Source organism: Anolis sagrei, chromosome 2, assembly GCF_037176765.1.
Source record: "Anolis sagrei isolate rAnoSag1 chromosome 2, rAnoSag1.mat, whole genome shotgun sequence".
NCBI lineage: Eukaryota > Metazoa > Chordata > Lepidosauria > Squamata > Dactyloidae > Anolis > Anolis sagrei.
Window position 1 is genome coordinate 237,951,570 of NC_090022.1, and position 51,262 is coordinate 238,002,831.

A 51,262-nucleotide genomic window follows, 5' to 3' on the forward strand; every position below is an offset into this window, starting at 1 on the left:
AATATGTTATTATTTAATTTATGGTAGTTTATTATTTGTTGGTTGCACCGTACGGCATTGAATGTTTGCTGCTGTATGTTGTTAACCGCTCTGAGTCCCCATCAGGGAGATGAGGGTGATTGTATGATAGCTGGGTCCCCCTGCTATGAGCGTTTTGCTGTTTCCGCTTCGCTCCTTCTGGAGCGCTGTTTGTGCAGCGCAGAATGGAACACGTGACTGAGACAGGAGGGTGGAGTGAGCGACTGAGGTAATCTAAGACAGGCCGGACACAGATAATATAGAATGAATGTACGAGTTCTTTAATAGTAAAATCTTAACCATAGCCCCAACTCTAAACCCTAGCCCCAACCCTAACTGTAACTCTAACCCTAAACCATAACTGTAACCCCAACCCTAACCCTTCCCTCCTTTCTATCCTTCCTTTAAATGCAACCTCAAAGTATCTTCCCGCCCTCAGTGTCCTGCTCTCCCCACTCTCACTCCAACCCTCTCTCTCGACCATGTGATTCCTCCCCTTATTCACAACCACCTTTCCGGCATCTGCATAACGCTCATAACAGGGGGACCCCGCTATCATACAATCACTGAGATGAGGCAAGATACAAATAAAGTTTATTATTATTAAAGTTAAATACATATGAACAATACACACACACACACACATAACGCAAACATATGATGATGACTTCATACATTCTTAATACTTTTGTGCCAATATATATATATATATATATATAAAGCATGCACCAAACAGATATAGAATTGACCTATAGTAGCAATAGAATGTAAATCGAAATTCGTGATTGGAATACATGATTTTGATGTATAGGTATACCTTTCCTCCTATGAAATGGCCCTCAGACTCTCTCTCCCAGTCTTGCTTGTTTGCTGTTTTATATAAGGGACACCATTTTATGACACCATTGCATATAATGGGTTTTGAGCTCTCAAGGATGTTGGCATACACAGGGGCCCTGGACCCAAACATTTGTGCAGAGCTTTCCAAGTTTTTCATATTGGTGACAATTCAGAGGCAGCCCTAGGTAATTTTCAACGGTAAGCAAACAGTTTTTTGCCCCCCCACCCCCCAACAAATCACTGATATATATTTTCTGTTCGTCATGGGAGTTCTGTGTGCCATATTTGGTTCAATTCCATCATTGGTGGAGTTCAGAATGCTCTTTGATTGTAGGTGAATTATACATCCCAGTAACTACAACTCGCATATGTCAAGGTCTATTTTCCACCAAGAGCGCCTCAAGAGCGCCCCTGGGCAAAATCAACTATACTGCAAATGCTTACTTTGCGTAATGGGTTGAGCCGCCCCTGGGTGACATGCTTTTTTAGTCATGCATCCTTTCCTGACACGGTAATTTAGTTTTCCTAGCAAACCGAAAGTTAAACCAAGCTCGGAAACTGCAATTGGTCCAAAAATTTGTACGGGGAGCACATGATGCTCCTACTAAAGCAGCTCCATTGGCTGGCTATAAATATTCAGTCCCAATTCAAAGTGCAGGTTATTACCTGTAAAGCCCTAAACAGCTCGGGTCCTGCCTATTTTCGTGATTGCATCCTCCCCGCCCACCCCCATGAACCAATGTGGGCTCTAAGATCTGCCAGGGAGGCCCTCCTCTCGGTTCCACCACTGTCACAAGCCCCATCATGGCTGCTTATCACAATAACTGCTAAGTATTAAAAGTCAGAAATGGAATAGAAAGGAAATGGATAAGGTCCATATAATTTCCATAACCTGCTAGAAATCTTTGAACAAAATACACTTCAGTTATGCTGAGATTTACATCATTTTAATACTGTCTATCCATTTCACTGAGAAATATTTTTCACTATATCCCAATATCCCTTGAACCAGTTCAGATGGTTCCACTTGCCTAGTTCCAATGACCCTAAGACCAAGTCTTATTCCTAAAAGGTTAATTTAGTCCCTAAGATCAAGCAGATTCCAGCTGGCTGTAAGTTATGCAGTTTCTGATGCAGTTGGCACTTCCACTGCTCCAGAGGTGGATCAAGTAAGGACATCAACTTAAAGAGCAGCTTCTGTTTTCACTTAATTAAGAGACTTTTGTGACCACTGCTGCCGTGGGCTACCATTCACTGACACAATGAAGTCCTCGAAAGCCAAAAGCAGCCCAGGCACTGAACCTTTGAAACTGACAAGATGCCTCACAGAGATTATGAACTCAGGTGACCCCACGGAAACTTCAGAGAGACTTTGTTCACAAGTTCTGACTCTGACATCTTGCAAAGAGACAATGAAGTCTGAGAGGTAGCATAGGGCATTACAGCTTTCCTGCTACAAAGCAGAAGCATTTCCTTTTGCTCTACACTAGATGCCCAAGTCATGATCCTAATGGGCAACGAATATGGAATAAATCCATAGCATCATAGAATTTTAGGTTTTGTTCAGTGCAGACATTACACTCTCATAACTAAGTTGATATGTATGCTGTTTTGAAGGCTGCTTTTAGGCAGTAGGGATGGAAGGAATATTCAAAAATATGTGATTAAATACCTGCAAAATATGTTTCTTAAATGTCAGGGAATCCTGACAAAGAAAATCCAAGATTAAGGAGAATCTTCACAACTCAGGCCTTAATCTATGCAAAACATACACGTAGTGTGTGTGAGTGTGTGAGTGTGAGAGAGAAACATTGTTTTCTGAGCAAGGAACAGTATTTTCTGCACAGGAAATATTTTTGTGCAAAAGTTTTATTTTCTGCATAGAAATAGTATTTTTGGGAATTTAATCTGCATAAAATTCTGCAGATTGTTTTATGCCAAATATCTATGCATAAATAATTCCTGTGTTTTTTAAAACATCTGTTTTCTGCATAAAAGGGCCAAGCATAAATTTTGCACAGAATAAATCCTGATGTCACAACAACTGGAAGCTAGCTACATAATTATATAGATATCAGCAGAGGCATTGCAAGTTTTAGTAAGAAATTATTTAAACCTTGCAATCACAGCAATTTCAGATGGATATTTGCATACGGTTTTTCTTCTTGCCTAGAAATGTATGCCGTAAATATGTAATTGTCCTATTGAAATGAGCTTCAGTACAGATACAAGTTTAAGTAACTTTCATAATACATACAGGACAAACTTCATTAGTGAAACAAACAAAATATATAAGGTTCACAAAATAATTTCATAGGACATATATATCAATGAATATATCGAACTTGAAAACAGTTAACGTTGTGTTCAGTAAACTTGAGAATACACTTTCAATACGTCCATAATGTTTTCAACAATGTTCACGTTGTGTTCCACAAACTTGGGAGTATAGTTCACATTGACTATCAAGCTTGGAAACAATTTGTGTTGTGTTCAGCAAACTTAGGAGTACACAACAAGGTTCCCCGGGTGTTTTGTGTCCTTGTTTAAAGAATAAATTCTCTTCATCAGGCTTCTTGGGGGTTATTTCATTCAATCAAATGTAATAGTCACTTCTGTGGTTTTTACTAAATTTAGAGAGGACAAAATAATAGATATGCTAAGTGGCACCCAGTTATATTTTGAAAATTCTTATGTAAACAAATTAGTACAAAGAGATACTTACTTACATTAATAGCACCATCGGCTCTGCAAAGACACTTCAGTACAGTGTAGCATGCTTCTGCTTTCCATTTGCGAGCAATAAGATAAAGGAGGTTACTCCCTTTTAAGGATTATCAGTGGCACAGTGGGTTAAAGCACTGAGCTGCTGAGCTTGTTGATCGAAAGGTCGCAGGTTCGATTCCAGGGAGCGGCGTGAGCTTCCGCTGTCAGCCCTAGCTTCTGCCAACCTAGCAGTTCGAAAACATGTAAATGTGAGTAGATCAATAGGTACCGCTCCGGCGGGAAGGTAACGGCGCTCCATGCAGTCATGCCGGCCACATGACCTTGGAGGTGTCTACGGACAACGCTGGCTCTTCGGCTTAGAAATGGAGATGAGCACCACACCCCAGAGTCAGACACGACTGGACTTAATGTCAGGGGACTACCTTTACCTTTTTACTGGTGATTACAGAAAACAAGTGAGCTCTAATTTGTCATTTAACCCTTGTGGGTTTTTTTTTCCAATGAATATCTCACAGAGTCTCAACCGATTCAACGCAGTTTGTGGCAGGCACAAAAACAAAGTTTCTGGAGTATAACAACTTCTTTCAAAGTCCCACACAATTAAACAGGAAATAACACTTTCAAAACAGGAACAAAACTATTTTCGAATTTGGTTACATAGTGTATTAGAAAACTAGACTGAGGTGATAGACTTTCAGTACAAGCCTACCACAGCACCAGGCCCGTAGCCAGGATTTTGATTTGAGGGGGGGGGGGGGGGGGGGGCTGGGTCTGAGTGAAAGAGGGTCTACCCTAGCAAACCTTTTGTATCGTTACCCCAATACCCCCATGCATATGGGATATATTGAGTATGGTGATCAGATCATGATATGAATAAACATAACAGTTTAAATAATGCACCAGTAAGGCCTTCTCGTGGACCACCATGAGAATTTCGGGGGGGGGGGGGGAGGACTGAAGCCCCCAAAGCTTCCCCCCCCCCCCCAACCTGGCTACATGCCTGCACAGCACTGAGCTGGAGGGCCAGAAAATGGCTAGAGGATATATCTTGACAGATGTGGATAAATGAAACGGAGAGACTGGCCCCACTATATTTACAGCAGTGGTTCTCAATTCAGGTGTTTTGGACCTAACAGCTGGTAAGTTAGCTGAGATTTCTGGGAGTTGAAGTCCAAAATGTGAAGATTTGAAAAGACACCATAATGTAAATAGCTTGACTGGAAAGACATGTGGCAGTAGCTAATTGGCTGAGCATGCCAGGAGCAGAAGTTTCTGATTGGCTGCTGTCTCTAGCTTGCTGCTGAAACAAACGGTTTTAACTGTCACTTTTGCGTGGAGGGCGAAGAGAGTGCTGACTGGAGAAAGTCAGGAAGAAAATAGTTGCCAAGTCACTGAAGCCTGATCATTTCTAAGGCATGAGGCATATTTAAAATACTATTTCAAAAGGACCGTTTATTCCCTCTGTTCTCTGTAGGAATTCAGAGAGACGGCTGTATATATTGTTGCAATGTTTGAACTTTTGAACTGAAGTAAAGTTACTGTTACTTCTTACACAAATCTGAGTGACACATTATTATACTGCAGGTTATATCTTGGTTCAGAAACTGTGGTAAATCTTCTGTTATTTACATTTACAATCCACAACACAAAACACCTGGAGTTCCAAAGGTTGGGAACCACTGATTTACAGAATGCGATGTCTCACGGTGCATCTTCACTGTAGTAGGAATCCAGCATGACATCACTTTAATTGCCATGGCTCAATGCTATGGAATTCTGGGGGTTGTAGTTCTAAAAGGTCTTGTAGTTTTAAAAGCCAGGAAAACTCACAGCAAAACAGTTTTCTCTGCCAAACAGATCTTGGAGTCCTCATGGACAACAAGTTAAACATGAGCCAACAATGTGATGCGGCAGCAAAAAAAGCCAATGGGATTTTGGCCTGCATCAACAGGAGTATAGTGTCTAGATCCAGGGAAGTCATGCTACCCCTCTATTCTCCTTTGGTTAGACCACACCTGGAATATTGTGTCCAATTCTGGGCACCACAATTGAAGAGAGATATTGACAAGCTGGAATGTGTCCAGAGGAGGGTGACTAAAATGATCAATGGTCTGGAGAACAAGCCCTATGAGGAGCGGCTTAAAGAGCTGGGCATGTTTAGCCAGAAGAAGTGAAGGCTGAGAGGAAACATTTTATTTATTTATTTATTATTTAAACTTATATGCCGCCACTCCCCTGGGGCTCGGAGTGGCTTACAAGAATAACTAAAATCTAACAAAGTTTAAAAGCAATTTAAAACAATTTAAAAACAACAGTATCAAACATTAAATGCCTGTCAGAACAGGTATGTCTTACATGCCCTGCGGAAAGCTGGTAAGTCCCGCAGGGCACGAACTTCAGGTGGCAGAGCATTCCAGACTGATGGCGCCACTGCTGTGAAGGCTCTGCGTCTGGTTGCCGTTAGATGCAAGGTCTTGACACTGGGGACTTCCAATAGATCTTGGTCCTCAGAACGGAGGGATCTCTGGGGTTGGTAGGGGGTGAGACGATCCCTCAGATACATTGGCCCCAGACCATGCAAGGCCTTAAAGGTGAGTACCATCACTTTGAAAGTGATCCGGTGCTCAATTGGTAACCAATGCAGCTGTAATAAGATTGGTGTTATGTGGCATCTCATCGGAATTCCCGCAAGAAGCCGAGCAGCTGCGTTTTGTACCAACTTGAGCTTCCGAATCACCGACAGAGGGAGGCCAATGTAGAGGGCGTTACAGTAGTCCAGTCTTGAGATGACTGTGGCCTGGATCACCATAGCTAGGTCGTCCCTGGACAGGTAGGGGGCCAGCCGTCTAGCCTGCCGCAGGTGAAAGAAGGCGGTTTTGCTCACGGCGGAGACCTGGTCCTCCATTGTCAGCAGAGGGTCCAAAAGGACTCCCAGACTCTTTACCGATGATGACGGGCATAACGCCTCGCCATCCAGGGTGGGCAGATGGATGTCCCCACTGCCCGGTATAAATATGGCTATCATGTTTCCCTATGAAAGGGAAACATGACTTCCTCCCTGTGAGAGGAAGTCACAGGGAGGAGGGAGCAAGCTTGTTTTCTGCTGCCCTGGAGACTAGGATATGGAACAATGGTTTCAAACTAGAAGAAATGAGATTCCATCTGAACATTAGGAAGAACTTCCTGACTGTGAGAGCCTTTCAGCAGCGGAACTCTCTGCCCCGGAGTGTGGTGGAGGCTCCTTCTTTGGAAGCCTTGAAACAGAGGCTGGATGGCCATCTGTCAGGGGTGCTTTGAATGCAATTTCCCTGCTTCTTGGCAGGGGGTTGGACTGGATGGCCCATGAGGTCTCTTCCAACTCTATGATTCTATGATTCACCAAGCTACAACTCTCAGGATCCTATAGCCTTGAGCCATGGCAGGGAAAGTGCTGTCAAAGTGCATTCATTCCTATGACTTTTCCTATGATCCGATGTCAGCCCTTAGTCTGTCCCCGCCCACGGTGAGCGCTGATTGGCGGCGCTTCTTGACGGATCCCGCCTCTCTCACCACCTCCACCAATCCCGGCTTGGGGAGGGCGGGGCGTGTGTGGAGGTCTTCCCCTCCTCCCATTGGCCTCCCGCGGCACTCACCCCCTTTCCCGCCATGCTGCTGCAGCTGGGCCTCTCCGCTCTGGGCAGGCGCGCGTGGCGGCGGAAGCTCCTCTGCCTCTGGAAGTCTCCCTCTGCTGCCCCGATGTCGACGCTGCTGGTCAACCAAGCGCCCTACGCCTGGCTCAAGGAGCTGGGCCTCCAGGAGGAGAACGCGGGCGTCTACAATGGCTCCTGGGGAGGAAGAGGAGAGGTAGGAGGAGGAGAGGGAACCTGGCTGCCTTCCCAAATGGAAGGGTTCCAGGGAGAGAGAGAGAGAAAGAGAGAGAGGGCATCTACACTGCAGAATTAAAGTAGTTTGATACCACTTTAGCTGCCATGGCTCCAGGCTATGCAATCCTGGGGGCTGTAGTTTAGTCCTGGCATCAACACTATTTGGCAGAGAAGGCTAAAGACCTTGTAAAACTACAATTCCCACGATAACATAGCCTTGAGCCATGCCAGTTACAGTGCTGTCGAACTCCATTCATTCTAGGCAGGCATGGGCCAACTTAGGCCCTCCAGGTGTTTTGGACTTCAACTCCCACAATTCCTAACAGCGTTAGGAATTGTGGGAGTTGAAGTCCAAAACACCTGGAGGGCCTAAGTTGGCCCATGCCTGCCCCAAGGTTTTGTGCATCTTCACCATAGAACTAATGCATGTTGACACCACTCTCACAGCCATCGCATAATGCAAAGGGAACGATGGGGGTTGTAGTTTTACAAGCTCTTTAGCTTTCTCTGCTTAAAACAGTGTTTCTCAACCCCCTGATAGGGTCGCAAGGGGGTTTCAGAGGGGTCGCCAACGACAATCAGAAAACACATATTTCCTATGTCTTAGGAACCTGTTTCGCATAGTAGTTTGGGTTCACAGTGCTCTCCGTATGTAGGGGAACTACATCTCCCCCTAAATCACTGTCAATTCATCCCAAATATCTCCAGTATTTTGTGTTGGTCATGGGTGTTCTGTGTGGAAAGTTTGGCACAGTTCAATCACTGGTGAGGTTCACAATACTCTTTGATTGTAGGTGAGCTATAAATCCGAACAACTACATTTCCCAAATGACAAAATCAATCCCCTCCAACCCTACCAGTATTCAAATGTGGGTGTATTGGAGATTTGTGCCAGATTTGGTCTAGTGAATGAAAATACATCCTGCTTAACAGATATTTACATTGTGATTCATAATAGTAGCAAAATTAAAGTTATGAAGTAGCAACGAAAATAATGTTATCGTTGGGGGTCACCACAACATAGAATCATAGAATCAAAGAGTTGGAAGAGACCTCATGGGCCATCCAGTCCAACCCCCTGCCAAGAAGCAGGAATATTGCATTCAAATCACCCCTGACAGATGGCCATCCAGCCTCTGTTTAAAAGCTTCCAAATAAGGAGCCTCCACCACACTCCGGGGCAGAGAGTTCCACTGCTGAACGGCTCTCACAGTCAGGAAGTTCTTCATGTTCAGATGGAATCTCCTTTCTTGTAGTTTGAAGCCATTGTTTCATGTCGTAGTCTCATGAGGAACTGTATTAAGGGGTCGTGGCATTAGGAAGATTGAGAACCACTGGCTTAAAACAAAATTACTGGAGCAAACTGCAGATCCCAGGATGAGCCATGGTACTGAAAGTGGTATTTAAATGCATTAATTTTACAGTGTAGATGTACTCTAAGGGCCCTTCCACACAGCCATATAACCCAAAATATCAAGGCAGAATATCCCACATTATCTGCTTTGAACTGTCTCATCGGAGTCCACACTGCCATACATTCCAATTCAAAGTAGAAAATGTGGGATTTTATTCAGCTGTGTGGAAGGGAGCCTAAAGTGCCTTTTGCCTACAGATATCCCAGATTAACAGGATTATGTCTCTGATGTCTACACTGCCATATAAAATCCAGATTATCTGCTTTGAACTTCTTTGATTATGTATGACAGTATAGACTCATATAATTAAGTTCAAAGCAAATGATGTGCATTATATGCTTTGATAATCTGGATTGTGTGGCAGTGCCGACCTAGCCTGAATTCTATGCCCTTAGTATTTTTTGATGTACTTTATTGGGATTGTTTGGTTCAGGCGTCTGCATCCCACCTTGTTCACTAAAAGCCACCAATATTGGCAAGTTGCAATCAAGCTGCTGAGAAGGTACAAAGAACTAGCAGACGGCTAGCCAATAAATGACTTGCTATCCCATAGTTCTGCCTTGAGTTTTGGGTTATGGGAGGTCATCCAACCTAGCCCCATTCTCACAGTGGGCCTGGAAATTCTGGGTTCTGCTAATGGATCAACCAACATGTGTGTAAACAATGTGTTATCGAAGGTCTTCATGGCTGGAATCACTGGGTTGTTGTGAGTTTTCCGGCCTGTATAATGGCCATGTTCCAGAAGCGGTCTCTCTTGACATTTGCCTGCATCTATGGCAGACAACCTCTGAGGATGCCTGGCATATATGTTCGTGAAACGTCAGGAGAGAATGCTTCTGGAACATGGCCATACAGCCCGAAAAACTCACAGCAACCCATGTGTACAAACATTTCCGATTGAAGAGAGCCTACCACCTTTGAGGCAGATATTTCTGCTGAGTGAGAGAAAACTCTTTTAAATATTTAATCAAAATCATCTTCTCTGCAGTTTCTCACCTTTGATTCTATTTCAAGAAAGAACTAGAACATTTTGATGGCACCTTTTCAGATGTATGTAATATATTCTCATTAAAGGATAACATGGGAGTAGAGTACAAGTCTCTGAAAAGGTGCCAATTGGATTAAGCATTTCCACCTCGTTTAATTAGTACTCCAGAAACTTTATTTGCACACATAACTGGAAACTGAAATCCATATGCAGGGTGCTCAGGGCAGACTCTGTATAATTGTTACAATTCAGTGTGTATAGGTCCATCAGATCACTGGCCCCTTCTCTCCCAGTACTGCTGACCATTTTGCCCAGTCTGATGAAACTTGTAACTGTATGTAGACTGCAAGCTGTCTGTATAGAGATGTATGGCCTTCGAGTCATGTCTAGCTTAAAGAGATCTGCCATTGCCTTACTCTGAGGCTGAGAGAGTATGACTTGCCCAAGTGGGTTTCATGGCAGAGTGGGCATTCAAATCCTGGTCTCCAGAATCATAATCCAACGCTCAAACTACACCAGTGGTTCTCAGCCTGTGGGCCCCCAGGTGTTTCAGCCTACAACTCCTAGAAATCCCACAAGTTGAGAACCATTGTACTACACCATACTGTCCTTAGCTCAATATATAGTGATTATTGGGCTATATTTATTTATCCTGTTGACTCACAGTTAACTGAGATCCAAAAGGATTTGTAGATGCTGAATAAATGTAGTTTTCTGAGAGTTCCGAGAGTTACTATTAAAATAGTAACTGGTTCCGAGAGTTACTATTAAAATAGGCATACATTGCCCAATATTATAGCAGGCATAAACTCTGTCTTGACTTGATATTAATCTTGAAATATAGTTATCAAAAGAAAAGACAAACATAACTTAAGTAACATAGTTTCACTGTATAATAAAAACTTATTTTATTGTAATATTAAACTTGTTTTTATTTTAATATTTATTTAAAGTATTATTTCATTGATTTTTTTTGCCAGTTGCTTGAGATTTCTGGTTGCTTGAGTTCCATTTAACCATGTCTACTGTATATTCCTCGTAACATAATGTGAGTGATTTTTTTTAGGTGGTGACAACATATTGCCCTGCAAACCATCAGCCGATAGCCAGAGTTCGACAGGTAAGGGTTTTCTTCTGTATTCTTAGCTAAATGTTTGGCTAGAAAAGTTTCACCATACCCTTAAATGGCTCAACTTGGGATGATTAGAAAGATAAGACAAATAGAGTGGAAAAATACAGGAGTTGGCGGAGCCTAATGGAAGCTGGGGAGATTTTTTTTGTTGACTCTTGTTTTCTCTTATACTTTGAAGTAGTGTTGTTCTCGTGAGTACATCTATTAAATAGGTTGCTAGCATAATGATTTTTAATTTTATTGCAGTAAATGAAAGGGCATACAAAAAAGCATTTCGAGAGAACTTTTGTGGACTAATTCAAACATTCAAAAATCCACAGGTTCCTTAATGTCTGAAAATTCAGACTACAATTTCATATGTAGCCCAGGGCTATATTGCCAGTTTGTCTAGTATTGCGTAAGTTGAGGCTTATTCTGCATGTTAAGATATACTGGACTAACAGGCCAGCAACACATATCTTAACTGGGATTTGAGTCTGATGCAGTTTAGAGTTGGGTCTTCTTCCTGGTTTCTTTTAATTGAAATGCACTGTGGCAGTTGACTTTCTCCTCTATGACACTTTTTTTTTGAGGGAAGAAAATCCTCTTTCAGTCTTATCATGTTCACTAGCACATTTGGTGTAAATGGGGAAGGGGGCCTTTTGCACAACTGTTCCTGAGCTCTGGAACTTGCTTCCCAGGGAAATCAGAGTGGCTCCTTCCTTGTTTTTTTTCATTGGCAGCTGAAGACTTTCCTATTCCAACAACTTCCTAGAACTGATTGTTTTAAAAGCGAGGGGCTTCATTAGAGTGCTATAGCACTTTGTCTTTTGCTTCTTAGAGAAAATAGTAGTAGTAGTGGAGTCTTGTGTAGTTTCCGGGATGTATGGCTATATTGTAGCAGCATTTTCTCCTGACATTACACCTGAATCTGTGGCAGGCATCTTCAGAGTATCTGATGGTGGTAAAGGAAGTGGAACAAAGGCCTGGCTACTTCCAGTCAGATGCCTTCACTTTTGACTGTGTGATTTTCTTAGTTACTCGTATGCTAATGGATGAAACCCATTCAAATCAGGCTTGCTTATTGCACTCTTCATGCTTAGTTAATAGACATTGGTTCTTTCTCCCACCCTGCACATTCCACAGGTATATATACTCCACTTGTTTTACCACCATCAGATCCTCTCAAAATGTCAGCCACAGATGCAGGCAAAGCATCCAGAGAAAATGCTAGAACATGGCCATACAGGCCACAAACCACACAACGCTGCAGTGATTCCAGACATGAAAGCCTTCAACAATAATAGTTTTATTTCTTACTCGCCTCTCCTTATGGCTTGAGGCGGGTCACAGCACAGTCAAAACACACAAACATTGCAAAATATTCTATAAATGCACATATTAAAATGTAGTTCTATAAAATATACATATTAAAATGTATTTCGGTGAAATACATAAGATGTTCTCAATGGTTTTAACGCTACAGATAAATTGCACTTAAAAATAACTGTTCATATGTTTGCATCTATAGAGTAAGATCCTTGTATTTATAGATCTTATATCCATGGTTGCACTTACCTGCTGTTCACACAATAGCTTCAGGCATGTGGGGAGAAAAACAGAAAGACTAGAGGCTGCTGTCACTAGGTCCCTATCGAGGACTGAGGCTTGGTGGAGAGACAGGAAAATCCACCATCACTTCTAGCTCCCTTCTGAGGATCAAACTGTAGCTTCTGGCATTGAAGGAAGGAGCAGGCAAAATTGCAACCACTGCTCCCTCCACTGAGGCCCAAGGCTGTTGTGTGAATGTCTAGACACAGGAAATACTTTGTCATTGGGGAAATAGGGAGAAGCTTAAGAACCTCAGTTACTTTCTTCTCTGTAGAGCAGGTAGAGGAAAGAGCAGACATCCTATTTTCACTCCAAGTGTAAAAACAGAGCATTCACTTTTGCCTGCAGTATCATGTATCCACAGGAAGTCCTGGAATGTATCCCCTGTGGATACAAGGGTTGTACTGTGTTCAGTTTGGACTTTTATTTTGGTTGGCAAAATGACTTCAGTCTCGGATCTATGAAAAAGGTGGAGTGTAAATAAAGGATGGCAATGTAGTACATTCATCTGAGTCTTTCAATGTGTCTATTTCTATGTAGTGGGCAATTAAAATCCAACTAAAATTCCTTCAAGAATGGGATGAAAGTCCCTGAAGCTATTGTTTTCTTTTGCTTCTGTACAGGGGCATAGTACACCGAACATATTCTTAAGAGGTTATTAAAAGTACTACAATCCTAAACAGACACTAAACCGGGGGGGGGGGGGGGGGGTTTACAAAACATTGTGCAGGTTTTGAAATTTTCCAGCATGTTACTCAATATAGGTAGTGGAAAGATGAGACGACAAAAGGAAGGCTGATTTGATTTGAAAGTCAGGCTTGGAAAGGTGAGAAAACGTTGAGATAGAACATGAAGTGGGTTGGATATATTCTCTTATCAGAAGCTGCCTTGTTCTCTGCCATGAATTGTTAGTGTGGCGTGGAAATAAAGCTTATTTAAGTAACTTACAGTGTAAAACAAATGCTGTTTAAACATACTAAAACCATTTATTATTTATTTACTCTTTTTGTATCCCACCTTTCTCTACCCCAAAGGGGACTCAACCGGCTGTACAAATGGCAACTATTTCATGCCTTTAGAAAACAAAAATTAAATATATTTAAGTTAAAATTTAAAAATTCAAAAATTATAGTTAAAATTCACATTAAAACAGATAAACATTACAATCACTGTTAAAATCATGCCATCCACAATGGTAATCCGGGGCCATTCCAAAAATCATTGCACATATTTTGTAGTTATTTTGCACTGTAGTTAATTTCAAAAGGGCATAAAACAATATATCAAATTAAAATAGGATCGAAATGTTATAGCAGTTTAAAAAAATATTAGGCTGTCTCCCAGGTCTTTTGGTAGAAGCTAAGAAAAATTAGATTGCTTGTGTGGATATAGGGATCATGGATATAATTTTAGATGCTGCACCAACTGAAAGCAGAAACCAAATTGGGTCACTTCACAATTATCTTCAGGTGATAAGGAAGGTGGTGTGACACTCTCTTCAGTGTTGGACCCTACTGCTAAATATCTGGATGTGGTTTTCTTCAAGTTACACAGAAAGTAAAGGAGTGTTGAAAATCTGAGTACAGTAAATATTAGGCCAGCTGAAAGGTTACAAAACTTTGCACAAGCTTTTCAGCTCTTCTAGAAAGGTCACTAAATATTGCACAAGCTTTTTAGATATTTCAGATCTATAAAATGCTGTATATATGTTTTTCCCTGAATGCAAGTCTGCTAGTGATTAATAAAATATATATTTTCTGTTTAATGGCTCCTTTAAAAGTTTCAGGTGCTTGAGGTAGGATGTTGTGAGAACCCAATCTTGTTTAGGAACACAGAATCACAGCAAATCAAATGATTGGGCCAGAGATCTTACCATTGTTTTTCAGACAAGGGTCTTCCCTAATGTCACCTGGCGATGCTAGGAGTCAGTCTTGAATGTCATACATATATGGAAAACATTTGGCACCATGTCTGTAGAACAGGCATGGGCAAACTTTGGCTCTCTAGGTATTTTGACTCCAACTCCCACAATTCCTAACAGCTGGTAGGAATTGTGGGTGTTGGAGTCCAAAACACCTGGAGGGCCAAAGTTTGCCCATGCCTGCGGTAAAATGTTAACTGTTCGTGTTCTCACGTGATATGTGCCCACAGAAACCAGATTTGTCCGTATAATTTATTTATTTATTTGCTTTATTTCTATACCGCATTTTTCAGCCCAAACAGGCGACTCAATGCGGTTTACAAGGTACAAATTATCATAACAGTGTCAGTGCAATTAAAAACACAACAAATGTAACAACAGGATCAACAACACCGATCCACAACAATTAACAAACAACATGAAACAAACATAGCGCCTCAATGAAATCAGATCCGAACTCATAATCCTTGTGCCATTCCTATGTTCCATTTACCGTCTTCCTATGTTCGGTTGCACTGTTTAACCAAACGCTTGTTCATAAAGCCAGGTCTTGACCTTTCTCCGAAATGCCAGCAACGATGGTGCCTGTCTGATGTCTACCGGTAAGGCATTCCATAGCCGAGGGGCCACCACTGAGAAGGCCCTGTCTCTCGTCCCCGCCAAGCACGCCTGAGACGCAGGCGGGACCGAGAGCAGGGCCTCCCCAGACGATCTTAATGTTCTAGTCGGTTCATAGGTGGAGATGCGTTCGGAGAGGTAAGTGGGGCCAGAACCGTTTAGGGCTTTATAGGCTAAAGCCAGCACCTTGAATTGTGCCCGGTAGCAGATTGGCAGCCAGTGGAGCTGGCTCAACAGAGGAGTGGTACGCTCCCTGAGTGCCGCTCCCATTAGCAACCTGGCTGCCGAGTTAGATTATTTTGTCTTGTTATGACCTTTAGATTTAATGATCAAATAATTATAATTTATTTTTGTAGGCAAGTTTGGAAGACTATGAAGAAACAGTAAAGAAAGCTCAAGAGGCTTGGCAAGTATGGGCAGAGGTGAGTGAAATCACTTCATTATTTTTGGAGTGCCACCCATTCCTTAACCCTGAGAATGTTTCTATAAGCCACATTAAACTCCTTTTTCTTGTAGCAATGCTGTTTCTGATCCTTTTGTTTTGACTCTGTCTATAACCCTAGAGGGAATGCTGCCTAACTGCTAATCGATAAGTTTAAATGTAAAAATGGTTTTGATATGATGCAAGAAGGGCAATATTTTTTAAACTGAAGGCTTCAATCACTCCTTGTTGAAGCCTTCAAAGCCTTTGAACTGGAAAAGTCCATCAGCCGTCATAAATTTACAGAGAAATATGAAATAGGTTTCTTTGAGTGTCGTGTTGTTCTCATATAGTTTCTTAAAGCCAAGTCGCCAGACATGATGCATGCATATTTATGTTAAAGCTTCATTGTATTCAGTGGTGTTTACTTATGCATGGGACTTCAGTTATTGTTCTGGACACTTAGAGAAGGTTCCTTTTCGTCATGCATGAATACTTAATGTGCTATTTCATCTTGGAAGATTGGAACCCCTGATGGCGCAATGGGTTAAACCCTTGTGCCAGCTGAACTTGCCAACCAACAGGTTGGCAGTTCGAATCTAGGGAGTGGGGTGAGCTACTGTCTATCAGCTCTAGCTCCCCATGCGGGGTCATGAAAGAAGCCTCCCACAGGATGGTAAAACATCAAACATCCGGGCATCCCCTGGGCAATGCCCTTGCAGATGGGCAGTTTTCTCACACCGAAAGCGACTTGCAGTTTCTCAAGTCGCTCCTGACATGAAAAAATAATTCTGGAATATAAGCAATCTGTCAAATGCAAAACAAATTACTCCCAAAGTATTTGAAATATGACATATGGAAGGAGACTAAAGGTTAGTATAAAGCTACTGCTGGTTTAATTTACACACAATGTAGAAAAGTTGTGCGTATTTGTGTATTGTGCTTGTTACAACTCAAGCTTTGTGCCTCCACACTAAGGGTATATCTATATTATAGATTTAATGCATTTAGACATTACTTTAATTGTCATGGCTCAATATTATGGAATCCTAGTGTTTTTGGTTTGGCGAGGTAGAGAAAGTTTAAAAACCTTGTTAAACTACAATTCCCATGATTCCATAGCATTGATCTATGGAAGTTAAAGTGGTGTTAAACTGAATTAATTCTTGAATTTGTGAGTCATAGTCCTTCACTTCTATAGCTTGAAGACCCACTGCAACTAGGATAGTAAAAATGAGATTTCATTAGAGGGAACTAGTGGAATGGTGGAAGGCAGGAAGGAGAATAAGAATAGGTAAATCTCAGTTTTGCTTTTTTTTTCCAGTTATTTTTTTCTCATTTTAACTTGGGCTTTATAAGGAAAATCCTGCCACTTGACCAAAGTAGATGTTGGAGAACAACACTATAGCTAATTGGTTTCCAGGTCACTATAGCTTTCTGTGTGGATGGGATTTTTGTTTTTACTTTGTACAAAGTGTCCCAGCATGTAGTGGTATTATTATAATACAAGTTTAATACCTTTTCAAAATTTATATCATTAGAGGCTGCAGTTCCTCCCAGCTTGTAAAAGTTACTTTTAGGAGTACAGTTCCCAAAGTCCCTTGACATCATGGGAGTTGTATTCAAAAAGGAACTTTTCTATCTTCTGCTGTGATGTGCCTCCCACTATAAGGTTGTTCCCTGTGATTCCTGCAACCATTTCATAAAAAAAAAAAGTCTCAACCACCCAATTCCCAGGACATCTATCTGCTTTTGTTGTTGAACAGCAAGTTAAATCTCATTGTCCTCTTTCTTGCTTGCTTTTACAGTTCTCCCTTTGTGTCTTTTCCTTTGAAAGACTTGCATGCATGACACTGTTGTCATTACCCGTCGTGTTGTTCCTTTGTGTTGGGGGAACTGGGTTTGAGTGATGGGTGACATCAAACAACGATTGCTTAAAAGACTCCTTTTACTCTACAGTTCTGTCTGCACTGGCCATTTAATGTTATTTGAAGCTGGCTTCAGACTGGTGGTCAGACTACAAACTCCTACAAAAGCCTGTAAAAAAAGCCCTTAATGTACATTAGTGCTCTGTGGTTTGTGTAATCATCATCTGGGTCTCAAACCGGTTCCAGGATTTCCCTGGTAACCCGGTGGCACAATGGGTTAAACCTTTGTGCCTGCAGGACTGCTGACTAAAAGGTTGACGGTTTGAATCTGGGGAGTGGGGTGAGCTCCTGCCTGTCAGCGCCAGCTTCTCATGCAGAGACATGAGAGAAGCCTCTCAAAGGATGGTAAAACATCCGGGCATCCCCTGGCAATGCCCTTGCAAACAGCCAATTCTCTCACACCAGAAGCAACTTGCAGTTTCTCAAGTCACTCCTGACACAGACACACACACACACACACAAAATCTGGACATCAAAACCACTTTATTTAGTACTGGTTTAAAACTGCTTCTTACCTCCACTGCAGTCTGAACACATTTTTAAAAGGGACTTACATAAAAGGCATTTTCGTTTTTTGATATCTGCTGTGGGTCCTGGAAATGATCTACTACTGATTACAAGGACCCACTGTCTTTTAAAGACCTCTCTCTTCTCAGCCCTTCCTTCTAAAAACTGTATGAAGCACTCAAAACAAACACACTCCTTGTTGCTTCCAGTTTTTGAAGACCTGTAGACATTTTGTAATCTGATTTGTCTAAAATTTAGATAGATGTACCAGACCATCTGTATCAAATTTTAAGTGACAGGATAAACTGTTTCCAATTTAAGAAATTACATTTTCATGATTGAAAAAGAATGCATCCTTTATGGCCTGCATAAATAGGAGTATAGTGTCTAGATCCAGGGATGTCATGCTATCCCTCTATTCTGCCTTGGACAGAGCACACCTGGAATACTGTGTCCAATTCTGGGCACTGCAGTTGAAGGGAGATGTTGACAAACTGGAAAGGAGATTCCATCTTAACATTAGGAAGAACTTCCTAACTGTGAGAGCTGTTCAGCAGTGGAACTCTCTGTCCTGGAGTGTAGTGGAGGCTCCTTCTTTGGAGGCTTTTAAACAGAGGCTGGATGGCCATCAGTTGGGGGTGCTTTGAATGTGATTTTCCTGCTTCTTGGTAGGGGGTTGGACTGGATGGCCCATGAGGTCTCTTCCAACTCTGGGATTCTATGCTTTTAACTCTAGACTGGAACACTTTTTATAGCTTCCCAATGTTATATTGCATGTAATGTTGTTTTTTTAAAAAACAAAACAAAGACATTTATTTGTGCTGTTAAAACAACCATTGTATTCCTACATTGATTGCTCCAGTATTTTGTTCAAATCTTTTTCTTATTTTTAGAAATCAACAATGACAAGTCAACCCTTAGCTCTTAATCCCTCTGTAATTAACAATTGTAATAATAGATCACATGCTGTCATGTTTATACATATTGTTCCAACACTCCAATTGATTGGTTGGAGGTCTTCAACATTCAGTTCCTGTTATCAATACATTAAATATTGATAACTTGGTTGTTACAGAATTGTCATTGTATATTTCTCCTGTTTCATATAGACATGAATTGTTATTTCTCTCTCCAGATATAGCTGTGTTATCTGTGAAATGAAAATCTTTGGGCACTCTTCCAAGTACTTGCAATCTCAGCTCTTGCAATTCCTTCAAGAATTGCCAACAGTGTTTTTATACATTTTGCACTTCTCCTCAGCAAATGATGAAAAAATAGTACCGTTTCTTTTAAAATTACTGTTTCTCCTTGACTATTCAGTTACTTCATGCTGCAGATGCCTAACCCTTCATGCAAATATGTGACCAGTTATGTTATTGATAAAGTGTCAGTATGTTTTATAGGGTTTTAATGCAAAATATTGTTTCAAAAGACTGGGATTAAAGAAGTCTTTTGGCTCCCTTGCATAGGTTCCTGCTCCCAAAAGAGGAGAAATAGTAAGACAGATTGGTGATGCCTTGAGACAGAAAATCAAAGTTCTTGGAAATTTGGTAAGTTTTTCTGCAGAAGCATGCACTGCTCCTGATTAAATGCTACGGTTTTTCCTAAAATTGTTCTAAATATGAACAGTACTATATACATGTTTTGCTAATATCTTCAGGTTTCTTTAGAGATGGGAAAGATCACAGCTGAGAGTGTTGGTGAAGTTCAGGAATATGTAGACGTCTGTGACTATGCTGTTGGCTTATCTCGGATGATTGGTGGGCCTGTCTTACCTTCAGAAAGTAAGTTTTATTTTGGCTTTCATATAAATATACAGTTGGCCCTTAATCTGCACTGATTTGACATCCATGGATTGGATTATTCGCACAGTTGCCATCACTCAACTGTAGCCACTTTCTACTGCTTTCTATGAATGCATCTACACTTCAGAATTAAAGCAGTTTGACCCCACTTTAACTCTGGAACCCTAAGATATGTAGTTTGGTGAGGCACCAGAGAAGGCGTAAAGACTGTAAACTACAACTCCTATGATTCCATATCTGTTAAAGTAGTATCAAACTTAATTTTCCGTAGTGTACATGCACTTCAGGAGATAAGCAGTGCTTGGTTCAGGTTCCTTAGCCCATAGATATAGGAGCAATGGATTTAAATAGCAGGAAAAATAATCCATCTTAAATATTAGGAAGAATTCCTGACAGCAAGATCTGTTCAACAGTGGAATATGCTGCCTTGGAGTGAAATTGAGTCTCCTTCTGTTGAAGTTTTTAAGCAGAGGAGGCTAGATGGCCATCTGTCATGTATGCTTTGATTGTGCTTTTCCTGCAAGGTGGGGGGTTGGACTGGATGGCCCTTGTGATCTATTCTAACTCTATGATTCTAGGAATATATATAATGTTTTAGAAGACATTTAACCTGAATTTTAAATGTGACTGATGTGGAAGAGACCATTGAATTAGGCTGTCCTGTTGTGTTTTCTGTGAATGTGTCAAGACTCTTGTTACTGACTACATCAGTGGTTCCCAACCTTTTTTTGACCAGGGACCACTTTGACCAGGGACCACTCTCCCAACATTAGTACAAAAAGGGTTATGAATCAGTTTTTGGTCAACTTTAGATTCAGTTTGGTTGTTTGGGGTGCTGCTTCAGAAAATTACATTGGATAGACCTCATCAGCTCTAGTTTCTGATACAGAACATATGCTATCCACTAGTCACCATTTGCTCACCCACAGGAAAACTATATTTAATAAGCCTTGGCACTATAAGAGGATTTCACAAGACCAGTCACTCTCGTTGCTACGGTGTAGTAACAGTGAGGCCACTGACCATATTTTAGTTCTTGCAGATCACTGGTGGTTCACGGACCAAGGTTGGGAACCACTGAATTGCATTATGACCTTCTTACACATGTTGGAACCCCCCCCACCCCGCCATACCCTAAATTGCAAATAACAAAATCCTATATTTTTACTATTTTTGGTCTGCAAGCAAACCGTAGAATTACATTTGAGGACTTAGAACCTACAAATCTGGGTAAGAGAATCCATTGATATCGAATCTGTGGTTAAGGGGACATACTGTATAATAAACCTATTGGGTCATCATAGAATAATTGAAAATTGAATTGGAAGAGACCACCACATTGGCCATCTAGTCCAACTTCATGCTGTGCAGGAAAAGTACAATCAAAGCACGCCCAACAGATGGCTATCCAGCTTCTGTTTAAAAGCCTCCAAAAAAGGAGCCTCCACCACACTCGGGCAGAGAGTTCCACTGCTGAACAGCTCTTACAGTCAGGAGTTTCTTCCTAATGTTCAGGTGGAATCTCCTGCACAGTGCTCATAATGAAAAAACTAGACCCTACATCATATATGTGCACTAAGCTTATTCAACAATGGGATGGATCAATGAGAAGACAAATATTCCTTGCTTGCTAAGCCAAAATGGCTTCTGATTTGTTTTCAGGACCTGGTCATGCCTTAATAGAGCAATGGAATCCTCTGGGATTAGTTGGAGTCATCTCGGCATTTAACTTTCCCGTTGCAGTTTATGGCTGGAACAATGCAATTGCAATGATCTGTGGCAATGTCTGTCTCTGGTAAGAAAATATGTCTTGCATCATGATGAATCCTTTAAGTCCTAGCAGCTTCTGATTTCTTGTGCAAATACTGTGGGTGCTTTCAGTGATATAAAGACAACTTGCTGAGTTTGCTTCTTCAATGGGCAACTTGGTTAAGTTTTGAGTTTGAATCCCATTGAGAATAGCATCACCTTTCTTAATCTAAGCCCTTCTTAAATATGACTGAGATTAACATTCTCTCCCCCCCCCCCCCTGTACAATAAACTGGCATTCTTAGAAGTGTAGTGTTACTATTTTTCTGAGAGATGGTTTGAGCACTCCTCTGGCATGCATTTTTTCACTCTAGAATCTGAAATTTGGAAGCATTGATGCCATTTATGGAAAGCACCAAAAGGGTATTGTTGCTGCCAAATAACCATTGTTGGATCACAAGGCAAATTGTGATCATTTTATACTCACAAATGCCTGACAGTGGAAAGGTGGGAATGATTTGGTGGATTTTGTTAACTGTGGTTGAAGAGTGCAGTACTAAAATGTCTTTTTACCTATGCATCATGTAATTTAGAGCAGTTCCCTGGTGATCATTGTTTCTTTATTTATTGTTGGGACATAGTTTTGAGTTTCAACCCTGTTGAAAGTGGTATCAGCTTTTCTTCATTAAGCTTGGCTTAAAATATAGTTCTGGTTTGTACTCCTTTAGTTCAGGGTCTGCAATTAGGCCAGATGTTTTTTGTGGTCTATCAATTCCTTGTGGCACGGGATTATGGAAGATGCAGGTCAAAACCATCTGGAAGGCAACACTGTCCTGGTACAGAAAAGGAAATTCACAAGTGTGTGCATTTCTCTGAAGTCCTTGCACACAACGTGGAGTTGATAATATGGTTGTACTGAGCTGTTTGTGACTTCAGCATGTGTTGTGTTCATTTACATTATCGCATAAATAAAACAGTTCAATAGCTTAAAATTTCACACTTGTCCTTTTCAGGATTGTTTCTTACGAATGAAAATAATAGTTTCCTATTTTTTTTCTTTTTCTTCCTGAAGGAAAGGTGCCCCCACAACATCCCTCACTAGTGTTGCTGTTACAAAGTGAGTTTTCATTTAACCGCTACCAGTAGTCATTAGAACTTGTGCAGTCTTCCTCCTCCTCCTCTTCTTCTTTCTCCATAATTTAAGAGCTTGGCTTGGATAATGTTTGCTTCCTTTTCTCTGAGGAGCGTAACCCATGAGATCTGATTTACCATATGCCTTGCAACTGCATCTTGAGCATATCTTTTAACATCTTGTGCAAAATTTCACATCAACTCCTTGGTTGGAGTGGCAGAGGTATACATGCCAGGGAATTTGCTAGCTGATCTGTCCCTCCACCAGCTATTTTTCCCCTTTTTATATAATTTTCATTTTGTTCTGTCTCAGGTATGTAGTGGTATAGTGACTGAAATACTGGGAGTAGTCAATCACAAGTTCACACATTCTTCCTTCCACCTCATAATTGTCCTGTAGTAAAAATTTCAACAGTGATTTTGTGTGTCTCTCCCATGTGATCTGATTTCATAAAAAGTGAATAATGATGTTTTGCAAATATTTATACCCAAGCAAAGCAGTGCATGATGCAACAACAGACAAACACAACCCTCTGCTCCTTTAGTTGGAAGTGGAGTGGATCTCCAGGTGCCCCACTCAGAATGGTCAGCATTAAGCGTTTTGAGAGTTCTAGTCTGAATAGTTTGGCAAGGACAATGCCCTCTAACTCAGCCTTAAGTGACATGTGAATAATGGTGTTTTGCCGATAATCATACTCAACACAAGCAAAGGATCTGTAAAATTACTGTATATATTTAGGGTCCATTTGTTGGGGGTATGACTATAGAAAGCCCATTGGGTTTTATATCTAATCAGGACATATGGACACACATAATTTTTGTGTTGATTGACCCTGCCCACTGTATACATCGATCCCTTTTGAAACATGATTGCCTATGTTGGACATACTCTCCTCCGCGCTCTCCTACCTCTTCTACACCTTCTTGTGTTTTATGAAGTGATATTGAATTCAGAAGCCCTGGGATTTTTTAAAAAAATCTCAAATGCATGAAAAATATATTTCACAATCAAATAAAATCAAGTGTATCTTCTCTCCTAAACCAGATTGTTGTAATATGTTCCAAGGGAACTGCTCTGAGAGGTAGTCTTTAGGAATTTGCTAGGTCTCCCAGCATGGCTCTTTGGTAACTTCCAGCAAACTCATGACATAAAATTGCTTGGAGGACCTAGAACAATGCTTCTCAACCTTTTTTTGATCAGGGACCACTTTGACCAGGGACCACTCTCCAACATTAGTACCAAAAGGATTACTAATCAGTTTTTGGTCAGCTTTCGATTCGGTTTGGTTATTTGGGGTGCTGATTCAGAAAATTGCATTGGATAGGCCACAATCAGCTCTAGTTTCTGATACAGAACATATGCCATCTGCTCGTCCACAGAAAACCATATTTAATGAACTTCGACACTATAAGAGGATTTTGCAAGATCAGTCGTTCTCATTGCAACGGTGAGGCAACGGACCATGCAGTAGTAACATTTTGTGGATAGTCAGCCTCTCCCCTCCCAACATCCCCGTTGTCTCTGTACTATAAGAGGGTTTCGAGGCAACGGTGTAGTAATGGTGAGGTTGCGGACCATATTTTCGTTCTTGCGGACCACTGGTGGTCCACGGACCACAAGTTGGGAGCCACTGGCCTACAAAATCCCTAGAGAAATAATATTTTGTCTAATTCAAGTATGTGGAGTCTACAGATTCAGGGGTCATACTGTATATTAGATAATATTAGATATTTTGCTCTGCTTAATTCTGGAATATTCTTATAGTAAAAAAGTTCCTTTTAAACTTTAGTCCTAAAAAACTCATTTCAGGAAATGTGAAACTGGGAAGAAAAATCTCATTGGCTTCATGCCTATTCACACTTTATTCTTAGCCAAGAACAAATGGTTGTTTTTAATTAATCTTTTGTTCCTTTTCTAGAATACTTGCCCAGGTTTTGGAAGCCAACAAACTGCCAGGTGCTATCTGTTCTCTAATATGTGGTGGAGCAGATATTGGGTATGTTATAAAGAATTCAGAAATGTTATGTACAAATCTTCTAGTAGCGCTTTAAACTGTTCTTTTGTCTGTTGCCCAAACTGTGAACCGACTTTTTCAGTACAAGAAATCCTTACTTGATGTTGCCTTAAAAGTGTGAGCTCCTTTACTAAATGGAAATCCTTTCTTTCAATTGATTGAGATTGACAAGATAGTTCTGGTCATCTGGGCTACTAAGGAATGTAGTTATGATTATTGGAAAATAAATACAGAGTCCCAAACCATTTCCACCATTAGTAAGTTTTATCTATTTTGCATATTTAAGAGCAGATTATGTTCGGCACATTAAATAAAAGCCTTTAATGTCTATCAACTGTAGTATTTCATTTTTGTAACCAGCAAATGTGTCTTTATTTTGATACAACAATACAAATCTAAGTATTTGGGTTAAGGTTGCAGTTACTATTGCTAGTATATTTGAAATTTTGATGCAATCTTAATTGCCATGTCTTCATCCCCTGCTCTCTGGAATGTGGACTCTTTCAATTATTTATAATACACACTGTAAATACTCAAGTATAAGCTGACCTGAATATAAGCCGAGGCACCCAAATTTACCACAAAAAACTGGGAAAACATATTGACTCGAGTATAAGCCTAGGGTGGTGCAGAAGCTACTGGTAAATCTCAAAATGAAAATAGATACCAATAAAATTACATCAATTGAGGGAGGTTAAATGTTTTTGAGCATTTCCATAAAACTGTAATTTAAGATAGACTGTCCACCTCTGATTAAATTATTATTCCAACCTTCTTCAATGTAAATTTGCTTATGTGTCCTTCCAATAATAATAAATAGAATTAAATAATAAATGTAATAATAATAGAGTAAAATAATATAATAACAAATAGACTTAAATTATAAATAATAATAATAGAGTAAAATAATGTACATGTAATAATAAGAATAAGAATAAAATAATAAATGTAATAATAATAATAATAATAACAACAGAGTAAAATAATAAATAACTTTGACTTGAGTATAAACCGAGGGGGGCTTTTTCAGCTTAAAAAAGGGCTGAAAAACTTGGCTTATACTCTAGTATACGCAATACTTTAAAAATATGTTTCATTTACCCAAGCAGGTAGAACATGGTAAAGATGAAATGTTGTATGTGAACAGAATGTTAAGTATATCAATGTCATGAGAGGAATAGATTTTAAAAGTAAATAACAGGTCTCTGTTCCTATGGTGCTTTTGTCTAATTCAGTTTGATTGACAACTGACTGGCTTGCAATATTTCTGTCTTGTCTTATATAGCACAGCAATAGCGAAGGATGAAAGAATTGATCTGCTATCCTTCACGGGTAGCACAAATGTAGGCAAGCAAGTGGCCCTCAAGGTCCAGGAAAGGTTTGGTAAGTGAACTATGTGCCCCAGTCTGTCTCTTTCCCTTTTCACTGCCCCCCCCCCCCCCACTATGTTGTTAAAGACCAAGTGAGGCTGGAGGAGGGAGGGGCACATAGATGAATCTTCCTTTGCTTAAATGTAGGAGTCAACAGATGTTTGCTTGAGTTACTATCCAAGCCCATGTTACCACTAATCCTTCACTCCTCAGAGCACTATGGCATTTGTAGAAAAGTCAGGATGAGGGTGGATTTGCTCTTGAGTTGTCTTCTGGAGAAAGTATCAGCATTGCTCTCCTATTGTTGCTGCCTTCAAAAAGTTCAAGGGGAAAGGAGGTTACTGCTGCCCCAACATAAATTCATAAGTGAGGGAAGCCTTCCATTCCATGGAAGAAAGGTTCATGCTCCTCTTTATATATTTCTACTGTTGACTTACTGCCTTGCTTTCCTCCCAGCAGTAAGGAAGCTCATAAGAAGATCAAAATCAGATAGATACAGATAGGAACCAGAAAAAGTTATAATGCTAGAATACAAATAAACAAATTCCAGTATTTAAAAACACTTTAAAAAGAGTACATCCCCTTTCTCAGCACCCAGTAAAGTGTTTGTTGCCAGCCTGCATGAAAAGGTTGGCAGTGCAAGGGCTCCAGGAGGGGGGATAAATTAGCCTCCCTTGCAGGAAAGGCCTCTCTCTCTCTCTTATTGTGTTGAGCCTTTACAAAAGCCCACCAGCTGTTTCTTCTTACTTTCCTTTGAAAAAAAAAATCAAATGAAAAGAGAGAGAATGGAGAATAATGGAGTTAAGCATTCAGAGATGACACTAGCATCCTCTGCTACAAAACTTGTCTCCTTCCTGAATAGGATACAAAGAAATCCTCTAATCTCTTTAAGGCTGAGGAAAAAGACCATTCAGGGATACAGTTTCATGATTTCCAGTCCCTCTCATTAGATGCCTGATGAGATCAAATGCCACTGCTGCATGTATTGACTGGATTTTTAAAAATCCTAATTTCAGCCACATAAGAAAGGTAGAACTCATTTTGTGGAAAAAAAACCTTTTATGGAAAAAAAAAATCTGAGGTCATTTTTGGATTTAGACATCAAATTTCTATAAATGTAAACACAGTTTTGTAGGCCTGTGTTATTGTTGCGTTAGCTGCTTTCATTTGTTGGAATTACCCTTTCCACATGGTCCTGATGAAATCACGAAGGCTATTGGAAGTGGGAGTGTGGGTGAATAACAAATAACAGATTTAATAACAAATTTGGCTACTATTCACCTAACTGGCTTTTTCTGTGCTTTAATAGGAAGATTTCTGCTGGAGCTTGGAGGAAACAATGCGATTATTGGTAACGAACGCTACTGTTGCAAGCTAAATGGGATGTTTTTAGTTGTTCATCTTTTTCTTTTTTTCCAACATGGAAAAGTTACCATACTTTGTGGGATACGTTGTATCTAGTTCTTATACTTGCTGTGAAGAACAGAAGCCAGAAGTTGCTCTGTTGTTTGCTTCACTTCTAGATAAATATAAGAACTGAGGAGTATCTGGAATGCTGTTGCAGTTGCCCTTGTGGAAATAAATTACATTATTCTGAAAAACTTAAATGTTCTACTAGGGTTAGGCTAATTTTAAACTGTTTTGGTATAGAAGAGTTCCTCTTTTCTGTGTCCAAATTATACCCTGCCATACTATCTATCTGTCTGTCTGTCTGTCTGTCTGTCTGTCTATTTATCTATCTGTCTGTCTGTTGGGAGCTGAATGACTTTCATTGTGTCAAAAGAAAGTCACTCAGTGACTATGTCTTACTCTTGCCTGTAAAGTCCCTTTAATGTATTTGGAGTCTGCCAACTTACCCTTTCCCCCAAATGCTTCTTATTTATTTATTATTTATTTACTGCATTTCTTTGAAGTGACTGGCTTGACTTTGAAGGAGCTGGGGGTGGTGACGGCCGTCAGGGAGCTCTGGTGCGGGCTGGTCCATAAGGTCACAAAGAGTCGGAAGTGGCTGAACGAATGAACAACAAAAACAACAAATTTCTATACTGCTTATCTTGCCCCTGGGGGACTCAAAGCGGTGTCCAACAAATAATGGCTAAAATTCACCGCGAGACTTCATACTATAAAATAGAGCCCCTGGTGGCACAATGGGTTAAACCATTGTCAGTGGTTCGAATCTGGGGAGAGAGGGTTGATCTCCCTTTGTCAGCTCCAGCTCCCCATGTGGAGACATGAGAGAAGCCTCCCACAAAGATGGTAAAACATCAAATGTCCGGGCGTCCTCTGGGCAACGTCCTTGCAGATGGCTAATTCTCTCACACCAGAAGCGACTTGCAGTTTCTCAAGTCACTCCTGACATGGAAAAAAAAACCTATAGAATCTTAGATTTGATGTTTCATGAAGTTTTTAGAAGTGTTTGTTAGAGCATTACAATCTTATGTGCATTAGGAAATTTTAAGTACTTCACCATACTATGTTCCATGGCTCTATAAGTTTGAGACATAATAGTGAAAGTAGTAATAAAGTGCTATAAAGTGCTATAATTGGATTCATCTATTGTTTAACTTGAGGTGGGACTTTCTAGAAGCAGTCCTTGCCAAACCAATTGCTTGTGATGGAAACAGGTGAAGTCTTACTAACAATATGCAAAACACAGACTTATTTCCCCATCATGCATTGGAAAGAGGCTTAGTGAATAATACAATGTCTTAATAGCTATCCACAAAAACTGATTAACCCCTTAACCTTCTCATTGAAATGCATCTATTTTACCCAAGTTTCCTCTTTCCCACCATTGATATGTTTCTCTTAAATCTTTTATAGTTTTTGAAGATGCTGACCTGGACCTGGTCATCCCATCTACTCTGTTTGCAACCGTGGGGACAGCAGGCCAGCGATGCACGACAACAAGGAGGCTGGTAAGTCAATGTTATCATTTCCATTAGTTTCTTTATTGTATAGTATATCTTCTGATGATAGCTCGGTAATACCCCCATTCATCTGATGTCTGTATCAGCACTAGCAGTGGTGCTGGGCACAACTTGGAAGAATTACTTTTTTAAAACTACTATGTAACTCCCAGAACAAGCCAACAAGCATGGCCACATGAGTGTTGTTGTAGGAACACCTCCTGCTCCTCTCAGCTGCGCACACAACACAACCCGCTCTTGAGGATATAGGATGTATTACTCGTTCTTCATTCAAAAACTGTCTCTTATTCTTCATGTGATTCATTTTATGTCATGTTGGTAGAACAGAAGGGAGTGATGGAACCTAAAGTGTGCTGTTGCTTCAGTCATTTCCAAGGTAGTGTAGCGGAATAAGTTCTCAGTTAAAAATTAAGTATTTGCTTTGGAAACCCTCATCTGCTCTCATAATCTGTTGAAGTGCGGGGAAGTCTCTTTTCTTCTCATGGGTCAGCACTTTATATGAGCCTCTTTTAGCTAATTATACTTTGATGAGAGTGTTAGTCTCATGGGAATGTTTTATTTTAATAATTTTAAAATGTATTCCTTATCCAGAATTTCAAAATCCAAAATACTTCAGAAATAATCTATGTGGTCTCTATGAAATACACACCTGATGTAGTTTCCTGTGCCTGTTGCAGCTGTATCGGACTCTTGTAAAAAGCTCTGTAATTAAGGTGCTCCAACCCCGCCCACCCTCCCATAATATAATGCAGCAGCCAATTTTGGAGGCTCAGTTCCGGTGCTGCAAAGCAGCAGTCAAGAACTGAGGCATGACAGCAGTGTGGAGGATGGGCAGGTTGTGTGAATTTCACAGATAACCACTCGAAGAAACATGGTTACAAGTCAGCAACCTTTCCTTATCCACACTTGTCCACGCTCTACATTGATTTTCTTTCATGCACAAAATTATTTGAAATATTGTGTGTGAAATTACCTTTACACTATTGTATTCCAGAATTGAAAAAAATCTGAAATCCAATATGTCTGGCCCCATTTTGGATAAAGAACACTCAGCCTGTTTGTTACTTACGAGTTAATGTATGTAACATTTATTAAGATCATGTAACATAGCAGATCGTATTGATAGAAAGTTATGATCAGGAAAATTTAAATAAACTTTAGGATATGTTGCCTATTCCTTGATTAGTTGAATATACGTGTATGAGTGTGTGTGTATTAAAGCAATTTAAAATGAATTGCCTTGCAAAACATAAAATCAAGTAGGTACAATTCAGAGAATTGTTGCAGATCTTCTGGCATCCAAATACTTAAGTGTGTTATGCCCCAGAAGGTATTAAGCATTCCAAAATTGTTTGTTTATTGTATTTTTATCTTGTTTGTTTTCTGAAGAAAAAGTGCTTGAGGCAGCTAACACCATAAAAAAAACAAAATTAAACAGAAGAATCATGAAAATCATCTCTAAAACCAATTGAATAACAAAACCATTAAGCCCAGTGAACACCAAAGCAGTTTCGAAGTCTGACAAGATGTATTTTTCACTCTTCCTCTGGATTGTGTATAGTGTCACTTTTCCTTATTCTGCCTTTTAATTTAAGTCTGCAGTATACAGCATGCTCTTGTATAAATTATTTGAGTCATACTGGTTTAGACCTGGTTTCAGATCTTAAACCAATCATGCTTTAAAGGAGGACACTTGAACGGGAAAGATCATTGGGTTCTAGACCTTTTTATTTTGCCAACAAATATTTTGTAGTTCCTGTTGCATGTCTTAAGGTAGTTTCTGACTTAACAATGAACCTATCATAGAGTTTTCTAGGGGTGAGAGTATGTGACAGCCATATCTTGATCTAAATAGCTTTGGTAAAACGGACACTCCACAAATAGCATGGTCATAGCTTGAGGATGGCTGACTTGGCAAGATTGGTTCAGAGTGGTTTACCAGTGTTAGGCTGAGAGGATCTGAAAAGATCACCCAATGGATTTCCATGCCAAGTAGGGATTTGAACTTGAGTCTTCTAGAGTCTAGTCCAACATTCAAGCTATTGCACCTCACTGACTCTCAATTAGAATGTTTTAGGCTTTGCTGAAGTTCTTCTTCCTATTGCTCTTTAAAAAACCTTGCTAATTTTATATTGAGAAAGCAGAAGTGTTTCCTACTCTTTAGAATAGATTGTAACTTGTTTCACATGGTTGCGGGGAATAAAGCATGTAGTTCACTTCATATGAGCAGAGAGACTATTTGTCACAATTTTACTTTATCAATGTAGGAATAACAGGAAAAGAATAGTACTTCAGCTGAATTTTAAGCATTTGGAATAATCTTCAGAAGATGCCAGGGTTGAAGTTTGCACTGTAAAGACTGATTACTAACAGTATGCTTTTCTTTTTAGTTTTTGCATGAAAGCATTCACGATGAAGTGGTCTCAAGACTTGCTAAAGCATATGTGCAGGTCCGCATTGGAGATCCATTAGATGGTAAGAGCTTTTCTTTGTGGACAGTGTGTGGTCTTTTGATATCACTATGTCACAAAATTTGAAAAAAAATCTGTTCCTGGTTTGAAAGTGTTTAATTGTGTGGTCCTTACTTTGAAAGTAGCTTTTATACTCCAAAAACTTTGTTTGTGTAGTTACCACAAACTATGTTGAACTGGTTGAGACTCTAGGAGATATTTATTGAAAAACTATAGCAAAATGTGCTGCAGGATGTCCCACAAAAACAAAGGTTTTATGACATTTATAATCCAGGAACAAAAATCGTATTACATAGTGTAATCCAAGGGGTTGCTCATACATTGAATTCTAGCTTAAGGATCTGCCACTTCCAAATGACCATTAGCAGAGATTTCTCTTCTGCCCCAGGACTAGCGGTGAAGTCTCTGAGATGTATGTGTGCATAGTAGTATGTGGATTGAAATTGAATGGTGGGTTCGCATATCAGAAGTTTTGAAACACTTAGGGGAATAATAATAATACTTTTTTTATATACTGCTCTATCTCCCCGAGGGGGACTCGGGGTAGTTTTTAAGTAACATCACCGAAACGTACCAAGTAAACAGCATAACACCCGGACTTTGAGATCTTCCGGGGAGGCCCTGCTCTCGATCCCGCCAGCCTCTCAAGCACGGTTGGCGGGGACGAGGGATAGGGCCTTCTCGGTGGTGGCTCCTCGGCTGTGGAACGCCCTTCCTGTAGATGTTAGGCTGGCACCATCTCTCTTGACATTCCGTAGAAAGTTGAAGACCTGGATGTTTATGCAGGCATTTGAGTAATTCAGTGCAATTATGGTAATTTGAACATAGGAACGGAACAATGGATATCGAATTTGGATCACGCTTGGATGATGAGGCGATCGGGGGGGGGGGGGGGTTGGGAGAACTGTGTATTGATGTTTGTATTACCTAGTAATGGAGATGTGTAGTTTAACTGTTATGGTATATTGATTGTTTTGCTGCTTTTATGGTCTTTGTTATTTGCTGTCTGGAAACCGCTGTGAGTCGCCCTCGGGCTTGAGATACAGCGGTATACAAGAATAGTAAATAAATAAATAAATAACATAACATAACATAAAATTAACAAAACAACATAAGCATAAAATTATCAAAATAACACATGTATATCAAAACAAATCCTGCCTGTTCAGAGCAATTAAAAAGCCGGGCCAAGGCTAGTGCAAACTCAAAATATGAAGGGGCTGGGAATTAAGTACAGTTCTATAACAGGCTAACTGCAATAGCAAGTACAGATCTGTGGCTGCTCCATTTCAGGGCTTATTAGAGAGATGACCGGGGTGATAGGTAAGAAGTGCAAGGCCATATTCAATAATGTTTAGGGCTGGACTAGAACTGGTTATTGTCAAAGGCTTGTTGAAGCCACCAGGTCTTCAAGCTCTTACGAAAGGGGGGGGGGGATAAGGCCTGTCTTATTTCCCTTGGAAGGATGTTCCAGAGGTGGAGGGCCACCACTGAGAAGGCCCTCTCTCTCATCCCCACCAACCGTACTTGTGACTGTGGTGGGAGTGAGGGTCTCCCCGGAAGATCTTAGAATTAGTGCCGGTTCATAGAAGGAGATGAGATTGTGGAGAGAGGCGTGAACCATTTAGGGCTTTATAGGTCATGTATGTATTTGACTACTTAATACAAGTGGGTTAGGAGAAATGGAAGAGAACACATAGATTTGCCATCTAATGCCTGCCTTTGAATATAGACACTCCATGATGCATTTTCAAATAGATTGTAGAGCTCAAAAAGAACAGAACCTGGAAAGGCTTATTTTGGGAATTCACAAAACTTAGAATTCCCGACACCATAGGCAGAATTCTGTGCTGGAAATACTGTCCAAAACATCATTTTTCAGGGTCTGTTAAACATACCTACCTAAGACCTTGTAGAATTGTAGCCAGAGTGAGACTGACCTTCCTAATTCATAGTCTCCAAATCCAATCAAGTTATTTTGATGCATAAGGCAGAGAATCTTGCAAGTGGTTTCCCATATCTTTAGCAAGAAGAAAGCAAAAAAGTCAGATATTGATAAGAGAATAATTGTGTCATGCTAGGAAACATGAGCCGGTAGGAGCTGTGGCCCTCCTTTCTTGTTTGTGGGGTTTTCATAGGTGTGTAACCACCCACTGGAGACAGAATGCTTTGATCGTGTCCAACAGGACTCTTAGAGGGAGAGGAATATTTTTAAAGATTCTGTTCAAAAGTGCTTTTCTCCCCTTCTCAGCTAACACCCTGTATGGCCCTCTTCATACAAAGCAAGCAGTTCAGATGTTCGTTGATACCGTGGAACTTGCCAAACAACAAGGTGGCTCTGTGGTCTATGGTGGGAAGGTGATTATATTCTCATTTCTACTATTCCGCAGAATGAAAGCTGTGATCATAAGAAGAAGAGCTTGTTGATGAAGCAGTGCTGTGTTCCTCCCTAGGATGATTGTAAAAAAAAAAATCCCTCTGTCTAGATTCACATTTATGCTGCTGCTGTCATCATAACCTCAAGATACTCTTTTAGCCGAACCTTAATTTCATGTGGTTTACATCTTTACACTTGATTTTGTCGACCATTCTTCATGCTGGGTTTAGTATGTACTTTTCCTTCCACCTCAGCTAGTCTTACCAGGAAGGTGGAAATGATTTGAACACTTGAAATATGATTGTGGTAGTAATGGGATATGTTACATGGTATTCTCACAGAGGGAAACTGAACTGAGTCAATCTATTCAGAATCTAGTTTTAAAAATAGGTATCTTTAGAGGGTTCCTTGTTCATAAAAGACAAGCCTTCGTACAAGTAGAAAGAAGGACTGACCTTTTAGAGGACAGTATTCATACAAATGTGGGTGTCGTGATCATTATCTCGCTATCACAAGTCAGAATTTTCCAGCTATGAATTCATCTTTCTATCCTGTTAATGCACCAGCTGAAAGGAATTCTATGAAGTGTTGGGTTTAATTTCTGGCATCTTTCTTTTTATCAGCCAAGACAGGGAATCACACTTTTCTAGAAAACATATTTTTATACAGAACCTGACTTGTTGAAACTAATGGGTGCTGTGCATTGATTCATCTCATTCAAGGTTTTAGACCGTCCTGGAAACTACGTTGAACCTACCATCGTGACCGGTCTTCCACATAATGCAGCTGTTGTGCAGACAGAGACATTTGCTCCTATTTTGTATGTCTTAAAATTTAAGGTAAGGAAGACATTTCTAGGTGAGCTGTTAGGAGGTATGGTACTAGAATCTCCTTTGAGTGCTATATTAAAATGTTCCTTCTATGTTTCTAAACACTGAGGCATAATAAAAAGGTGGAAATGATTGAAATAATAAATGATGAAATGTTGATGGTGCTGAATTGGGGGCAGAGAACCAGTGCAGTTTCACAAATCACTTTGCACTTGTAAATGGTGGCTTCGTTCCAACTGTTAGTCCCATAATTGGAATGGTGTCAATGGGATTTCAGTAAGTACTTAAGTCTTCCCACTGTTAATTATTGTTTATTATTTTGTATTATTCCTGATGTTGCTTGCTACTTCATAAGGCATTAAATGTTTTCCTGTTTTTGTGCTGTAAACCACCCTGAGTTCCTTTTGGGAGAGAGGTGTGGTCTAGAAATAAAGTATTATTATTATTATTATTATTATTATGGATTCAGTTGGCTGTATTCTAGTTGAGAGTAATCATTTTTGGATAATGTTTAATGCTTTGATTAGAAAATCTTAAGTTGGAGGATGTTTGCATTACAGTGGGATTTCATGTCTTTTATGTGCTATCTGTTTAGGTAGCCAGATTGTGATGATATAAATGTATTCTATTGCAAATAGTGTTTTCCAGAGTTTGAACACATAAGGCACCATGAGTTTCCCCTCTAGATCAAAATTACAGTATGTTCCTAGGATAATGTATCAGAATCCACCTTCCAGAGCAATTAATTGGTTAATAATGGAGCCCCCGGTGGCACAGTGGGTTAAACCACTGAACTGCTTAACTTGCTGACCAAAAGATCAGCAGTTCAAATCCAGGGATCAGGGTGAGCTCCTGCTGTTAGCCCCAGCTTCTACCAACCTAGCAGTTCGAAAACATGCAAATGTGAGTAGATAAATAAGAACCACTTCGGCAGGAAGGTAACAACACTCCATGCAGTCATGCCGGCCACATGACCTAGGAGGCATCTACGGACAACGCCAGCTCTTTGGCTTAGAAATGGAGATGGAGATGAGCACCACCCGCCAGAGTTGGACACAACAAGACAATGTCAAGGGGAAACCTTTGCCTTTTAATAACTTTTGGCATTGTACTCTTGCCCTTTGTCTATGAATGAGAATGAACTTTTGGGACAAAGGTGATGAGTTCCCGTGTACTGTATTGTTAACTGTAGCAAGAATTTTTGTTTAGATTTCTTCTTTAATTTCTGGAAACTAGAATGACAAAAATCTTTCTTCTGATCATTGCTAAATGAATATTTCAACAACCGTAGGGAAAAAGTTTCTTGACTAAAAGCTTGACACATATGTCAGTTGTCTCAAGTGTCTTGGATTGCTTATCTTCCTTTCATTGCTTGAATGTCCACATTTTAAAATACTTGCCAAACTTAGATGGAAATCCTGCCTTGTAAACTGCACCATATGTACCTGGCTTCATTTCTGGCTGAAGGCATTCATTTGTATGATTTCTTAATAGTTTTTAAAATCCAACGTTTTGTGGGTTGATTTTATACTTTGCATATGAACAATTACTAACAGAAGAAATACTTTCTATGCTTTAAGCAAAAATGTAGAGATGATGACTTAAATATTATTCTCCTATTTGTCTTTTTGTGTCTTTGGTACTGTAATGCCATAAGGGCCATGATCTCCTGATTGCCTCCCTTGGCGACTGGCCCTGACTTGGCAGATGATAGCAGATTCATAATTTGAATATCATAAATAAGTGACATCTGAATATATTAATAATATAACATGCTGATGGTTTGATTTTACGATGTCTGATGTACACTGATACACCCAAGTTTAGGAATCTGTGCCTCACTATTCTCGGTTTTTGGGCACATTCAACTTTCATTTCACATAGTTTTGACTTCTCTGTGTTTCTTTCCAGACAGAAAATGAAGCCTTTGCCTGGAACAATGAAGTCAAACAAGGCCTGTCTAGCAGCATCTTCACCAAGGATTTAGGCAGAATATTCCGGTGGCTTGGGTACGGTTCTTGTTTATTTTGTAAAAGGGAGCAAATGCAAACCTACTTAAAACATCTTAGATAAATGTTTACATGCTAGATGAAATGTTAATCCCTCCCCCCAAATTAAATGGTTGAAGTTTTCTCCTTTTAAAAATAGCAGTCTCTGATATGGTCGTCACTTTTTTTTCTATCTTTCTAGGCCTAAAGGATCAGACTGTGGTATTGTAAATGTGAATATTCCAACTAGTGGGGCTGAAATCGGAGGTGCCTTTGGTATGTTGACATCTTGCAGGAAATATAATTTTCACTATTACAGGCATAAGTAGATTTAAATCTCTTTGGTAAAGATGACACTTGACAAATGACATGAGTTGTATGTGCTTTTGTATTATTCCATTCTCCAAACAATACTCCAGGGGTAAAAATGTGTTTTCCATGATTTAAAAACAGTTGAGTTCTTAATAAACCTGCCACCATTTGGAATTAAGAACTTAGGAAGTTATTAACCCTTCATTACATTTTCAAAAAATTAATTTGAAATGAAAAGTAAAGTTTTTCACATCACATTGTTTCCATGGGATGATGTCTTACTACAGTTTTAATTATACAGTTGTAATAACTTGAAATATCTATGTTGTCTGGCTAAGATATTTTAGATGGCTGGGTAAACAAAGCAACAAAGCAGATGCCTGTCGGTTGGGCTCTTCATGAATGCAATAGATTGGAATGCTCCACCCTGTCTGTTCTTTTCACAATGGAAATAACTAATATTTTGATATCTAAGCCCTTCATTTAAGTTTCCTTATTTCTTCACACACTTGCACTATCGAAATTTACCCAGAGGGTCATATTACTTCTGTGCAGATACTCATGCCATACCACTTGATTGCCTCCTATGTTTTGACTCCATTCATGCTGCTCCATCTTAGTTCTTTGGTCCAGCCTTCATGGAGTTATCTAAATAGATGCCCTAGAACAGTGGTTCGCAACCTGTGGATCCCCATATGTCTTGGCCTTCAACTCTCAGAATTCCTAACAATTGGTAAACTGGCTGGGATTTCTGGGAGTTATAGGCCTAAAGTGTGTTATGAATGAAACAAAACGAAACTAATAGCAATTCCATACAAATGCACAAGACTAATATCTAAGGTACTTTCACTTTTGCATCTGTAATTTGTGTTTGACTCTCCTGTCAAGGTGGCAATAAACACACTGGTGGAGGAAGGGAATCTGGGAGCGATTCGTGGAAGCAGTATATGAGAAGATCCACTTGGTAAGGTTTTTGGGATTCTGCTTATGTAAAACACACTCGCTGCACAGAAAATCAATAAAGTTTGGAACCATGACATGTAAGAAGTGAGCTTAACCCATCCACTGGGCTCTGTGGTCCTTGTGAAAATCCCCTCTGAACTGCTTTTTGCCCCAGGATGAAGTGGCTATTGATGCTGGTTTTGTTCTCACTCCCTTCTCCTAGGTGCTATTTTGAAGATGCAGTGTGTGTGTGTATTCTAAATAGGTTTCCCCCTAATGTGTTGATTCAGGGCTTTGTCCAGTTTTTCTGCTCGCAAGACCATTGCTAGTGATCTGTACAGATTATAATTTGAATAGTTAGTGATTAATTCAAATAAAACAATATCCAAGTTCAGTGTACATTATGATCAGCTGATCAAGTATGATGTTCTTAATATGACCTATTCTTACAGTATAAAACCAAAACACCAGGGGGTGGCTCTTGCTATATAGCAGGCATGGGCAAACTTTGGCCCTCCAGCTGTTTTGGACTTCAACTCCCACAATTCCTAACTGCCTTTACTCCCCCCCCCCCCTCAGCTGCTTAAGCTGAGGGGGACGAAGTTTGCCCATGCTTGCTCTATACACTATATACTTGTGCTTTCCACACTCCACCGACCCCCTGAATTATCCATGGGTTGAATCAAAACCCACAATTTTATCCCAAAACCTGCCCTTGACTTATACATGAAGTTGACTTGTACATGAGTATATATGGTAGCTTCCCAAAGTGTGTTACTTTAATGCCTATGTTGGATAATTCAAAACCAGCTCCAGTGTGCTGGTTTCTGCCTAGCATGTTTCCAAGCCTTTTTTCCCTGCCAGCCTTAGATCAAATGAGCATTGGCATTGTTAAATTTTATTTGAAATCAAATGCAATTCAAAGTATGATGTTTCAGGGGGCTGCAGGTTCTCTAACTACATATAGGATCCTTTTCTGGCCCCTCACTCCCCATTCCTGGAGTCCTTTGCTCTCCTGCTCAAGCGCTTGCCATAGCCGTGACCCCTTCTCTCAAGGTCATGTCATGCAACGTTCAATAGAAAATCACTCAGTAGGACCTATGGACTCTCTTGGATGTAAGACTTAATCACTTATTAGAGAGAAAGATCTTCATTCCTGAGTTAAAGAACTGTAAAGGCAATAGTCATGTAGCCATGGTAACAGACTCTTTTGTATGCTTAGCATACGTGGGCTTGAGCAAAGTTCCGGTTTCCATGTTGATTTCTGCACATGTGCTTAGCCTCCAGTGGGCAGTGTATGACTTATGCAACCCATTATTTTGGCCCCTGCCACTACTTCAAATCCCTTTAGTCCCCAATCTTTTATTTTAAAGAACATGATTTCCATATTTTCTACTCAAAAACGGCATGGAGAACCCCCACAATATGTAAAAGACTTCAGTTCCCATACAGAAAACAACCTAGAAGCCTCACTTTTCATAATTCCACAGTAGGAAGTGATGTGGTCTCTATTTTGGAGATGTACAGAGTGAAAATTAGAAATATTTGGATGTGCCCTCAGGGTCCATCAGTGGCAAAGGGGAAATTGGCTCATGCCTGTCATGCAGTTGCCCATACCTTGCTTAAGGCTTTAATTTCCATGGATCCTGTCTGGTCTGGCTCTATCGATTTGTGTGTGTGTGTGTCAGGAGCAACTTGAGAAACTGCAAGTTGCTTCTGGAGTGAGAGAATTGGCATCTGCAAAGATGTTGCCTGGGGACACCCAGATGTTTTACCATCCTGTGGGAGGCTTTTCATATCTCCGCACGAGAAGCTGGAGCTGACAGATGGGAGCTCACCTCGCTTCCTAGATTTGAACCGCTGACCTTTTGGTCAGCAGTCCTTCCAGCAGAAGGGTTTAACCCATTGCGCCACCGTGGGCTCCTATCAAAATAAAATATAGCAATCTCGATTACTGTGAATACAGAAATACATTTGGTCAAAACTTTGCATACCTATGGCTCTCCTTGGAGTTGGGACATTCTTATCTCTGTGTAAGCATTTTCAGGCTTGGTTGGCCAATGTGGGAACAATATACTGAACTAAGGTGGCCTTTGATCCAATCCAGCAGGGTGTTTTCTATGACTTGCTTATCTATTTTTTTCTGTTTATATTTCAGCACAATCAATTACAGCAAGGATTTGCCTCTTGCTCAAGGAATCAAGTTCCAGTAAATGCCTTTTGACGGTGCTGCCTTAGATGAACTTGGTGTCTCTATGAACCAAAGACCTGTTTGATTTGAACCAGCAGATCATTGTAATTGCTGCCATGTTCACTTCAAGGAGAAAAACAATTATGGTGAACTTTGTTATCATTTCTGCAATGTGTCTAGAACTCTGTACTCAAGAGTTAAAGTCAAGAATCCAGTGGGGAAGAGAGCTTTTAAAAAATCTAGCTGAGTCTTAGATTATGACTTCTGAAATACTGAAATGCTTCGTGTATCTGCTGCGTTGGCAGCACGTTGGTTGCCAAATGCATTTGGAAATAATTCATACATAGTGGCAATGCAGAAATAAAACGTCAAAATTGTGTTATGTCTGGATTTGTTTTTTACTTTATAATCTTTTGGTTTCTTAACTAAAATATTTTCTGTTTGGTCAATTTTTCTGGGGGTTAAATAGGATGTACCCATATTTCTTCCATCGTAAGACACAATATTTCTTCCACTGTAAGAGGTAAGATTATAGTGACTGGCTTGACTTTGAAGGAGCTGGGGGTGGCGATGGCAGACAGGGAGCTCTGGCATGGGCTGGTCCATGAAGTCACAAAGAGTCAGAAATGACTGAGCAAATAAACAACAACAAAAATGCCATCACTTCTAAGATGAACCCCATTTTTAGATATGTTTATGTAGGAAAAAAGTGTGTCTTAAAATAGACAAAATACAATATTATCAGAGCATGTTCCTCTGGAAGATTAAGCATTTTCTTCTCCAGCTTTCAGTATATGGAGATGGAGTAGAGCTATATGTGCTATATACATAAAATAACAAGAACAATAAATTCTGCTTTAGGGATAAGCTGCATATCAATGCAATTTTGAATTTATTCATGTTTCTCAAAGATCTGTTGACAGTCCTTCAGAATTGTTACTCCCTTTCACCTGGATACTAATATTAAGCATTGCATGTGGAGAGTTGTGTGATACTGTAGGAAGCATCAAAAAAGCATTTGTGAGCCCCATGGGAGTTGTAGAGTTAGTTTCAAGAAAGCTGCCTGATCTAGCTGGGCAAAACTCTTCTTGTTTCAAAATTCTTGTTTTCCTTCAGCACATATTAGTATGAATGAAGATTGGGGAACGCTATTAGGAACGAGGGGCCAACCATGCCTAGCACTTTTGACCATTAAAAATCATGACCAGATTTTGTCATTCAAGATCTGATCCTTCCTCAGACATTTGCCATATATCAGTGCTTCTCAACTGGGGGCCCCAGATGTTTTTGGCCTACAACTCCCAGAAATCCCAACCAGTTTACCAGCTGTTAGGATTTCTGGGAATTTTAGGCCAAAAACATCTAGGGACCCCAGGTTGAGAACCACTGCCATACTCTGTGTACCAATTTATGTCTATGTGAAAATTTTAATCACAGAGCAGGCACAGTCTTTGGATAAAGGATTAAGAGAGAAGTGGTGGTTATTTTCAAACACGTCACTCCTATCAACAGTGACAAAACGCATCAGCAGCGGACATAAAATGCAAATGGTATTGAAGGTCTCTGATGTTTCTATATAGATGTCAGTGTGCTAGATTAGCAATTTATATAAAAATATTCATAGTTTTCTGAGGAGGGATACTTTCATTTTAGTGGAAAGTCACACTCTTAAATATCTGTTTAAAACTCAAATGAACAAAATCACATTTACTGATTAAGCTCTACTTCAGCTATTTTCTTTTCATGAAGGTGGTAGAGGAGGTGGTGGTTAAAGAATAGTGACTTTAATATCAGCCATGAAGTGTCCCTCAGGGAGTGAAATGTTCTTTTGATAGCTTTTTAAAAGGCCTTTTGGTTTTTAATGCCTATTGCTTGTTTTGCATAGAAATAGACCTGTGATGGATAGCAGGCAAAGGCAATGACCCCATGGTGGAAATAATGAGGAGGTGAATGAGTTCAAATAAACTATTATTTCTGTCCAGTCTTTTTTTTTCTGAATGTGCATAGAGGTACAGTAGGCATCTAGATTTTTTGCAGGGTCTAGTCCAAGAGTAGATATCTGTTCTATCTCCAGATGTTTGTACTATAGTGCCCACAATTTGTTATTGTTGGTGGGATTTAGGGTAGTAGTCCAGAACATCTGGAAGATCAAAGATCCTTTGCCCTTTGGTTTAATTCCTGGGGGAGTAATATGCCTACTTAGTGGTTTATTTCTGACACATCACTCCTTAAAAATTATACTTGGCACTTATATGCTTATCATAGTACCTTGAACTTCATGTCCATTGCAGTAATGTGATGGCAGCTAATAACTTCTTCACATTCTGGAATACTCAGCTCTCAGGCCACTTATTTCCCCCTGTACTCTTAAATCTAAAACACCCAACTTTATAAAGTCAAGAAGCAAGAATGGCAAAAGTTTCTGTCTATGAAACTGTTCCAGATGATAGTAAGCAAGCAACACTTTTCAGCAACAAGTAGGGACATTTAGGCAGACCCCCCTCTACAGATTTAGGCAGTAACCCTCTACAGGTGTTCTTTCCCATTTTTTATTCCTTGTGAATAGGGGTTTATGCTAGCTTCACCTGTTCTTCCCCTGCTTTGCTCAATTGAAAAGCAATGGGTTCAAAAGGAAGAATGTTCCCCTGATTCTCTGGCATTCTGTCTCGTTGGAGATTTCACAGAAGAGCCATTTCAGAGCCATGGAGAAGATCAGAGGTAATTAATAAACAAGTGTAAGAGAACTTAAATAGGACTTCTACATCAAGTCTGTGTCACATTGGTGTGCATTCATTGATCAAGCAAGAGGTTACAAAAATCGCCAGGGAGATGGAAGTGGAGGCTGGGTGGAGACTGGATCTTAAAAGTTGTAGTTTACATGTTGTCTTGAAATGTAGAAGAGGAGAACTCTACAGCTTTTTTAAAAAAAGTATTACCACAATGTGGATATTTGATTTTTGTTGTTATACCCAATATGGCTCCCTAGATTTTTGTCTGATGTGGATAACATGGGCTTCTAGTTTATGTCTGAAACACCAAGGAAGATATGTTTCTACATTCCTGTCTGTGCTCAAAGTTGCTTCACTTGAGTACATGGGTGGAAGGTGAAGCTATTTTTGTTGCCTTCATTTTTACAGTGCCCCCAAGTCACATTAAGTAGAATAGCTGTAATTCCATCCAGAGGGATATCTGATCTTTCAGGGTGAAGGACCAGTGTTTTACCAGAGAGCTGAAAAGGTATGCAGTCTAAGTTTTTTATCTGATTATTTGCCTGTAGCTCTGTATCTGGATGTATCTGGACTGCACAGTTAAAAGAGTTTGGTATTTGTTTAACTGTCAAGATGTTACATAATAGAACCCTATCCATGCTATGAATCTGTAGTTTGATGGTGGCCCAGAGTTCTTTATTACAAAGCTCTATTGCTGCATTTCTCTTTCAAATCCCAGGATCCCATAGTATGGATCCATAAGTATAAGCATAGGATTGGATTGCAACAACTTGTGTAGATTGTGTGTGTCTACTCAGATGTATCTTTCAACTGTCATTAACTTCAACCTGTTAATAGTTGGGGATGATGGATACTGCGGACTATCATTTAGATGGGCTTTAGCTGTGGAAAACGTGTGTTTCAGCTCTCTGTACAGGCTGTGACAAGTCCCATAATCCCAGACTGTTGGCCATGATGACAGGCTTCTGGGCACCGAAGTCTAAAACATCAAAGGACTCAAATGTTTGCCACAATGTTTTACAATGTTGACTATTATTTCTCGGCTTTCTCATGCATCCTAGTGGGAAAAGCCATTTCAAATCAGCTCATGTGACTTTTAGTAAACAATGTTGGGATGGATGCCAGTGTTGAAGATAAGCTTTTCAGAGTAGCAGTATTTATGAGGAGCTAATAAAACAAAGGACAAGTTTAGAGATACTGTAAACAAGTTGATGTTCCTTAATTTCTAGTTTAATTATCAGAGGCTATTGAGTAGATTATAAACATGCAGTAGCTGCTAGTTGATTATTGTTCCCTGAGGACCCCTGTTTGAGTAGTTGTAAAATATGTCCTAGAGCTGCTACTGTATTATGTGTTGTGAAAAGCTGCTTACAGTTTAATACAGCTGTTGTTTGTAGCTTTGCTGTTGCATACACTTAATTACCATTGAATGTGAAACATCAGTGAATCTTGAGTGTTAAATTACACGGATGATCAATAATTCATTTGCTAGCGGTGTATTGTTTTACTACAGAGTGACCTTGCGAGAATGTAAAGGCTGAAAATGAATGTACTCTTTTTCACAGTGGCTTTAGAGTTCAGTCAATGGTAACAGACAAATGTTAGATTTCCTTGCTTAGATATGTGCCAACATCTTGTAAAAGATAATCATGTGGCCAATACAACATTGTTAATGGTGGATCTAAATTAAGCCACTTCACTCGTGGAGCTGTTTTCTTATTCCCATTGCCACCAATCTGCCAGGAGATGCGATTAGTTGAAGAAATATGTGTTGCATATGGATATTGCTTTCATGTCGGAATGTGAAACATTCAACATGCAACCAAGTGTGAATGTCTTACCAAAGCAATATGCTCATGGTTGAACTTCCTCGGAAAAGGAATTCCAAAGTCTAGGAGCAGATACTGAAAAGGAGCAGATACTTGTTTCTTCAGTAGTTAAATTTAGAAGTGCAACAGGATGGAGCAAAAACCTTCCCTGAGACTTGGACAGGCTCTAATGGAGAAATATGAGTGTTCAATTGTCTGGACCTAGCTGTGTATAGCATGTTATAGATCATGACCAGCACTTTGAATTGTGCCCAGAAGCCAGCAAAGCCTTTCAGGAAGGGATTTATGTGTTACCTATAACCAGCACATGTCTACTATTCCTTTCCCACAAATCTCAAACAACCTGGATACAAAAGTTCATGCTTAATAACACCATAACTAATGAAAACACCTAGGACAAACACTTGAAACAATAATGTACAAGCCTCAACAGAACAAAATAGAAATTCCACATCAAACACTATAAGAGAACAAAACAGAAATTTCATATACAATACAAGTTACAAGCCAGTAATTAATGAGTAGACAAACAAATGAAAGCAACTACTTGAAAGGAGTAATACAGTATCAACACTGTGTAAGCAATGAATAATTGTACACAGTCATATAAGTTCAGTCAGAAACAGAGTACCAATTATTAATAACACAGACTGTAAAATTGCCTAATGAATTACTAACAAACTAAGAAGAATAAGGTCAAGTCTGTCTTAATACAGTCTATGAATACTAGCCCAAATTCCAGCAAATGCTCAGTTTACAAGTCAGCACTTACTTTCCAACTAGCTCAGGCATGGACAAACTTCGGCCCTCCAGGTGTTTTGGATTTCAGGAGTTGAAGTCCAAAACACCTGGAGGGGTGAAGTTTGCCCATGCTTGAACTAGCTCCTCGGTCCTGATACATTTAGGGAGTGTGTATAGCTATATTTAGTTGGTCACTGTATGGTCAAGATGCCAGACCACAAAGGTCTTTGCTCTGATCTAGCAGGATTCTTAGGAAGCATGCTATCCCTGTGTACACTGCCTGTATGACCTGGAACTTGGCCCAATCCTATTACTAAACTTGCAGGAAGAAAAACTGGACAGAAAGCAAGTCTGCCAATACCATCTTTGTATGAGAATGACTCTCGCTTTCAATATGACTGCAATTGTCTGTTTAGGGGGGAAGAAGGTGCCTGAAATGGAAACATATTCTTCCAGAATCTTCTGTATTGTTAGTATGTTCTGAGAAGTGTCTCCTGAGACTGTTGCTCTAAATTGCTTCCTGATAAGATTGTATTATATTCTTATGTGAAAACATGGAGCAAAACTGGTTTTCTTACTTCTCCAATATAAAAATGCTCAGGGCTCATTGTTCCAATGCTTTGTGTATGTGGTAATCACATGAGTGATCTCAAAATACACCATCTGTGCTAACAACACAACTACTTCAATGTATTGTGACCATTTTTGAAAAATCAATCCAAGTTGCCTTAGTACTCTAGCACACTACTGTGCAGAGTATGAGCTCTCAAATTGCCTGTTGATTTATGTCAACTTCATGAATTTCATCGGGTTTTCTTAGAGAGGGACTATTCAGAGGTGGTTTGCCATTGCCATCTTTTGAAATATTGCCTACTGTTCCCCAAAACAACTCAGTAGAGTACCTATCACAAGTTAAAATTTATCAGCAGATGTTGATTTGGTTTAATTTGGACTGAATTTGCAATACAGGTTGAGCATTTCTTATATGGAATGCCAAAATCCGAAATACTCCCGAATTCGAAATTGTCCATATGAGTGGCTGAGATAGTGACAGCTTTGCCTTCTGCTGGTTCAGTGTAGACTTCCAATCATCAGATAATGTGGACATAGATTTTGTTTTGTACACAAAATTATTAAAATATCATGCACAAATTATCTTCAAGCTATGTGTATATGATATTTAGGAAACATAAAAGAATTTCATGTTTAGAAGTAGGTTCCATCTCTTACATACATACATACATACATACATACATACATGCTGGTGCCTCACCAAACTACAACTCCCAGAATCCCATAGCATTGACCCATGGCAGTTAAGATGGTGTTAAACTGTATAAATTTTGCAGTGTAAATGCACCCCCAGGGCAGCTCTTCTTCAAGGGTTCCCTCAATATGTGGCTTGGAGAATGGACATGAAAGGCAGGGCTTTTTGAAGGCAGCTTTAGCTGTGGAATACAGAGCTAGAACTGCCATAAAAATCTTTTCTTTAGGAGGGTTTGCAAGCATGTTGCCCACATCACAATCTTTTGATGTCATGCTAACACTTTCATGTTTTCTTGTAGTTTTTCTGAGATGTGACTTTAGTGTCTGTAACTGACGGTGTTTTTAAAAATCTACATTATATTTGGTGGTGCATTAGTACGTGTTAGGTTTTCTTGCATTTTTCTTCACTGTGCTAATTTTATTATGTTTTATACTGTATGTGTGGTATGTGTGCTTGCCTCTGAAGCTGCAGCCCTATCTATACTGCCATATAATGCAGTTTCATAATGCAGTTTAACTCATATAATTCAGTTCAATGCAGTTAAACTGCATTATAACACTGTATTTCATGGCAGTGTAGATTGAGCCTGAGATAGTGCATCCTGTCCCCAGTGGGTTTCCATAGCCAAGCAGGGATTCCTGGTCCTACAGCCAAACCTCTGACCATATTGATGTGATGCTTAGTGAACTACATTTTATGATCCAATGTAATTTAATAAAGGTGAACCCATTCTGGTACATAGAAATATGCATTAGAAATGCAGCGAAAGAAATATTATAAATCCATTCTTTCAGTAAGTTGCCTTTGAGCTAAAAAAAACGGACACCATGATAAACATTTTAATCTGTAGAAGAATATCTGTTTGTTTGGTTTTTTAAAAATCTTGAAAAGTACAGACACAACTGCTGCTCCGGAATAAAGAAAAATATGATTACAATACTATTCTGGCTTCTTTGCATATGTTACTTTTCAACAGAGCTCAGTCAATTACATAAATTGTTATTGTTTAATTGATTGTTTTAATTATTTTGGTTATTACTATTATGTAATTTATCTGTTGAATTGTTGGCATCGAATTGTGCCGGTTGTAAGCCGCCCTGAGTCCCCCCTTGGGGGTTGAGAAGGGCGGGGTAGAAGTGCCCGAAATAAATAAATAAATAAATAAATAAATCCTTGTGCCGGCTGGACTGGGGAGCGTGGTGAGCTCCTGTCAGTCCGCTCCAGCTTCCTATGAGGTGACATGAAAGAAGCCTCTCAGAGGATGGTAAAACATCCAGGCTTCCTCTGGGCAATGTCCTTGCAGACGGCCAATTCTCTCACACCAGAAGTGACTAGCAGTTTCTCAAGTTGCTCCTGACATGAAAAAAGTACATAAATATAGCCTTTCCCAAACTAGTCTTTCAGGTAAATTACACAAGTCCCATTGGCCCCAGCTAGGACTGTTAATCATCAAATTGGTTGAAAATAATAAGAATTGCAGTCAAACACATCTAGAGATTTCTAGATTTGGGAAAGGCTGTAGTATTATTTTGTAGGGGATGGTTTCAAAAGTATAAAGCAGTATATGTAAAGCAGACATGAAGGAAGAGGAAGCATCTGCTTGTGTGCTGTGCTTGAATTTCTTGACTATTATTATTTTGTAGCCTTTAGATGTCACTGTTGGTCAGAGGGAAGAAAACTTCCTTCATCAGCTGGAAGCGTGTGCTTTTCCCAGTTCTCTCTTTTCCTTCTCCTGAGGTCGCAATAGATCGACTTTTGCATTCATTAAAGCAGATGTGTGAAATGCAAACCTTCGCTTCTTTGAGCTCCTTTACATTCCAGCACAGCTGGGGACATTGCTTTTTTTTAGCTGATAATTACATCTACTTCACTCAGCTTAAGTCTCAGTTGATTAATATCCTTCTACACATACACACAGCTCCAACAAGTAAGATGAAAATAGTGTTTCAGTTTAATTGCAGTCTAACAACCATATTCTACTGTGAACTGTACATGGTGTTATTTAGCAAATCTATAGGTCTCCTTCCTTCTTTTAAAAGTGTGTTTGCTCACTTCATACAATAGGTAATTTTTCCAGATTATGCCAGTACTTCTGCAATTACCAGACATTTTTTCGTTCCAACTCTGTTGAACATGGTTAATATGTTCTTCCTAAAGATGCCCCACTTTCATAAGAAAAATCCTTAAAAGTATTCCCTACTGCTGAGACTCAGGCCCCTTCCACACAGCTGAATAAAATCCCACATTATCTGCTTTGAACTGGAATATATGGCAGTGTGGACTCAGATAATCCAGTTCAAAGCAGATATTGTGGGATTTTCTGCCTTGATATTCTGGGTTATATGACTGTGTGGAAGGACCCTCACTGTATAAATTAATACAAATAATAATAATAATAATAGTCATAATAATTTTAAAAGTTTCATTTGTTTATGAGGCAAGTTTTCATTTCCTTGCTCTCCACACTCCTGCACCCCAGCCTTTCTGAATTATTTAGATGTGTTTTTGATAATTACTGTGCATGGTCGGATTCACGAAGAAATGAAATCTTACATAAAATATTTCATTTTAATCTTTGTTTTTCAAATATTTTATTTTTGAAATGTTTTGCTTTTCTGGAAATAAGTTGAAAATACTAGTAGATCGCACTTTGTGAAGTTAACATTGAATTCTAAAACCATTAATATCCTAGTTCATTAAAAAAAACCCACAGAGAATTATTTCACAACTCAAAAAGAATAACTGCATTTCTTAATAGATAAATAACTGGGTCTGAGCTACTCTAACACCCATCTCTTCTAAGGTAAAAGAGAGGGAAAACCCACCAATCACTACATCTCTCTGACATGCACGCAGAGAGAGATCTCAAAGCACACAGCACATTTAAAGATGGAAAAACAGAAGTCAAAGTAAAGGCTTGCAGTAGAAAAGTATCCATTCTACACAATCAATCAGAATGAGAACAGAAACAGAGAAGATAATAAATACATTCCCAACTATCATACAGGAGATATGGGGAAAAGGGGAACCCTTAACCTATTCTAAGCTAACTAAACTGTTCCTCATTGAGGACTTGAGACTACAGCACTGTGGGGTTGAATTCCAGCAAAAAGCAGTTATTCCTTTCCGGGAAGCACCCCACTCCCACATCAGAATATTATAAGTCACTGGTCTTTTGTTCAAATTTCCCTGTGAATCAAAGCTTGTTGTTGTTCATTCGTTCAGTCATTTCCGACTCTTCATGACCTCATGGACCAGCCCACACCAGAGGTCCCTGTCGGCCATCACCACCCCCAGCTCCTTCAAGGTCAATCCAGTCACTTCAAGGTTGCCATCCATCCATCTTGCCCTTGGTCGGCCCCTCTTCCTTTTTCCTTCCATTTTCCCCAGCATAATTGTCTTCTCTAACTTTCCTTTCTTCTCATGATGTGGCCAAAGTACTTCATCTTTGCCTCTACTATACTTCCCTCCAGTGAGCAGTTGGGATTTATTTCCTGAAGTATGGAGTGGTTGGATATTCTCGCGGTCCAAGGCACTCTCAGAACTTTCCTCCAACACCACAGTTCAAAAGCATCTATCTTCCTTCGCTCAGCCTTCCCTATAGTCCAGCTCTCACATCCGTAGGTGACTATGGGGAATATCATTGCTTTAACTATGCGGATCTTCATTGCCAGTGTGATGTCTCTAGACTTCACTATTTTATCGAGATTGGTCATTGCTCTCCTCTCAAGAAGTAAGTGTCTCCTGATTTCCTGGCTGCAGTCTACATCTGCAGTAATCTTTGCATCTAGAAATACAAAGTCTGCCACGATCTCCACGGTTTCTCCCTCTATTTCCCAGTTATCAATCATACTAGTTGCCATAATCTTGGTTTTTTTTAATGTTTAGCTGCAACTCGGCTTTTGCGCTTTCTTCTTTCACCTTGATTAGAAGGCTCCTCAGCTCCTTCTCGCTTTCAGCCACCAAAGTGGTATCATCTGCATATCTAAGGTTGTTGATGTTTCTTCCAGCAATTTTCACCCCAGCCTTGCATTCATCAAGCCCTATACATCACATGATGTGTTCTGCATACAAGTTGAATAGGTTGGGTGAGAATATACAACCCTGCCGTACGCCTTTCCCAATCTTGAACCAGTGTGTTGTTCTATGGTCAGTTCTTACTGTTGCTTCTTGGTCCTTGTACAGATTCCTCAGGAGAGAGACAAGGTGATTTGGTATGCCCATACCACCAAGAACTTGCCCCAATTTATTATGATCCACACAGTCAAAGGCTTGAGAACAGTCAATAAAACAGAAATAGATGTTTTTCTGAAACTGCCTGCCATTCTCCATTATCCAGCGGATATTGGCGATTTGGTCTCTCGTTCCTCTGCCTTTTCTAAACCCAGCTTGCACATCTGGCAACTCTCGCTCTATATATTGCTGGAATCAGGGCTACTCATCACTATATAAAAGATTTTAAAAGTAACTTAAATCTATATTTTTCAAAGAACCGAACTTTACTGAATTACAGTCCTCTTCCTTACATATACTGAGTAAAATGTTAGAGGTTCAGGTATAAAGATATTGGACACGAACTGGGTCGAGGAGTTACAGTATCACACATAACTTACTTAT

The 51,262-nt window shown here is 39.8% G+C and overlaps 1 protein-coding gene across 1 annotated transcript; it reads left to right on the plus strand.

Annotated features, from left to right (window-relative positions):
* The first annotated feature begins 7,203 nt into the window (after positions 1–7,203).
* On the plus strand, positions 7,204–40,456 carry ALDH7A1 (aldehyde dehydrogenase 7 family member A1). Its single transcript, XM_060761987.2, has 18 exons — positions 7,204–7,428; positions 10,918–10,971; positions 15,469–15,534; positions 19,438–19,518; positions 19,629–19,752; positions 21,436–21,568; positions 22,595–22,639; positions 24,573–24,650; positions 25,954–26,051; positions 27,348–27,389; positions 28,862–28,956; positions 31,359–31,443; positions 33,691–33,797; positions 34,539–34,655; positions 36,558–36,655; positions 36,837–36,910; positions 37,835–37,910; positions 40,047–40,456. The coding sequence occupies exons 1-18, from the start codon at positions 7,231–7,233 to the stop codon at positions 40,099–40,101; spliced, it is 1,626 nt and encodes a 541-aa protein (XP_060617970.2). The 5' UTR covers positions 7,204–7,230; the 3' UTR covers positions 40,102–40,456.
* The last annotated feature ends 10,806 nt before the right edge of the window (positions 40,457–51,262 follow it).

What these genes read in the sequence shown, in the direction of transcription:
- ALDH7A1 (XM_060761987.2), top strand. Translation starts at nt 7,231, where the DNA reads ATGCTGCTGCAGCTGGGCCTCTCCGCTCTGGGCAGGCGCGCGTGGCGG. An exon ending in CGATAGCCAGAGTTCGACAG is followed by an intron (nt 10,972 to 15,468) that starts GTAAGGGTTTTC and finishes TTATTTTTGTAG; the next exon opens with GCAAGTTTGGAAGACTATGA. An exon ending in GCCTGTCTTACCTTCAGAAA is followed by an intron (nt 19,753 to 21,435) that starts GTAAGTTTTATT and finishes ATTTGTTTTCAG; the next exon opens with GACCTGGTCATGCCTTAATA.